This window comes from Vicia villosa, linkage group LG7 (genome assembly GCF_029867415.1).
Source record: "Vicia villosa cultivar HV-30 ecotype Madison, WI linkage group LG7, Vvil1.0, whole genome shotgun sequence".
NCBI lineage: Eukaryota > Viridiplantae > Streptophyta > Magnoliopsida > Fabales > Fabaceae > Vicia > Vicia villosa.
In genome coordinates, this window is record NC_081186.1 from 18839788 (window position 1) to 18900735 (window position 60948).

A 60948-nucleotide genomic window follows, 5' to 3' on the forward strand; every position below is an offset into this window, starting at 1 on the left:
TGCAGGTATCCTCTCTTCAAGAACTCTTCTGTTCCTGATGAGATGGTGATAGCTGCTTTCACCAACTTCCAAGAGACGACCACGAACACCAGGTGCGTCAGACATGATCCTTCTCTGGACATCCGTAGCCTTGACCAGAAAGTCCTGACGAAATTCATCCCAGAGGTTGCAAGTAGCATACTCATCCAGATGGTTAAGGTGAGCAGCGCCCAGAATCTCCAACCAGCTATTTACATCAAAATGTAAAAGCTCTAGAAATGATTGAGTGGTAGGTGTTGGAGGGTTTACAGTGAACCTGGAGTCGGGAAACACAAAACTGTAGGGGTTAGGTGTTCTGGTGGGAAAAGGGTGTGAGAACGGTGAGGAGATATCTGTGAGATGGGTAGAGGGAGAAAGGATATCAGATGGTAAAGATGGTGGTTCCAGAGAGGTGAATGAAAAAGAAGAGGTGGTGGAGGTCTATGAAGAGGGAGGTTATTCAGGGATACCTTCAAGGGGTTGATACACACGTCTAGAGTAGTTTCTAGACATCATAGCTTCAAACGGGTTCACTTTGAGAGGGTCATAGGTGATCCTTACTCTTTTTGGTTTGATTTCTTGTTCATCAGTTGCCTTTCTCTTTTGTTTTCGATCAGATTCTTGATTTGAGGAGCTTGACGAAGGATTCATGGTGACTTTGCAGATAGTGAGAACCGCTAGGGTTTATGATATGAATGCAAAGAGAGAGAGAGAGAGAGAGAGAGAGAGAGATAGCAAAAAGGAAACTAAATGCAAGAAAGAGAATTATAAGAGGGAAAAGAAACGTTTGAAGAGTATAAAAAGAAACTGAAATGATGAATGGCATTTAATGTTACATGACGTGAGGAGAGATAATAATGACAAAAGAAGTGATTAGCACAGTTACCTAAGTAGGCGTCCCCTCAACTGCACGCACGTTTGTCCAGAAATAGTGAACACGTGTTTACCATCTGGATAGCCAGTTACAGCTGTTTTACTTTTAAAGAGATTCTGAGTCAACTTAGACAATGAAACGTTAGTAATAACAGAATCACTACTTCTAGTTGATCACAATCAGAACTACTTATAAAAGACTACTCCAATCTCATTTCAGAAGATACTCATACATAAGATCTTCTCATTTTCTCATTCTGGGCATAAATCCATACTGATATTCTTCAGAATGAACTTAAACCTATCTTCAGCAAGGGGTTTTGTAAAGATATCAGCCCATTGATGGTCTGTATCCACAAAGTTTAAAGATATAACACCCTTCTGAACATAGTCCCTTGTGAAATGATGTTTAATCTCAATATGTTTAGCTTTTGAATGTAAGATAGGATTCTTAGATAAACATATAGCAGAAGTATTATCACAGAAAATAGGAATGTTACTCTCATATATCTGATAATCTTCTAGCTGACTTCTCATCCAGAGCATTTGTGTGCTACATCCAGCAGCAGCAACATATTCTGCTTCTGTTGTTGAGAGGGCAATTGTAGCTTGCTTCTTGCTGTACCATGAGATCAGATGACTTCCAAGAAATTGACAACTTCCAGAAGTACTTTTCCTTTCAATTCTATCTCCAGCATAGTCAGCATCACAGAATCCTACTAAGTTGTATTCTTTGGATCTTTTGTAAACTAAACCAACATTAGTAGTACCTTTCAGATACCTCAGAATTCTCTTAACCGCAGTTAAATGAGATTCTCTCGGATCTGATTGGAATCTAGCACACAAACAAACACTAAAGAGAATGTCAGGTCTAGAAGCAGTTAGGTAAAGAAGAGATCCAATCATACCTCTGTACAACTTCTGATCTACCTTCTTACTTACCTCATCCTTACCTAGGACACATGTTGGATGCATAGGAGTTTTGGCTTCTTTGCTTTCAGAAAGATTAAACTTCTTCAGAAGTTCTTTCACATACTTCGTTTGATGAACATAGGTTCCATCAGAAGTTTGGTTGATTTGAATCCCAAGGAAATACTTGAGTTCTCCCATCATGCTCATTTCAAATTCAGCCTGCATAGACTCAGCAAACTCCTTTCCAAGTGTAGCATTAGAGGTTCCAAAGATAATATCATCAACATATATTTGACAAATTAAAATATCCTTTTTAAATGTTTTACAGAAGAGAGTAGTGTCCACTTTTCCTCTAGTGAAACCATTTTCCAGAAGTAAAGAACTTAAACGTTCATACCAAGCTCTAGGAGCTTGCTTCAATCCGTATAATGATTTCTTTAATTTAAAAACATGATTTGGAGACATGGAGTCTTCAAAACCAGGAGGTTGATGGACATAAACTTCTTCATCTATATAACCATTTAAGAAGGCACTCTTAACATCCATCTGATAAAGAGTGATGTTGTGTTGAGTGGCAAAAGAAATTAATAGACGAATAGATTCTAACCTGGCCACTGGTGCAAAGGTTTCTGTGTAGTCAATCCCTTCTTGCTGACTATAACCTTGAGCAACCAGTCTGGCTTTGTTTCTTACCACTTCTCCCTTCTCGCTTAGCTTGTTTCTGAATACCCACTTAGTGCCGATGATGTTAAATCCTTTTGGTCTAGGAACCAAGTCCCATACGTCATTCCTTGTAAACTGATTTAGTTCTTCTTGCATGGCAATTATCCAGTCTGGATCTTCTAGAGCTTGATCAACAGAAGTTGGCTCGATCAAAGAAACAAGACCTAATTGACATTCTGCATTGTTCTTAAGGAATGCCCTTGTTCTGATGGGATCATCTTTCTTCCCAAGGATCACATCTTCTGAATGAGCTGAAGCAAGTCTAGGTGATCTTCTGACTGTTGGCTCTTCAGAAATCCTGAGATTCTCTAAAGAAGCAGCAACTTGATCTTCTGATCCATTGCTTCTGAGACTGCCAGCTTCTGCAGCTTTGCTTCTTGGTTCTACAGCTTCTGATATATCAATATCTATATGTACAAAATTCTCAAACTGCTTTGGTTTTTCAAGACCAAGCTTATCATCAAACCTGATATTGATTGATTCTTCTACAATCAATGTTTCAGTAATGTATACTCTGTAGCCTTTAGAGCGTTCAGAGTATCCAAGAAGGAAACACTTTTGTGCTTTAGAATCAAACTTACCAAGATGATCTTTAGAATTCAGAATAAAACATACACATCCAAAAGGATGGAAATATGAAATGTTGGGCTTTCTGTTCTTCCACAATTCATAAGGAGTCTTATTTAGAATAGGTCTTATAGAGATTCTATTCTGAATATAACACGCATGTTTATTGCTTCTGCCCAGAAATGCTTAGCCATATTGGTTTCATTGATCATGGTTCTGGCCATTTCTTGTAGAGTTCTATTCTTTCGCTCTACAACTCCATTTTGTTGTGGAGTTCTAGGACAAGAGAAATCATGGGCAATACCATTTTCTTTGAAGAACTCCTCAAAGAATTTGTTCTCAAGTTCACCACCATGATCACTTCTAACCTTTAGGATTTTACACTCTTTCTCAGATTGGATCTGAGTGCAGAATTCAAAGAACACTGAATGAGACTCATCCTTGTATTTCAAGAACTTTACCCATGTCCAGCGGCTATAATCATCAACGATGACTAATCCATATTTCTTCCCTCCGACAGGTGCTGTTTTGACTGGGCCAAACAGATCAATGTGCAAGAGTTCTAACGGCCTTGAGGTAGAAACAACATTCTTAGACTTGAATGCAGGTCTGGAGAACTTGCCCTTCTGACATGCTTCACAAAGAGCATCTGATTTGAATTTCAGATTTGGGAGTCCTCTGACCAGATTTAGTTTGTTAATTTGAGAAATCTTTCTCAAACTAGCATGACCTAATCTTCTGTGCCAGACCCATTGCTCTTCAGAAACAGACATAAGACAAGTCACCTTCTGCTTCTCAAGATCAGAAAGATCAATCTTATAAATGTTGTTCTTCCTCTTGCCTGTAAATAGGATTGAGTCATCCTTCTGACTTACAGCCTTGCAAGACTTTTGATTGAAGATTATATCATAACCATTGTCACTTAATTGACTTATAGACAATAAGTTATGCGTTAATCCTTCAACAAGAAGTACATTATTTATGGAAGGAGAGTTACCAAGACTTATGGTTCCAGAGCCAATGATTTTGCCCTTCTGATCTCCTCCAAACTTGACTTCTCCACCTGTTTTAAGCACCAGGTCTTGGAATGTAGACCTTCTTCCCGTCATGTGTCGCGAGCACCCAGAGTCCAGGTACCATGACATTTTGCTTTTTGTCCTCTTTGCCGCCAAGGATATCTGCAACAGAAATTATCTTCTCCTTAGGTACCCACAATTTCTTGGGTCCTTTCTTGTTAGTTCTCCTCAAGTTCTGATTGAACTTGGGTTTAGCAAAATATTTAACAGGAGGAACAACATGATATTCTTTAGGTTTGTCAGCATGATATTTCTTAGGATGTGTCACATGCTTCTTGGTGTGAACAGTGTTAAACTTCTGTGCATGTGAAGTGAGCCTAATATCATGTGCATGGCCATATTTGAACTGATCATACAATGGCTTGTATGTGATCTTCAGATCATCAATAGGTTCAAATTTATGTGAGGTATTACCCTTATAGCCAAAACCAAACCTTCTGTTTCCAGAAACACCATATATCATAGAAGCAAGATGACTTCTGCCAATACTTCTAGATAAGAACTTTCTGAAGCTCGAGTCATATTCTTTCAGAATATGATTCATGCTAGGAATGGATTTTTCTGTTTCAGAAGGAGATCCACTATCTTTGGATAGATTTAAAACTTTTTCCTTCAGTTCATAATTTTCCACTTCCAGCTTCTTAGTTTCAAATTCAAACTGCTTCTTCAGCTTTTTGTATTTGATACTAAGATGAGCCTTGAGTTCCAGAAGTTCTGTTAAACTGGAAACTAACTCTTCTCTAGATAGTTCAGAAAATACCTCTTCAAAATCTGATTCTGATGTAGATTCTGATCCATCATCTTCTGTAGCCATCAGCGCGAAGTTGGCCTGCTCTCCTTCAGAGTCTGATTCTGATTCTGATTCAGAATCATCCCATGTTGCCATAAGACCTTTCTTCTTATGAAACTTCTTTTTGGGATTCTCCTTCTGAAGTTTTGGACACTCGTTCTTGTAATGTCCAAGCTCATTGCACTCATAGCAGACAGCCTTCTTCTTGTCAGATCTTCTGTCACCAGAAGATTCTCCTCGTTCAAATCTCTTTGAACTTCTGAAGCCTCTGAACTTCCTTTGCTTGCTCTTCCAGAGTTGGTTTACTCTTTTGGAGATCAGGGACATTTCATCTTCTTCTTCAGATTCTGATTCTTCAGGATCTTCTTCTCTAGCCTGAAAAGCGTTAGTGCATTTTTTAACATTAGATTTTAATGCAATAGACTTACATTTCTTCTGAGGCTCGTTTGCATCCAGCTCTATTTCATGGCTTCTCAAGGCACTGATAAGCTCTTCCAAAGAAACTTCATTCAGATTCTTCGCAATCTTGAATGCAGTCACCATTGGACCCCATCTTCTGGGTAAGCTTCTGATGATCTTCTTTACATGATCAGCCTTGGTGTAGCCTTTTTCCAGAACTCTTAATCCAGCAGTCAGAGTTTGAAATTTTGAAAACATCTTCTCAATGTCTTCATCATCCTCCATCTTGAAGGCTTCATATTTCTGGATTAGAGCAAGAGCTTTAATCTCCTTGACTTGAGCATTTCCCTCATGGGTCATTTTCAATGACTCATATATATCATGGGCAGTTTCCCTGTTAGATATCTTCTCATACTCAGCATGAGAGATAGCATTCAGCAAAACAGTCCTGCATTTGTGATGATTTTTGAAATCTTTCTTTTGATCATCAGTCATTTCACTTCTCGTGAGCCTTACACCAGTAGCTTTAACAGGATGTTTGTAACCATCCAACAGAAGATCCCATAGATCAGCATACAGACCAAGAAAGTAACTTTCCAGTTTATCTTTCCAATATTCAAAGTTTTCACCATCGAATACTGGTGGTCTAGTATAACCATTGTTACCATTGTATTGCTCAGCAGAGCCAGATGTAGATGCAGTTGGATTTGTTTGAGTTTCACCAGCCATCTTTTACTTAAGCGTTTTTCTCTTCCTGAATCTTTTCTAAACACGGTTAAGTGCTTGCACCTTAGAACCGGCGCTCTGATGCCAATTGAAGGATAGAAAAACACTTAGAAAGGGGGGGTTTGAATAAGTGTAGTTTGAAAACTTGAATGATAAAAACAATTTGCACAATTATTTTTATCCTGGTTCGTTGTTAACTAAACTACTCCAGTCCACCCCCACGGAGTGATTTACCTCACCTGAGGATTTAATCCACTAATCGCAACAGATTACAATGGTTTTCCACTTAGCCCACGACTAAGTCTTCTAGAGTATCCTGATCACAACCTGATCACTCTAGGAACAAATGCTTAGACACAAGCTAAGACTTTCTTAGAGTATCCTGACCACCATGTGATCACTCTAATTACAACTGCTTAGACACAAGCTAAGACTTCCTAGAGTATCCTGATCAACACTTGATCACTCTAGTTACTTACAAATTAATGTAATCAAATAAGAGTTTTACAATGCTTCTGAAAAGCTATAATCACAACAGTGATATTTCTCTTAACGTTTAAGCTTAATCTCACTAATATATTACAACAGCAATGTAGTGAGCTTTGATGAAGATGAAGTTTCTGAGCTTTGAATTGAACAGCGTTTCAGCAAGTTTTTCAGAATAAGTTTGTTCAGGATTGGTAACCTTGCTTCTCATCAGAACTTCATATTTATAGGCACTTGAGAAGATGACCGTTGGGAGCATTTAATGCTTTGCGTGTTCTGTACAGCATTGCATTTAATGTTTCACGCTTTTGTCAACTACCTCGAGCCTTGTTCACGCTGTGTCTACTGACGTTGCCTTTAATAGCTTCCAACGTTCCTTTTGTCAGTCAGCGTAGCCTGCCACCTGTACTTTCTTCTGATCTGATGTTTATGTATACAACGTTTGAATATCATCAGAGTCAAACAACTTGGTGCATAGCATCTTCTTGTCTTCTGACCTTGAAGTGCTTCTGAGCGTGATACCATGAGAACTTCAGTGCTTCTGCTTCTGATCTCAAGTTCTTCTGATGCTTCCATAGACCCATGTTCTGATTCTTCCTTGACCATCTTCTGATGTCTTGCCAGACCATGTTCTGATGTTGCATGCTGAACCTTCTGAGACAAAGCTTCTAAGCGCTGATTTGTGCATACTCTTTATATATTTCCTGAAAGGGAAATTGCAATGTATTAGAGTACCACATTATCTCACACAAAATTCATATCCTTGTTATCATCAAAACTAAGAATATTGATCAGAACAAATCTTGTTCTAACAAAAATTTGGTTGAAGGCAAAAACGGTATTTCATATCTTTGCAAGATTTCTGTCATGGTGATGAGTAACTAAACAACTTTCTTTGCTAAGATTAGAGGTAGCTATTATTCCTCATAACTCTATGTATTTCTCTTAAATATTCATGTATGTGAATCTCTTATTGAGTGAATATAGTATGAATCTCTTGTTTTGAACTCTTATCTTTGATTTATATTATTGTTGAAAAAGATAATATAAATATTGTTTTAGAGATTTATTCAAACAATACATAAATTGTAGAAATAGATCTATGTATTGTTTATCGCTTGTATTGCTAGATAATGATGGTTAGATGCATGTTTAGGTGAAGAAATTACCTAAAGTTTTGTTTAACAATTAATACAATGTTATTTAGGAATAAATGACATTGAGGCAATACTAGATGGTATTCATGAAATTAGAATTCATATACATGGTTTGAGGGAATGCATGAGTTTGGAATAGTGAATACTAATCTTGGCAAAGCACTTTTTATTTGAGAAAACCATATTTTACTATCTTAGTTTGTTTCTAAAATTCGAGATAAATTCCAAACATAAACCAAACCCTTTTTTATTTATCAACTTAAAATGATCACAACTATAGAACGGCGGTAATATCACCCAATCTCTGTGGATAAGATACAAAAATATTTGCCTTGAATATACTATTCAACAACTTCTTTCAAAGAGACATCACTATCATTGACCATTGTGGAGAGTACCCTAATGTGCCACTCCTTGGCATCAGGGGAGGCATCACTTACAACCCCTCTTTAGCTTTGCGCCAATTTAGATATGCACAAAGAAACGGTCCTCATGACATGATTATCCGTGGCATTGTGTTCGACTACGAAGATGATTCCCAAAGACATCGACAAAGGTTTATACATGCTTGGGGCAGTGTCTACAAAGTAGAAAGCAAGACTTTAGGACAATGGAACTATATTCCCATGGAGCCTTATCTCAAATGGGTGAGGGCTCGTGCTCAGAAACTCATCATGCCATATCCCGCTATTCTACCTGTGACTATTGAGCCAGAAATCGAAGGGGACGAACCTCGAGTTGTTCTGCATCCGGACATTCCAACTGACCTGGAAGAGCTGCAGAAATCTTGGGTTCAACTAAGAGAAGAAAGAGACACCTTCAAAGCACACTGTCAAGACTATGAGAGGAAAGTGTTGGAGCTCACCAGACAACTCCAGGAAGAACAGCAGATCAACACATTCCTGGGTGCAAAAAGAAAGCGTCCATGGGAGGCTTGAGGAATCCTTTATTTTCTTTATTTTGTAAGCCCGAAAGAAATAAAAAAAGAAAAGAAAAGAAAAAGAAATAAATTGTTTGACTAATAAATGTTTGTTTCTCTTTTGTTTTAACAAATCTAAATTCTAAGATCCTTGAAAACATTGCATATGCATTTCATTCATAAACATTGCATAACAGGTTCACATAACAGGTGTCTCATCTCCTTGCTGTTTATTTCAGTTAGAAGAGATGGATTCCGAAACAAGCGTCAAGAATCTCGAAGCACAGAACACCCAAGTTCAGATAGCAATTCTGGTGCTAGCAAAGGGGCAACAGGAACTGAAAGCCTTGATAATCAAGAAGAAAAAGAAGCCCAAAGGATCTGTAGGCTTAAGTCACCCGACAAGAAAGGTCAAAATCCCAGTCAAGAGGTCCAAAAAGGCACTGATCCCTGAAATAGTCGGTGAAGGTGATCGAGAAGACAATCACAGCAACCAGGGTTCTGCCAAACCCTCTCTCTCTTCTAACGAAGAAGATGATCATTCCGAAGACGAGCAGGGTGATGAAAAATACCAGCTGTTGGAAGAACGCATGAAAGCTATGGAGATACAAAAAATATCTGGTTTAGACTTCAAAGATCTTGGACTCGTCTCAGATATTGTTATTCCTCCAAAGTTCAAAGTTCTTGTCTTTGCAAAGTATGATGGAGTCTCTTGCCCAAAACTATATCTAAGGTCCTAGGTAAGGAAAATACTACCTCATACAGCAGATAACAAATTGTGGATTCATTTCTTCCAGGAAAGTCTGTCGGGTACACAACTCGAGTGGTACTACCAACTGGAAAGTGCAAAAGTTCACACCTGGGAAGATCTGGCTGCTGCTTTCTACAAACAGTATCAATACAACGCTGACCTTGCACCAACCCGTACTCAACTACAGGGCATGTCTATGGCACCAAAAGAAAGTTTCAAAGGGTATGCACAAAAGTGGAGAGATCTGGCTGGAAGGGTTCAACCACCCTTATCTGATCGCGAGCTGGTCGACATGTTCATGGGCACTTTAACTGGCCCTTTCTACAGTCATTTGCTGGGAAGCTCATCATCAGGTTTCACTGACCTGATATTAACTGGAGAGCGTGTTGAAAGCGGTATTCAAAGTGGAAAAATTCAAATAGGCTCCTCCTCTGGTACTACAAAGAGGCCCATCAGTGGGAGAAATAAAGTCAATACAATGCATAGTCAGAAAGGTCGCAAAAGTGAGCATCACCAATCTGTAGGGGCTGTTCTGATCTCTGCATCTGCACCTCAAAAAGATCAACCGCCGAAGTATACGCGTCGACCAGATGCACCAAGGAGAAACTTCACCAGAATCAATATGCCAATCTCTCAAGCATTGCAGCATTTGTTAAAAGCAAATCTGACCACATTGAAAGACCCTCCAAAGAATGTCAACACTTCCTCTCCGAGTTATCGCCCCGATGCAACATGTGCATACCATTCTAATTGTCCAGGACATGACACAGATCACTGTTGGGCCCTGAAAAATAAAATACAAGACATGATAGATGCTGGGGAAATTGAATTCGATCCTCCAGAGACTCCAAATGTCATCATTGCACCTATGCCAAAGCACGACAAGACCGTTAATGCTATCATAGACACTGTTTACATCTATGATGTGAGAGAATTGTCAACTCCGCTCCTTGAAGTCAAAAGAAAGCTAATCCGAGCTGGTTTCTTTCCAGGTTGTGACCCTGATTGCTTTTATTATGCACACCTACCCAATGGTTGTGAGAATCTGAAAATAGGAATTCAAAAGTGGATGGATCGTCGTGTCATTATATTTGAGAGGCTCCCTTCTATGGACGATTTATGCGAAGTTTTTGCAAAAGGGATGAGAATAGAGGACGTCTCGGTGGTTTCTAACATACCATTGAAAATCCCTACCAAAACCCCTTTCAAAATTTCTGCTGCACCCAAAGTGGCATCGGTAATCATTACCAGTCCGGCTCCATTTCCATACTCCTCAGACAAAGCTGTCCCGTGGAGTTATGACACTAATGTTTATGTCCATGGAGTTAAGCAAGACACCTCGACTGAAGAGGCCATGAATTTTACTACTCCAACTGTTGATAATATTGTGGGTACTAGTAAGATTACGAGAAGTGGAAGGATCTTTTCACCAGAAATTTCTCCAAATGTTGCTACTAATCCAGTCCAGGTCCCAGTTCCTAATCAAGATATCAACGCTCGAGGCAAAGAGCCACTAGTTGAACCAGTTCAAGTACCGGTGGAAGTCACTGTTGAAGATCCGTCGAAGCAAGAAATGGAGGAAATATTGAAAATCATCTGCAAAAGTGATTACAATATTGTCGAACAACTGGGGCACACTGCTTCAAAAATCTCAATGTTGTCTCTGCTAAAATATTCAGAAGCTCATGCCAAGGCCCTGATGAAGTTCCTGAAAGCTGCCCATGTACCACAAGAGATTTCAGTCGATCAATTCGAAAATTGTGTTGCCAATCTAACAGTGAATAATGGTCTCGGTTTCTCTGATGTTGATTTAACCCCTGTTGGGAAAAATCACAATAAAGCCCTGCACATCTCTATTGAATGTAACGGCACCACTCTGTCTCATGTGCTGGTAGATAACGGTTCCTCTTTGAACGTGTTACCAAAAGCAGTACTGGAAAAACTCGACTTCGAAGGAGTTGTGTTGCAACCAAGCGATGTTGTGGTAAGAGCCTTCGACGGGTCAACAAGAACAGTGTACGGAAAGGTGGAGATCCCAATCAGAGTGGGCTCTCAGATCTTTGATTCTACCTTTTACGTAATGGAAATTCACCCAGCATATTCCTGTTTACTAGGACGCCCTTGGATACATAGGGCAAATGCTGTAACTTCTACCCTGCATCAGAAGTTAAAGTATCCGGTAAAAGGCAAGGTCGTCGCAGTTTATGGCGAAGAAGAGTATGTGGTTAGCCACCTGAGCAACTCCAAGTATGTTGAGATGGATGGAGAATTCATCGAAACTCCCTGCCAATCTTTTGAGGTGGTCCCTCCAGATGTCTTTACTGCCAAACATATTTCTGCTACTCTTGCTACAAAAATAACTCCAACTATGGCTTCTCTCAAAGACGCCAAAGCTGTGATCGAAGAAGGTGGTTGCACAGTATGGGGACAGCTCCTCGATGTACCTTACAAGTTCAATAAGCTAGGTCTGGGCTATGCTAATGGAACTCAAAAGAACGATCAAAGTCCTCGTTCTGGAGGATTAATGTCACATTTCATTAGCCAAGGAGTGAATGCTATTGAAGACGATGGAGTGATCTTGAACCATATTATTCAGCAATATCCAAATGAAGTCCACCTAGTCCAAAAGAAGTCTGGGATACACTAGGAGAACCAAGTGGTAAATATGAATTTATGGTGAAGTATTCCGCTCCCCTGAGCTCGCAAGTCGCTATTGAAGACATCACCCCAATTGGATGGGACAACCATTTCGAAGATAATATGACACTCACAAGCCCTGTCGCTCCTGAAGAAGGCTGGGAAACACCAAATAATGAGAATGATTTCCTAATGCAGTACACTGCTCCCCAAAATGCACAAGTCTCCCTCAAAGACATCATTCCAACTGGATGGGACGATCTTATCGGGTATCTCGCTCAGCCAACAGAGGTATCTCAGCCTGGGCTCTCATATCCAGCAGAGTATCTTGCTCATCCCGAAGGATCAACAGCTCATTTCCCCACCAAAGAAATCAATGCTGTGGAAGACGAAGAAGACAACTGCAACTGGAGCAGCTGGATACTCCCTGCTCACAATAATGGATTGAACAACTGGGAAGCTGAGGATGTGATCTCCTTTGATCAGGAGTAAATGCAATTTCCTGTTTTCGTTGTTTATATGTTCAAAGATAAAAATGGTTCCTGTACTATCGAACCATGAACTTAAAAGCCAGGTGCCTTGCCCGAAGCACACTGGTCCTTTTTATAAGGGTTTGTCATATCATGATCATGTTCATTCAATAAAATCATGGGACGTTTGCATATTCAAATTTTGTGATCCTTTTTCTTTCTTTGCTTTATTCATTTTCAAATAGCTATGTGTTCTTACACACACCCACATAATAAATGCAGATTCACATTCACTCTGGATCCTGTTGATAACGATTCTGCTATTGCCAGTCATAACTTTGAAAATCCGATCTACCAAACTGAAGAGGAAAATGAGGAAGATTGTGAAGTACCAAAGGAACTTGCAAGGCTGTTAGAACAAGAGGAAAAGACTATACAGCCGCATGAAGAGCCAATTGAAGTTATCAACTTGGGCAGTGACGAAGAAAAGAAAGAAGTCAAGATAGGGGCTGATTTAGAAGACAGTGTCAAGCAAAGACTGATTCAAATGTTACAAGACTACATTGAGATATTCGCTTGGTCCTATGAAGATATGCCTGGCCTTGACACGGATATTGTGGTTCATCGCCTGCCAATCAAAGAAGGTAGCACTCCAGTTAAGCAGAAGCTGCGAAGAAGTAGGCCCAATATGTCCAAGAAGATCAAAGACGAGGTTGAGAAGCAATTCAATGCTAGCTTTCTAAAAGTTGTGAGTTATCCTCCATGGATAGCTAACATAGTGCCTGTGCCTAAAAAAGACGGGAAAGTCAGAATGTGTGTAGACTACAGAGATCTGAATCGGGCAAGCCCCAAAGATGATTTCCCTTTACCTCACATTGATGTACTGGTTGACAATACTGCACAATGCAAGGTATTCTCCTTTATGGATGGATTCTCAGGGTACAATCAAATCAAGATGGCGCCCGAAGACATGGAAAAAACAACCTTCACAACACCCTGGGGAACCTTTTGTTACAAAGTAATGCCTTTTGGTTTAAAGAATGCAGGAGCAACATATCAGCGTGCAATGGTAGCTCTGTTCCATGATATGATTCATCAAGAAACAGAGGTTTATGTCGATGATATGATTGTAAAGTCCAACACCGAAGAAGAACATCTGGGTCATCTGCACAAGCTGTTTGACAGACTCAAGAAGTACAGATTGCGACTAAATCCGAACAAGTGTACCTTTGGAATAAGATCCGGTAAACTCTTAGGTTTCATCGTCAGCAGCAAAGGTATTGAAGTTGATCCCGCCAAGGTCAAAGCCATTCAAGAAATGCCCATACCCCGTACCGAGAAACAAGTCAGAGGATTCCTGGGACGTCTGAACTACATAGCCAGATTTATTGCTCATATGACTACAACTTGTGTGCCAATCTTTAAACTGTTGAAGAAAGATCAAGTAGAAAGATGGAACGACAAATGCCAGTTAGCCTTTGATAAGATCAAAGAATATCTTCAAAAACCACCAATCTCGTTACCACCAGTGGAAGGAAGACCTCTGATAATGTACCTAACAGTGTTAGAAGATTCAATGGGGTGTGTACTGGGGCAACATGACGAGTCTGGCCGAAAGGAGCATGCAATCTACTATCTTAGTAAAAAGTTTACCGATTGTGAAACAAGATACTCACTGCTCGAGAAAACTTGTTGTGCCTTAGCATGGGCGGCTCGCCGACTAAGACAGTATATGCTAAACCATACCACTTTCCTGATCTCCAAAATGGATCCTATCAAGTATGTGTTCGAAAAACCTGCTCTCTCTGGAAGAATAGCAAGATGGCAAATGATCTTAACAGAGTATGACATCCAGTACACTTCACAAAAAGCGATCAAAGGAATTGTGGTAGCTGATCATCTGGCTCATCAAGCAGTGGATGATTATCAAGCGTTGAACTTTGACTTCCCAGATGAAGACATTATGCTAGTTACTGACTACAAACAACCAGGACCGGAGGAAGGACCCGAGCCAGGATCCTGATGGACTATGGTTTTTGATGGAGCTTCTAATGCACTTGGCAATGGCATCGGAGCTGTGATCATTTCTCCTACAGAAGGACATACACCATTCACTGCCAGATTATGCTTCAACTGCACTAACAATATAGCCGAGTATGAAGCATGTATTCTGGGTCTCAAAGCTGCAATTGATCTAAGAATCAAGTTCTTGGAGGTCTACAGAGACTCGGCGCTTGTAATTTATCAAGTCAAAGAGGAATGGGACACGAAGCACCCGAATCTAATTCCATACAAAGAATATGTGCTGAGTTTGATTCCTTATTTTGAAGAAATCACTTTTGAACACATCCCGCGCGAAGAAAATCAACTAGCTGATGCCCTAGCTACCATGTCATCTATGTTCAAAGTCAGGTGGGACAATGAGGCGCCAATGATTACCATTTACAGACAAAATGAACCAGCCTATTGCAATGAGATTGATACCGAAGGAGTGGAAGAAAAACCATGGTTCCATGAAGTAAAAAGATATCTCGAAGTCCAAGAATACCCTGAAGGGGCATCCATTAACGATAGAAAGTTTCTAAGAAGATTTGCTGCCAAATTCTTTCTAAGTAATGGAATCCTGTACAAACGCAACCATGACTCGACTTTGCTTCGTTGTGTGAACAAGACGGAAGCGGAACAGATTATGGAAGACATACATGATGGTGCTTGTGGTACTCATTCAAGTGGACATACAATGGCTAAAAAGATCTTAAGAGCGGGTTATTATTTGTCTACCATGGAGACAGACTGACATCATCACTCCAGAACTTGTCACAAATGCCAGACATATGCCGACAAAGTACATGTACCTCCAGTCCCATTAAACGTCCTGACGACCCCTTGGCCTTTTGCAATGTGGGGTATTGATATGATTGGAGAAATCAAGCCTACTGCCTCCAACGGACATCGTTTTATCCTGGTCGCTATCGATTACTTCACCAAATGGGTAGAAGCAGCTTCATTTGCTTCTGTCACCAAGAACGTGGTGGCCCGATTTATCAAGCACAATCTCATTTGTCGGTATGGCATCCCTGAAAGGATCATCACAGACAATGGCACAAATTTAAACAACATAATGATTACTGAAATCTGCACACAGTTCCAGATCAAACATCATAATTCCTCTCCATATCGACCAAAGATGAATGGCGCCGTGGAAGCTGCCAACAAGAACATTAAGAAAATCATACAAAAGATGACAGTAACCTACAAAGACTGGCATGAGATGTTACCTTTTGCTCTTCATGGTTATCGCACATCAGCGCATACTTCAACAGGGGCAACTCCATTCTCTTTAGTCTATGGTATGGAGGCAGTTCTTCCAATTGAAATTCAGATTCCTTACCTAATGATTATGAAAGAAGCCGATCTAGACGAAGACGATTGGATTCAGACTCGGTTGGACCAGATAAATTTGGTTGATGAGAAGAGGCTTGCAGCTATTTATCATGGTCAGTTGTACCAGAAACGTATGATCAAAGCCTTCAACAAGAAAGTCAAAAGTCAGGCATATCAAACCGGTGATTTGGTTGTAAAACGCATCATCTTACCACAAGGTGACCCCAGGGGCAAGTGGACTCCCACTTATGAGGGACCGTTTGTAATCAAGAAAGTATTCTCTGGCGGAGCCATGTTGCTTACCACTATGGATGGCGAGGATTTCCCACACCCTGTAAATGCGGACATAGTCAAAAAGTATTTCGCTTAAAGAAAAGCTCGCTAAGTTGAAAACCTGAAAGGGCGATTTAGGCAAAAATGAGCGTCTCGGTGGATTGAAAACCTGAAAGGGCGATTTAGGCAAAAATGAGCGTCTCGGTGGATTGAAAACCTGAAAGGGCGAACCAGGCAAAAATTAGAGACTAAAAAATAAATATTATCCCGGTAGGCTGAAAACCTGAAAAGGCAGCCTAGGCAAAAGTTAGGGAATAAAGCGTAAGACTATGTCCCGTTTAGCTACCTACTCACCTTCAAAGTTCAACACATCAAAGGCACCAATCAGTCCAATCATTTTCTTCCAACAAGTAAGGGATGAGATACTCGAAGACAGATTGGCAATAGCAGAGTTGAAACTTGACTGGATTGTTTTCACATAGCTATTTCTCTTTATAAGTACTTTTCAAAGCTTTATGAAAATTTCCTACTACTAGGATTTTTGTCTCCTTGTACTAATCCGCCTATTATGGCTCTCTTTCAAAATCAATGCAGCTCATGCTCAAAATCAATGTTTTCACTTTTTTCTGTTTTTGAATACCTAAACGTCCCAATGATAATTTTGAATGAACATATGCATTTGAATATGACTGATGTTTATAAGAAAAACAGGAATAGCATTCAGGCAATGTCCCAATCATCTGGACATCATCCCGAAACCAGCATCAGAAGAAAAGCTCCCCAACAGAGATGCATTTCTCAGCAAATTCCTCAATGAGATTTTTCTCTCCAACAAAGCGATTCGAGAAACCTTATTCCCCAGCAGGGCTGTTCAAGATCACTATCCCCAGAAAGTGTGATCCTCCACACCAAGGCTTGGTCAAATAGTGCATCGGAGGATTACGCATCTTTCTTAAGGTGCATCAAAATCAGAACTTTCAAACTACCTTCATCTCCAAGCAGTAGTTAAAGATCCCTCAACAGAGTACTCTGGTCCGTAAGGAAGTTCCCCAGCCGAGTATACTCGAACAAGATAGCAAAGATTATCAACAATCATAATGCCTTCGTTTCCAAAATAGCAAGCAGGGATTTATTTTCCCAACCAGAAGTTTGATACGCTCTGAATTGCATAAGTCATACATCATACGCATATTCATACATAGCGTATAATGTTTCATGACAAACGCATAAATAACATGCACGTTTCTCATTTAGTTTAAGAATCTCAACATATACATTACATGCATCATAACATTGCATGTCACTAACTTGATTTTTTCAGGTGGACGAATATCCTCAGCAGATTTATTCTTAATCACATACAGTGTTCCTCTGAATTCTATTCAAACGAACATCCCTCTTAGATATAATTAAGCCAAAGATTCATTCTAAAGGGATCTTTCTTTTCAAAACACCTATCAACTCAAAAAAACAAGCAACACAGATCTAATTCGATACCTCAGAAGGTTCCTTCATGATCTACCTTCAAAGATCTAAAGCAGATAGCTCAGACGGTTCCACAACGATCTACCTTCAAAGATCCAAAGCGGATACCTCAGACGGTTCCACAACGATCTACCTTCAAAGATCTAAAGTGGATACCTCAGACGTTTCCACAACGATCAACCTTCAAAGATCTAAAGCGGATACCTTAGACGGTTCCACAACGATCAACCTTCAAAGATCTAAAGCTGATACCTTAGACGGTTCCTCATAGATCAACTTTCAAAATCTAAAACGGAAAAACATTGGACAGTTCCGTAACGATCAGCCTCCAAGACTTAAAGCGGTAACCTCGGACGGTTCCGAAATGGTCAACGCAGAGGTTTTCAAATCCTTCATCAAGATATAATCAATGGATTCATTCGGATGAACAAACCATCAACACATTTGCCAGATGGCATCTGAAAGCCCATCTCAGGTAATGTTTCGATCTGCCAACAACATTTCTCAGACAACACTCAAATGCAATTTCCAACATCACTTCCGGTAGAGGTAAGTGCAAATTTTCAGGGCAACTAAATATTCAATCATCATCTACCTTCAGATTCTAATCAGTCTCTTCAGGTTTAAGAAGATTGAATAGGGGCAACTGTTATACCCCAAAATTTGCCCGCATCTTTTTCAGAAAGAAGGCAACAGATTTCTGTCTAAAAATTGGGAGTTTCATATAATCTTGGATTTTATTTTACAAATATCCTGATTTTTATGAACACTCGGTTTTTAGAATTTTTCTTATACGGTATTTTGGTTCGCTGTTGAATTTATTCTTACACAAACGCCAAGTACTGTTTATCACTTCACACACGCTGTTCATTTGAGATTTATTTGCAGATAAATAGTACTGATGCAATTGGTACAGAATTAAATTTTTGCAGGCGCAAAGTCCGGGATTCAGACTGTACTGGTAACAAGTAAATTATTATTAGCTTTTTGTTTCTCACTAATTTTTGTACTATATTCTATTATTTTCAAAAATCTTTTCCTTTCTTTTCAAATCTCTTTCTTTCAAAATCAAATCCTAACTTTATTCTATACATCTCTCTTTTCAAACCCTACCATACACTTTCTTTCAAATCCTACTACCACTCAAAATTTCCTTTTTTGTACGGAATCACTTCATTCCCCAACGTCTCTATCCTTATTTTCACTCTATAAATACCTCTCGTTTTTTCCATAAATACTCACATCAAATTTCAACTCATCTCTCAAATTTCTACCTCATATTTATTTTCTCTTCTTCCCCGACAAAAATGGCGAAGTGGATGGATACGTGTTTTCTTATGGTCATCACCATCGTGGTGGTAATCATGTCCTTTTTCTGTCTGCACAGTCCTGAAAAATGCGGACCTGGGTTGCTTACACTCCCGATCATCTATATGTTGTTATTTATAGCATGGGTTTTTAATCGTCATTTTTTAAGTTTGTCGTATCTTTTGTTTTCAAATAATGTACCGTTTATTTGTCGTACTGTTCATTATATTATGTAATATTTGTACTGTCAGTATTAAATGTCGTACTATCTGTCGTACTGTAGTTTAATTATCCAGATAATATTTTGTGTGTTTTCTGCCAGTTAAATATTTATTTTTCTGTGCCTTAAATATTTTTCAAGGTTATTATCGGTAATTTCGTTCGCGTACAATATATTTTACTTATTTATTATGTCAGTGTTTTTCTAACTCATGTAAATAAATTTTCACCATTAACACAACAAAAAAACAAAAAGAAAAATTAACTTTAACTGTTGAATTTTCACTTTAACTGTTACGTTAATGCCCGAACAGCCAGTTGTCAGTCAAACCCGCTGACAGTGCAATTCTCCGTGTTTTATACCATCAATCAAATCAATCTTTTGCATTTCAAAATTCCAAGATTTTTGTTCTAGAAGTCTTCTGAACATCACATGATCAGCAGAGACTCAGCACTGCACAAAAATCAGGTACGCTTAACTGTCTCCTACACAAACAGTCCCTAACTAGGGTTTTTGTTTTTTTTTTTCAGGAGAACAAGTTTTTTTGAGACCTCAAATGGATTTCATGGACCTCCATATATCTCAAAGTACCACCATACAAATTTTCAAACTTCAATTCGCTCAGATGCACAGTCAGCAGCTCAAACAGTCAACAGACGACCAGTTTGACCGAAAAGTCAACAGACAGTCAAAAATGAAATTTTTTGTCAACATCCATATTTTGTCAAAAGATTCATCATTAGATCATTGGTTGATCATAATTCATCAAGGAAAGATCAAAAATCAACAAAACCCTAAGTTTCAAAATTAGGGTTTTCTCCTAAAAAGTCAACTGAACTTTGACCGGCCATAACTCTCTCCTCGTTCATTCAAAAAATTCCAACCAAAGCGTTTTTTGAAGGAAATTCAATTATCTTTCAAATGCAATTGAACCCATGGTCATTGGATTCACCATTTGAAAAATATGAGCTCAGACATTACAGGTCATTTTCAAAGTCAACAAAAAGTGGTTTTTTGTCAAAGGCCATAACATCAAGATAACTTCTCCAAATGAAAAAAAGTTTCCAAAGTGGCTTGTAGAGGACATCTTGAGGTTTCTAAAAAGTACACGAACTCCTTCATATGATAAAAATTGAGGGATTTATGCCTTGTTGAAGTTGGCTATATTTTGGGAAAATGCATGAAAACAACATTGATCAAAAATGTTTTTTTCCAAAAGGGGCCAAGTTTTCATGATCCAAACATGATTCTAACAATGTTAAGGGCCTCCCACGACCAACCTAAGGCCCATAACATTTTTATTTCTTTTTTGGTTTAATTTTATTACATTTAAAGTTAAATTGAAAAAGAAATGGTGCAAGATCATTATCCAATGCTTTGTCTCTTGTTTGAGTCATCAAGATAGCTTATTTTCTGCAACAAAGGGAAGTACAAAGCAGGCCTAGAGCAAGAGAGACCAAGAAGAGCAAGCCATGGTAAAAAATTCAAAGATTTTTAATATAAAAAAATCAAAAGTTCAACAAAGCAATCAATGCTTCTTAGCTTCAATTTTAAGCACCTCTTTGCTTATAAATGAAGTAGTATGCTTCATCAACAAATAGAGACACGAAAATATAGCAAGAGAATAGCAAAGAGATTCATAAAATTCTCAAAAAACACCAAAACTTTGTAATTTTCGTTTTATGCTTTCCAACCATTATCAATACAAACAAACACTTTCAATCATCTTCTAAAGTGGTATAGAGTAAGAATAAACTCTTAATATGGTCCCATGAGAGTCATAACTCATGCATAATGTTTTCCATGAACATACATATGTAACTTTCGTTTTATTATGCATGCTTGGTTATAATGAAAACTAACCACTTGAATGGACTCATTGCATGATATAGAGTAGATTTGAGTGATTACATACAAGCTTTAACGTGGTTTTGAAGCTCCACCATTTTTGAGCTTTAAACATGTGAAGCTTTCGTTCTCCATGATGCAAGCTCCAAATGACAAAACTAACACCGCTATCATGTTTAGAAGGGTCAAATTAAGTGATCTGGGTGGCCCTTGCATGTTTTTATTTTCATTTTGTAGGTCGTTCAAAAGATTGAAGATTTGAAGGAAAAATCCGCAGGAAAATCCGCAGGTAAATCTGCAGCAAAATCCGCAGGTAAAAGGAAGAAGATGATGAATAGTAAGGTTGAAATCTTGACCTGCACGCATGGCACATCTCACGCCTCTCATTCGCTGGTCAACCAGAGTGGGTCCCACATTGAACTTTGAAAAGTTGAATGATCCTATGATGCTCTCTATCCATGTGCATCATGTGATCTCTAATCTAAGCCACTGGATTAATCTGACAATACATCCAACGCACCAAAACACACAACCACACCATGGACACTCAGTCCTCTACCACACAGGATCACAGATTTAAATATTTTTTATTTTATTTGATTTAACTTCTAAAATTAATTTAAAATAGTTTTAAAAATCAAAAAAATATAATAAAAATATTTTTAGGTTTATAAAATAATCTATTAATTTTAGTCACAAAAATATTTTATTTTTCTTAATAATTAAAATATTTTGTTTAATTAATTAGTATATATTTATATATTTGCTTTTTAATTATTTCAACCCATCAAAAAAAATCAGAAAAATATTTTCTTTTTATTTAAATTATGTTTATATATTATAGACTAATTTTGTACATATTTAGAATATTTTTCTCTTTAAGTTTTAATTATTTGTATAATTGTTTATATAATTATATGTTAATTAGCTTAATAAATTTCCAAAACAACTTCAAAAAATCCAAAAAAATTAGTTTTATTTTAAAACTAATTAACAAACAATATGAACATATTTTAGACTTAATTTTTAGGTTTAAATTTTATTTCTACCTTTATCTCATTTTAATTAAATTAATTATGCATTAATTCTAATTAAAATCAACCATGCAAAAAATCAAAAAAACACTTTCCTTTATCTTATTGCAATTTAAATTCCTAGATAAGGGGTATAGGCTGTCAAAATCATGTAAATAGCGTAGTTTACATTTCCCGCACAATCGATGTAATAGCGTAGATTTACTTTCCGCATTTTACATTCCTGCACTTTAAATTCTGTACATATAAAACTGCGTGTATGTCAAAGATAAAAACTGAAGCGTTAGATCACTAACTTCAAAGACAAAAATATCTGAATCAAAACACAATCACACTTGCACCTCTTAGGGTAATCCCTCTGTTACTCTTTTCAAAATCAAATTCTACTGTTTCAAATACAAATTCAAACTTTTGTTTACATCCGGTAAAGGAGAATTTTCTAAAAGAAATAGGAAAGGACCTTATAAACTTAGGGTAGATCTCCTAATTGCTTGCTCAAATCAAAACAAACAAATGTCTCATATATCATTGTTTTTCAAAATAAAACTTTCAAAAAAAGACAATACTTGGTATATATCCAAACAAGGATCATTACGAAGTTAAAGCTCTTTTTTCAAAACATCTTTCGAAAGATAAAAAAAACTTTGTATACATCCGCACAAGGATCATTACAAAATCAATTCACAAAATGAATTTTAAAACCACATACAAGCATTTCAAGGCAAGACAAATGATTCAAACAAGTGAGCTAAGCAATTAAGAGCCCATGGATAACCATGGATACAAAGGGGTGCTAATACCTTCCCTTTGTATAACCTACCCCCGAACCCAAAATCTCTTAAAGGTCTTTTTCTGTTTCTTTTATAAACCTTTCCTTAATTGGATAAAATAAAAGTCGGTGGCGACTCTCTGATTTTCAAAACTCAAAAACAAAAGAAGAGTCAGTTCGTATATCTCTCACGAGAGATAGAAAAAACCGAGGGCGACAGCATCGCTTGGTAAAAATTTCAAATCTCAAACCTTCGTTTTATACTGTATGAATGATCTTAGTGCATGGATTCATGTTCATATTGATTTTTGTGGATGTTTAGAACCATTTTCATGAGTGTACGCACAGGAACCATGAGTTACCATGGTTAGGGCTCCAAACTTTTTTCCTTCGAATTTCAATATGCAAGAGTTTTTAGCCAAAAATAATGATGGATTTGGATTCAGGGGGTCTGTTTATATAATCTGGGTGTCCTCCATTCTTGTTGGGATTGCCTTTGTTCATATTCCATGGTTGCAGGTTTGATTATGAAGGAAGCAGCAAAATCCGCAGGTAAAGTCCTAGGTGATTCCGCAAGTGAATCCGCAGGCGGGAGGAAAGAGATGATGAATAGTAATATTGACCCATTTGACTGCAGCGTTGGCATTATGGGATGACGTGATTGGCTGCTACGTGAAACGTGTGGTACCAGTTTGACTCACGTTGAAATTCCCCCATTGAGTTTTGTTAATTTATTTAATTTTTGTTGTGAGGTTCAATTGCAGCAAAGCAAAACAGTTCAAATGGCAGGCACACGCATTGATAACCGGGAGGGAGTGGGATCGATTCCTAGCATCCCACGCTTGTTTTATTACTTGTTTTATGTGTTTTTTTACAGGTTCCATGTTGCAACGCCCATGCACACCTATCATACATGCTAAAGATTAACCACTAGATTTGCCCCAAAGCTAGATCTGAAGGCTCATAATGCATGTCCATACCGTGGGTTCTCAAGACCGCTACACTGAATCAGGCGCACCCTTGGACTCCTCTTTATTGGGCTTAGTCCAATTTCTGACCCAGCACACTGCTTCTCAACATACCACCCCTGGCCCATTGGTTCTGATTCTTTTTTTAATTTTATTTTAGTTTGGTTTTTACTAATCTATTTTAATTGTTTTTCTTTAAAAATAAAATCAACTAGGATTAGAATTAAAATTAGGCTTAACTAACTTTTTTTATCAACTAGTTTAATTTAGTATAATTAGGATTTCAATTTATTTAATCAGGATTTTAATTAGTTAGAGAACATTTAATCATTTAATTAATTTAGTATTAGGATTTAATTAACTAAAATCGATTTAGACTTTTAAGTTTAGGTTTTCACATTTTTAACCCTAATTTCTTTCTCGATTCTCTTCTCATCTCTAAACTCCTTTGAATGTCGCGTGATTGATTATTGGTTTATTTAATTTTCTTCTATTTAAATTTCTAGAAATTGATGTATAGGATGCAAGAGGTTTTTTTTGTAATAGCATAGGATTTATTTTTTCTGCCTTTACTTTCCGCACTCTTATATCTGTTTAGATGCATGGCTAATAGGATTGTATGGCAAGATAATTAATCAATCGCTAGCAAACCTAACTTCCAGATAAATCACCGAATACAACACACTTTGCACGCACTCACCTTTAGGGTTTCCCCTCTCAGTTGCCTTTCGGAAAATAATAGTCACGTCCCTCGAAGTGTAGGGATGCCTTAGCCTATGTTGCCTTCGATTCAAAATCACCACGTCCCTTCGATTTAAAGATCATAGTCCCTTCGATGTCGCCTTTCGGTATAAATGATCTTGTTCCTCGATTAAATGGTGATAAGTCCCTTCGAACGCTAAGGTATCCCTACATGTTGCCTTTATGACTATTCACATCTCATAGGACTTCCTACCCTCTTTATGGTATGGATAGTCTCTATGAAGATTCGACGACCCTTCGATGACCCGCACATCCAATGTATAGGACTACCTACCATCAAATGGTATGGATAGTACTATCGCCCAAGAAAAGTCTTTAGAATAGGAAAGACCTTACGAATTTAGGGTAGGAACTCTTAAGTGCTTGCTCACAACAAATCAACAAATGCTTTTCACACCATGCTTTCTAACATCTGTCTTTTCAGACATTTTCAAAATCAAATTGTTTTTCTAAACACACACGACATTTTTCAAGAATTTCAAACAAAGTGAGTTAAGCAACTAAGAGCCCGTAGATAACTGCGGATGAAAAGGCTTACACCTTCCCTTTTTATAACCTACCCCCCGAACTCAATATCTTTTCAAAGAAGGTCTTTCCTGTTCTTTTATGCATTTCCTAAATTGGATAAAATAAAATTCGGTGGCGACTCTTGCTCACCGCAACATTGTTTGCGAAATAAATAAAAATTCAGTTCACCGTATTACAGTTGAGAAGCAATTTTAGGAATTGAATGTGTTATTCGAGAAGTTTTTGAGATATTGTATAGAGTGTCTCTGCATGATGTCGATGTTGCATTTCGGACAATGTTGGAAAATTCATATCTTGAGTTGCGAGTGTCGAATTGATGAGCCGTTTGAACCTACAAGGAGGAGAAATTATGTTCTATCGTATGAGAGAGTTATAAATACAGTAGAGTGATCATATGAGGAGAGAATCTGAGGTCGGTTAAGGAAGCGTGAAATTGTTGGATAGGGATGCCTACTACCGCGATTGCTTTAAACGAAGTTGAGTAGAACATGTTGTGATGAATAAGTGGGGGAGATGTTCGGTAATAAAGATGATTTGAGTGCCGATGGATCTTAGTAGTAAAGGTGAATTAAACTTTAGAATGGTTGAAGTCGTATTTGTGATGCGTCACTGATGGGTTTGAGTGGTGTATTGATGCAAAGTCAGCAAGTAGTAGCTTATGCGTCGAGACAACTCAAAGTGCATGAAAAGAATTATCCGACTCATGATTTAGAGTTGGAAGCCGTGGTTTTATTTTGAAGTTGCGGTGACATTATTTTTTTGGTTCGAGATTCAAAGTGTTTAATGATCATAAGTGTCTGAAGTACCTCTTTGATCAGAAAGGGCTTAATATGAGGCAGCCGAGATGGTTAGAGTATATTTTTTAAGGATTATGATTTTGGTTTGAATTACCATCCTGGTAAGGAAAATGTTGTGCTAATGGTGCGAGAATTGGATTTGATTGAACAATTCTGAGATTTGAGTTGGTATGCAAAGGTATTCCTAATAGTGTTAGATTGCGTATGCTAAAGCTGACTAGTGATATTCTTGACGAGATTAGAGGAGGTCAGACAACTGATGTTGAGTTGATCGATAAGATGACTTTAATTACAGAGGTAAAGGTGGTGAATTCAGAATCGACGAGCATAGTATAATGTGGTTTGGTGATCGGGTTTGTGTTCCTGATGTTTTTGGAGCTTTGAAAGAATATTCTAGAAGAAGATACCGCAACGGATTATTGGACTTTGACGGTGTTAATGAGTTAAGTGCAAACTCAGAAAGGACACTATTATTTAGTAACGACAGTTTATGCTTAAATATGGTTGTCGGCTATCTATTGACAAATTGAGGACTTGATCACCCTTAATCTCTTGTTGATAGTAGACGAAATCATATGGATGGGATGAAATTGTTGTTACCTTAATGGTATAAGATGTGGTGAATGCTAAGCCGTGAGAATAATCACTCACCATGTTGTGTGATCATATGAAGAAGTGAATATGAAAGGGTGCAACATATAGGACGGTGACTTAAGACGGGTAATCGAAGTCGCACAGCGAAAGTGTGATGTAGAGTGGTGTTATGAGTACTACTCGTGGGCAGTGAGGAATTAATATGTCGGAAGCCTACGTAGAGAATATGTGTTGATCTATATGTTGGATTTAGAATCTCATGGATGTAAGGATGTCGTGCCGAAGGATTAGAACCCTTTTGAATAATTGTCGAAATGATGAATATGTTATTATGGTTGTACGTAGTTAACGAGTATGTATTCGGCGAAGTTAAGATGATGAGTTGATACTATATGATGCTATAATAATCTTATGTTGTTGTAAGGTGTTATTGTAGATTCCAGATGTAATAGGGAATTATACTCTATGAAGGACAAAGTTGATTCAATCCTTAGAGAAGGGCGAGACTCAGTTCGAGCTATTTTGTAAGCAATGGTATATTGAGGCTGATGAGTGTGATTATGATTACTTGTGTGTACTCGTTCTGATGGTTAGGATGTTTAAATGGAGAAAGTAAATCAAGGATTTGTTTTTGGATGCGAGCAAGCATTGCTGAGTGGTAAATTAGTACCATGGATGGTAAAGAATGATTCTTAAACGAATGAGTAAAGAGAGCCATGTTTGGGTAAAACTCGAGAATCTAATTGGTAATGATGGTTGTAACGAGTAATCAGAATAGTGCAACAAAAGCGGAATGTAAATGTGTTGGGTAATTGCTAGTGTGACTTGAGAGGAGTCAGATAATTGAAATTCAATGGTATAGGAATATGATTATTGAGTTTCTTGAAGGAAGCGGTCGGTCAAAAGTTTAAGTATTACTTTATCTCTCAAATGGAAGAGTGTGTCTAAGGTTGGTACGTGGGTAGATGGAATCCATTGCTGCAGTGTTGATCAGTTGTGATCATACCATGGATTGTGTAATTGTATTATTCAGTTATTGAGCATATTGTATGGATCGCACCTCGATGTTTCATTACCGTTAACCTTTGGAGATATAGCGAGTGGTATACCTTGGGATGGTCAAATGCGACGTAAGAGCTGAGATTGAATGCAAGAGACGTGCTTATGTTGGTTATGTCAGATGAATTTTGAGGTTCGACTAAGAAAGTGTTAACTGGGAACGGGAGAGTCGGATGAAGGACTCTTATCCGGAACTCTTCACTTGAGGTATGTTTTCGAGGGCGAAAACTCTTTTAGTGGGGGAGAGTTGTAACACCCCGAAAATTATTTCTAATTATTTAATTTAAGTAGGAAAATTATTTAATTGGAATAAGTGATTTTATGAGGAATATTGAGAAATATTGGAAAATAATTATTGGGTTGTGTTGTGGTTAGTGAGAAAGGGAGGTGTTAACTTGTTAGGCCCATTAAACAAAGTTATTCTATTTCTCATAAAATAGAAGGAAATTGTGGAAGAGGAGGGTTACAGCAATTGGGAGAAGATAAAGAACGTGAAAATAACTAAAGAGCTTTGGAAAGGGGAAGACCGAAGATCAAACCTAAGGTAAGGGGGACTCTTCCTTTTAGTATCTCTTATGTGGTCTTAGGTAATAGGTAGATTGATGTATGGTTTGGTTCAATTAGACATTGGGATTGTTAGGTTAGGGTGTTATAATTTGGATTGAATTGATGATAATTGTGTGAACTATTTGGTTAATAATACGTTTAAATGATGTTTTGTGGTGTATGATTGAATATATGATGTTTGTATGCTTGTATATGATGTCTGGAATCGTTTTTGGGTGAAAAGGGTGTGAAATCGCAGGTCTGTCGCAGACCTGAGAATTGGTAAAATCGCAGGTCCGCTGAGCGGAGGACCCTACCTGGTTAGCTTCTGTCTAACGTCGCTAGAGGTCCGCTGAGCGGAGGTCAGAAGGAATTCGCTTCTGTCTTGCATCGCTGAGCGAACCTTGCTGAACGAGAATTTTTCTAAAACTTAAAATAGCGTATCTTTTGATCCGTGAATCCTTTCTTAGTGCCGTTTTGGGCATTGTGAAAGTAATTGAATGTTTTATATGATGAACGATGAATATGAGCAGTGGCCGACTTTATTTCTTTAAAACTTGATTTAATTACTTGATGAGAATTGAACATTGTGTGCATATGAGATGGGTGTGACAATGTATTTGATGTGATGATGAATTGGCTGTGACTATTATTATGATTGTGATGAATGCATGGATATTTGAATGATATTGAAAACATGTACATACTTATTCGGTGATGTAATGTTGAGATGAGTTGTTCATCGTGATTCGGTGATGTTTCTAAGTATGTTATGTGTGTTTCATTCATTCATATGCATTTGATGATGGATCCCGTTGATGAGTGGATCGTTAGTGGCTAATTCCCATTGTGTGGAGATTAGTAAGCAGTCATCGTGTGCCCATGAGGGTGTGAGCGATGAGGTTAGTCGTGTGCCCATGTGGGGTGTGAGCGATTTGAAGGGTAGTATCATAGAGAGAAGTCCTGTGAATGTGATTCACAAATTTTGGTACCACATGCATAGTGTCAGTTGTGTCATATGCATTTTGTCATAACATGATTGTATGGATTTCTGTGTTTTGTGTTGTAATCTATTATTGTGTGAAGTGATGAATAATAGATGTGAATCTGAATATGTATAATTGGGTGAACGGTATATTATGATGCTTATTGCTTATAAATTGCATAATATTTACTAATTGAGAATGAGACTCACCCTTACATTGTTGTCATTTTCAGATTGAGGAGTAGCGGCATTAGTGCTCGGTGAGGATGACTTGTAGAGTTTATCCGTTTATGTTAGGTCGTGTCGGTCATGCTCTGATCTTGTAACACTGGGGGACGATAGTTATAGAGTTTTATGAGATTACTCTATTTTATTTGGTGTTGGATTATATTTCCATTTAGTTCTATATCGATGATGTTTCTTATTCCGTTGTGATAAACATGATTGTGTTTTTGGTAAATCGTTTCCTAATGAAGCGTGACTTGACCATGGTTGGTTTATTTATTTTAAATAATTGTGGCACCCTTGTGTTTATGTTTTTACTCTGATATATTTATTTAAATTGCCGCGGGGTTTAGAAGGGTGTTACAGAAGCAATTGCCGCTAATGAGCATATTGAGTTGTATGATCGCACAATGAACCAACCAGAAGGAAAAATTGATTTAAAGCTTGCAGATCAGGTTGTTAAAATGGAAGACCAGATTGCGGCTGAGGTAGAAAGAAGACTAAAGAAGATGAATATTGGAGAGCAGAAAATAGCACAGGTTGAGCCAGTCACATCAGTTATGTGTGAAATATATGGCGGGCCACATTTTTCTATGCATTGTGTGGAAACGCAGGAACAGGTGGAACAGATTCATATGTTGAGGCAGAACAATCCGTACGCCAACACATATAATCCAGGATGGAAAAATCATCCTAATTTCGCATGGAAAGACCAACAAGGCAATATTCAAAAGCAAGGACCCAACCATTATCAACCTCAAGCTCAGCCACAACAATACAGGCCTCCACAACAACCACCATACCAGCAACAATTTCAACATCATCCACAACAGTTCTAAACTCAAGGTCAACAACAGTTTCAACAACAGGTACCGAGGAAAGCAGATTGGGAGATCGCTATTGAAAAAATGGTAGCTCAAAACTCTCAATTCCAGGAAGAAACTAGAAACAATCTGAGGAACACCGGAGCTTCAATCAAATATCTGGAAATTCAGAGTCAGATTGCGCAACAAATGACAAACTCTCAACCATAGGGCGCTCTACCAAGTGCTACGGTTACTAATCCTAGAGATAATAATCATATGAACACTGTGACAACAAGAAGCAATAAGTTGAAAGAAATACCCAAGAAGAATTCTGAAGAAGAAGAGCTGGTGATTGAAGTTGATCTAGAGATTAAAGAAAATGAGGTTGCAAGTGAAGAGGTTACTTGTGACAAAAGTGTGGTAAAAGAAAAAGTAATTGCACCAAAACCGGCAGTCAAACTCCCTTTCCCCACAAGAAATAAGAAGAAGGGACAACATGAGAAAAACTTTGAGAAGTTCTTGGAGATGTTCAAGAAACTTGAGCTGAACATTCCTTTCTTGGAGGCACTTGAGCAAATGCCTACCTATGCGAAGTTCATGAAAGACATCATTTCAAAGAAGCGGACCATAGAGAATGACCCGATTATTCTAACTGAAACTTGTAGTGCTATTTTGCAGGGCATGAAGATCCCGGTTAAAAAGAAAGATCGAGGTTCGGTGACTATTCCATGTACCATCGGGGATAGGTCTTTCAAGAAAGCCCTTATCAATTTGGGAGCAAGTGTAAGTCCTATGCCATTATCCATTTACAAGAGACTGGGAATAGGTAAAGTGCAAGATACAAGAATGACACTTCAATTTGCTGACCAATCGGTGAAAAGACCCTATGGGGTAGTAGAAGATGTGCTAGTGAAGATTGACAAGTTCGTCTTCCCGGTAGATTTTGTCATTCTAGAGATGCCTGAAGATGAAGAGATACCAATCATTTTGGGAAGACCATTTTTAGAGACGGGGAGATGCTTGATCGATATAGAAGAAGGTACGATGACTTTGAAAGTTTATGATGAAGAGCTAAATATTGATATGCGAAACACCATGAAGCACAAAGATGACATTTCCACAAGTCAACATATTGAGGTAATTGATCAAATTTGTGATGAAGAAAATTCCTTGATAACACAAAGGTTACCTTTGGAAAGAGTTTTGAGTTTATCAATCTTTTGATGAAAAAGATAGTGAAGTTTTAGCCATGATGGAAACAACATCATTTGTCAAAAATTCTCGCCACAACCGATGGGAAGAGCTAAGGCAACCGTTAGTGGAGGGAAATAAAGATGAACCAAAGAAGGGGGCTGAATTGAAACAACTACCGGATTATCTCAAATATTTTTTCCTAGACACCGAAAGTAGATGTCCGGCTATCATAAGTTCCCACCTTGAAATTTTCCAAAAGAACAAGCTGGTTGAAGTCTTGAAAAAGCATAAAAGTGCCATGGGATGGTAAATTGAAGATTTAAAAGGGATTAGTCCTACACTTTGCATGCACAAAATTCTCATGGAAGATGATCAAAAACCAGTAGTACAACCTCAAAGGCGATTAAATGCTACGATGAAAGAAGTTGTCAGAAAGGAAGTGGTAAAACTGTTAGATGCAGGGATGATCTATCCTATATCAGATAGTGCTTGGGTGAGTCATGTTCATGTTGTACCAAAGAAGGGAGGAACTACGGTGATAAAGAATGAAAAAATGAGTTAATCCCTACAAGGACGGTCACAGGATGGAGAGTTTGCATAGATTACAGGAGGTTAAATTTGGCAACAAGGAAGGATCATTTCCCACTACCTTTCATTGATCAAATGCTGGAGAGGTTAGTTGGTCATGACTACTATTGTTTCCTCAATGGGTATTCGGGGTATAATCAGATAGCGGTGCACCAGAAGACCAACAGAAGACAACTTTTACTTTCCTGTTTGGTATTTTTGCCTACAAAAGGATGCCATTCGGACTATGTAATTCGCCTGCTACTTTTCAAAGATGCATGCAAGCTATCTTTGATGATATGCTTGAAAAGCATATGGAGGTGTTCATGGACGATTTCTCGGTTTTTGGTAAGTCTTTTGATAATTGTTTAACTAACCTTGCTCTTGTGTTAGAAAGATGCCAGCATAACAACTTGATCCTTAATTGGGAGAAATGCCACTTCATGGTGCGTGAAGGTATAGTGCTGAGCCACAAAATTTCTCACAAAGGAATAGAAGTGGACCAAGCAAAGATTGAAGTCATAGCAAAGCTACCTCCACCGATGAATGAAAAAGGTATTCGAAGTTTCTTAGGGCACGCGGGTTTCTACCGCAGGTTCATAAGAGACTTTTCTAAGATAGAAAAACCTTTAACTACTCTCCTGGTTAAGGATAAGGCTTTTGTCTTTGATAGTGAGTGTGTCGTGGAATTTGAAACAATCAAGAAAAAATTAGTATCGGCACCAATTGTTGTGGCCCTAGATTGGTCTCTACCTTTTGAGATCATGTGTGATGCTACTGATATTGCAATCGAGGCAGTTCTAGGACAGCGTAGAGAAAAATTATTGCATGTTATCTACTATGCTAGTCACGTCTTGAACCCTGCGCAGGTGAACTATGCTACCACCGAAAAAGAGTTGTTAGCCGTTGTCTATGCCTTTGACAAATTCAGGCAATATCTATTGGGTTCCAGAGTCATTGTTTATACTGACCATGCTGCTTTGAAGTATCTTTTTGCTAAATAGGACTCTAAGCCAAGACTTCTGAGATGGATTTTACTCCTTCAGAAGTTTGATGTTGAAATTCGTGACAAGAAAGGGTGTGAAAACACTGTAGCTGATCATCTTTCTCGAATGTCACCGATCGAGGAAACTGAAGAAACACGTCCAATAAAGGATGAGTTCGCCGATGAACAAATCCTCGCTGTTATTGGTGTACCTTGGTTCGCCGATTATGCGAACTATCTGGTAGGTGGTATCATCCCTGACAATTTTGATTATAACCGAAAGAAAATGTTTTTGCATGATTGCAGATTTTACTGCTGGGATGATCCATTCTTGTACAATAAGGGAATAGATGGATTGGTTAGAAGATGTGTGCCAGAGGAAGAACAAAGGGACGTACTAAAAGCATGTCATGACTCCGATTATGGAGGACATTTCAGTGGTGATAGAACTGCAGCAAAAGTCCTACAATCCGGATTATACTGGCCTACTTTATTCAAAGATGCTCAAGGCATTGTGAAAGAATGCGACAGGTGTCAAAGAACGGGCAATATCTCCAAGAGAAATCAGATGCCTCAGAAGGGTATACTTGAAGTTGAATTTTTTTATGTATGGGGCATTGATTTCATGGGACCATTCCCACCATCATTTGGAAAGAAATACATCCTTGTAGTTGTTGACTACGTCTCGAAGTGGGTGGAAGCAGTAGCTCTACCTACAAATGATGCTAGGGTAGTAGTAAATTTCCTCAAGAGCAACATTTTCTCAAGATTTGGGGTACCAAGAGCACTCATAAGCGATGAAGGCACCCACTTCTTGAACAAGTTGATGGAGAATCTGTTGAAGAAATACAATCTGAAGCACAAGATTGCCACTCCATATCATCCTCAAACGAGTGGGCAGGTTGAAGTGTCGAATAGACAAATAAAACAGATCCTGGAGAAGACAGTGAATGCTTCAAGAAAAGATTGGTTAGTTAAATTGGATGATGCACTATGGGCATACCGAACCGCGTTCAAAACCCCAATCGGTATGTCTCCCTACCGATTAGTCTATGGTAAAGCTGGCCATCTTCCTCTTGAACTCGAACACAAAGCTTTTTGGGCGACCAAATTTTTAAACTATGATCTAATAAAAGCCGACGAATCTCGAATTCTTCAACTCCACGAGCTCGAAGAATTCCGCCATTAAGCTTACGAGAATGCCAAGGTATACAAAGAGCAAACGCGGAGATGGCATGATCAAAGGATACAAAAAAAAGACTTTTGGGAAGGTCAACAAGTTCTATTGTTCAATTCTAGGTTGAAGCTGTTTCCTGGGAAATTAAAGTCAAGGTGGTCTAGTCCGTTTGTTGTGCATAAGGTATCTCCGCATGGGGCGATAAACATTATAAATCCAACAAATGGGGATATTTTCAAAGTTAATGGACAAAGACTGAAACCCTATTACACGGGCCAAGAACTGGGGTTGATTGATCAGATTTGTCTCAGCAATTGAGAAGGATGATCGTCGAGCTAGACGATGTTAAACGAAGCGCTTCGTGGGAGGCAACCCACGTATTGTATTTTAACTTTTTGTTTCTTTGTTTTGTTAAGTTCTTTTTGCAGGCAGCGGTGGCGGATTTAGAGAGGCGAAGTCATCAATACCACGGAAGAAGGGAGGACATTTAAAAGGAAACGGGAAGTTTTAATGCTAAAGACAGATGAACAACACGGGCACCCGTGTAAATCAACACGGTCCGTGTTGAATGCAAGACAAAAATGTGTGAATTGGATGTTTGGAGGCAAGGCAGAACATCTACACGGGCGCCCGTGCTGATCAACATAGCCCGTGTTGATTGTTGCGATTGAGTGTTGTTTTTGATGCGAGACCAGAACGGGCACACGGCCACCTGTGTTGATGTACACGGGCCGTGTAGATCCTGCGCTACAATTTTTTCAATTTTCCTTCATTAGTGGGGTGGACCCCACATGTGATAAAATCTCCATCAACCACTAAAAAGCCACTTTTCTGATTTTCTCTTCATCTCTAACCTCTCTCTTTCTCAAGAAAACCTAAAACTCCATAGCCTCCACCTCACAAAACTCTCTTCTCCACCACTCACCATCCATCAAAACCCCATCTACCTTTCACCAAAAGTGTTCTACTTGTTATTCCCTACACATTGACGGTCAAGATTTTCGTTTTTGTTCTTTGTTATTTTCAACTATTTTTTTTGCTAGGTACTCCAAATGGGACCAAAGAGGGTTGACAAAGGCAAGGCACCGGCCGAATCATTCAGGCCACGGCAGCGAGCACGACGAATCCCTAATGCCCATGGCATCTTGATCGAAAAACCAATGCACCATAAGAGGTATGAGGTAATGGTAAAGAGAAAACTTATCCCTACTAGATACATGTGTGATGAAACCTTAGACAAGTTAGGTTTAAAAGAATAAATTCATCGCATGTTCAATAATTTAGGGATGTTAAATTTATGAAAATTGAAGCACCGACGTATGAACGTATAACACTTAAGTTTTTTAGCATTGTTGAGTTTGACAAAAGAAACAGGTGGGATGGCACTGAGACGATTTTTTCTGGTGATCTATCCTTCCGGATGTTTGATACGGACTACACTGTGACGGTGGAAGAAATTGAGGAAATTCTGAAACTTCCGACATCTGGTCCGGGAGCCCCCCCCCCCCCCCCCCCTAACACCTTTGCAGCTGCAGATTTTTGGTTGGCCATCACAGGTAAACCGGGTTATAGCCCAAGTTTGGGCATAGCTTTGGGTATTCATAACCCTTGTTTCAGGTATGCCCAGAAGGGCCTTGCCTATACCCCGTTCGGCCGAGGAGATAGCACCGGAGTCGCAGCAAAGCGAGAACTCTTTTTCTTGTACTGCATGGTCCATAGTGAGCCGGTGAATGCAGCAGCCTTTGCCGCTAATCATTTGAAACAAGTTGGTTACGCAAGTACATGTGAGATCTCGGTGGGTGGCATGATCACTCAGATAGCCGAATACTTGGGTTTTAGTGCTATTCTGATGGAAGAACCTATAGTAGCAGGTAAGACTAAGATTGACATGACCACTCTTGTCAATCAACAAATGATTGAGGTACATCCGGATTTTTATTATGTGTTAGTCAAGAATCAACCTGTACTTTGTCTACCCGCTCCGGGTCTGATTAGTGTGAGCAATGTCGCAAATTGGCTTTATGCAACTAATGCTATACCTTTAGGGGATAGTCCCCCTCATGACCATAATTTTGCAGAGAATGTTAATATGGAGGATGATATTCCGGAAGATGAGCCATTTGTTCCACCTCCACAGGAATCAACCCAACAAGGTGCGGGGTCATCTTCTATGTCCCAGGACCAATGGGGGTGGGTTCAGTCTGAGATGGGTTACTTCCGAACGGAGCAAACAAGACAAGGGGTGGAACTGTTTCGACAAGGGACGGTTATCAATGACATGCAAGCCATGATGCAGCGTTTGATGTTGCACTTCCCTCAAGACCCTCCGCCTCCTCCACCGCAGTAAAGGTTGTGAGTCCCCTTTGTACTTGGGCTAAAACATTGCGGTCAATCTTTAGTTTAGATGTGGGGGGGTTCTCTCTTTTGCTAATTTTTTCTGTTCATTTTATTTCATGCATTGTCTTTATTGTCTTTTCATTTTGTTTAACATCATTTCTCATTTTTGTTGGTTTACCATTGTGTTACAGATTGAAAATATTTGTTGAATGAAAGAATTTGGGGCTGATAGTGAGTGGATGAAAGATGCTCCCCATACTTGATTTTATGAGACACCCCAGAAGTTGACACAACCATCTTAAGAGAAAAGTAAAGCTTGGACGCAATTTGGTCACACTTGACCGAAATGGTTGCATGGTATACCCGAGTCGGAGAAGAAACCACATGACACGGAGAGGCTGCAGAGCTTGTGGACTTAACCAACATGGTAATGATACAAAAGCCAAATACCAAAATATCATCATGAGATTTCAGTCAGGTATCATTCGCTCACTCTGATTTTGCGTATGTTCTATTGACATAACACAACATGAAAACACACACTGAGGCACGTTGTTTGTTTAACCCTTAGCCTTTATAACCATCCTTTGCATCATGTTTATCCCTTGTGAACCCTGTTGATCCTTAGCCTTTTTGTTTGAAATAAACCCTTGTTTAAATCTGTAAACATTCACCTCCTACCCTCGTTCGGCATGATTGATGTAAGTAATAAAGTGTCCAAAAAGCTAAGTTTATGGTGGTAAGCCTATGAGAAAAGGAAGTGCAGAAAAAGAAATAAGAAAAGTAAAGAAAATGAGAAGGATGCAAATATCCTATATAAAAAAAAAGAAGAAAAAAGCACTTGCCGCGAAAGACTCGAACATGATAATAGAAACATCGAGTAAAGAAGAGTCAAAGTTGAATAAACCCCAAGTTACGAGTGAGACATATAAAAAAAAAAAGAAACAACATGAATGTCGTGTCCTAATCCTCTTTATTACACATTTGTTTGTCTATCCTACCATATCTAAACCCCGTTACAACCAAAAAGACCTCATAAGTGTGTGGAATCTAATTGTGTAGTGAAGATAGAACACATTCAAAATTAAGAGTAAATGTTGCATACCTTGTACTGTGAGTGCAAACACTTTAACCCGAGGGATCTGGTGAGATTGTGAAAAAGTTTGCAGGTAAAATAGTCCTCTGATGTGAAAGTGTGGTAGATGATTTGATTCGGGAAGCCAGAAGCCGGTTCGGACAGGAAGAGGGCGAGTTGCAAAAGACATAGGCTGTGTTGTGGAAAGAATAAATCCGTGTGTGACCTCTATTAGTCTCAATACATCACTTGAGGACAAGCAATGAGATAAGTTTGGGGTTGTGATCGGTCATCATTTCTATGTAAGTTTCGGTCTTTCATCCGGCAAAAATTCATCAATTCGGTAACACAGTTGGTTGTTTTTATTGCTTTTAAGTTAAGTTTATCTTAATTAGTAATTCATAGTATTTCATTGCATTTTGGTAGTGATTTTGTCAAAAGACCCGGTTTATGCCTGCGTGTAGTATTGTTAGTGTATCAGATTGATGCCGGTGAGCAAGGAAATAATAGTCAGACTATAGAGATGGTGGAAGGCAAAAAGATGGGAGTTTGTGAAGAATCAGAAGGTTAACATGGGCACCCGTGTAAGTTAACACAGCCCATGTTGAAGGCTTAAGGAAGGAAGTCAAAAAGAGCCAAGTCAGTGAATCAACACGGCCGCCCGTGTAAATCAACACGGCCCGTGTTGATGTGTCTGGAGCAGGAAATTTCAACCACTTAAGTCAGGAGATCTACACGGGTACCCGTGTGAATCTACACGGCCCGTGTAGATGGTTACGCAGAAAACTTCCATTTTGTGATCTTTTACCAGTTGTCCGGTCATTAAGGGAATTTTGGACTTTGTGCTGAGACTAATCTGAAACTACTTAAACAAAGTTGTGAAAGGGGAGTAGGGTACTTTTTGACATCATGCGATAGAATTCTAGAGAGAGGAGAAGATAGCTTCATCAAGGGTTTCGGAGACAGAGAGATTCAACGGTGGACACCATTGAAGATCAAAGTTCCCACTCATCTTTGTAATGTCTAAACTCTTTGATTTGTGTTTCTTGAATATTATGAGAGGATAAACCCCCCAATGCTAGGGGGTGTCCCTGATTTGATTTGTAATAACTCTGGATTTCGCATTTCGTTAATCAAATGTTTGTATTATTCAATTCGATTGTATAATGTTTTTAATGCTGTCTTTATCGGATCAATAAGGATTTTTCTATGGTTAACAATTTGTAGGACTACGATTGTTAAGGTTTGTATACAATTGAACCGTATAGTTATCACCTAGGACTAGGGATACCGTATGGTTATTTAGAAATTCTTGATTAATCAAAGATTTGGTTTTCTCCTATGTCTCTAAGGACTTAGGTAATAGGATTATAACCAAAAGGTTTTCACTAAGGACTTAGGGAAAACATCCTTAAGAATAAATAATTGAATTGTATGAACTTGTTAAAGAGATCTTAATCCAGAGGAGTTATAGAGTAAATCACACACCTTACCTTGGCATTTTTCTCATATTATAAAAAGCTCAATTTTAATTTCAGCTTATTTGTATTATTTCAACTTATTTCATTGATAATCAAAAGCACCCTTATGCTCTTTTGTTTAATTGACTCATTATAATAACTTATATTTCCTAAGCAGTCCTCGAGATCGATACTTGGGGTAAACCCATTATAACTATATCGGTGAAAATAGTACACTTGCTATTTCTCCGATCAGTAACAACAAAATAAGTGAAGCGATAATATGTAACGATAAAACACAATCAAACAAATAGCTAATAAACTTAATCATCAAAACTTTATGCATTCAAAACAAACATGAACCAGATGAAAGAAAAGCTTATTCGTTAAAAATGGTATGGAAAAGTTATGCATAAACAGCAAATGAAAACTTGTATCATGATAGCCATAAGCCCATAACTCTCAATATAGATGTCTACATCACTGTACTGCCCTTGATATGTTAATTCCACATTCTTACTCGTGTCAAACAACTTGTTATCCACCTTAAAGTGCACCATAACCTCTTCACATTGCTTCACCAGTGGCATCACAGTAAGGAAAATGGAAAAAAATTAAATTCTATACCTTTTAAATATAATGGAATTTATATTTACAATGAAACTGAATGTATGCTTTCCGATTCTATGAAACTCCGATTTGTGAAGTGTTGTTCCTTTTTTATTTGTCCACCAAAGACTTCAAACTTGCAACAGAGAGCGGTTGAGAATCATGTATCTACAACAAAATAACAATCTTAAATAAATTATATTACAACATATGGTTGGTCAGTTAAAGAAGGGCAAGCTCCATTCGCATCATTTATACTTAAGATATATGATATTTCATTCATTCGAAACCATACCAAAGACAAAAGAAGTTTATCATTGAAAAAACTATGGCCATTAAAATTAAAACGGTATCTCTTCTATCCCCCAAACCCTAAGCATCAAATCAAAATCCAGTAGCTGACATGAAGTTGGACCAATCCCAAGGTGCTTCATCTTCATTCGAAGAACTGAAGACTGCATGTTTGGTTACCCTCCTTGTTGTTCGTCTTCTCATCCTCCTTCAGTTTCTTCGTCTTTGAGCAGCCACTATGACTCCATATAGGAGCTGAGCAACTCCCGCTGGCTGACCACGTGGTTGAACAAATGCATCTCCATTTTGATTTCGAGGTCGTTCAATTTGAACACCTGGATAGCCATTTTGATGATGAGGACCTTCAATTTGCAAACCTGCAGCACCCTTATAGCGATTAACAGATAGATTGATTGTTGGTTGTTGTTCCTAATCCATTTTGGTTATACTTGTTCTTGGTCGTTCAAATTTGTGGAATCTGGTATGTAATGTATCTGGTACGGATCGGTGTGAGGACAGTGGAAAAACTAACTGACTCCCATCATGTATATATAATGGTTGTTTGAAAGGCTTTAGAATTTTGGAAAGTGGAAAGGTGCAATTTAATGACATTTGCAATATCTAATGATTATACATTGGAATGTGCAATATTTTGGAAAGTAGAAAGGTGCAATTTAATGACAGATGCAATTTATTGTAAGTTGAAACAAACCACAAAATATCATTAACCATACATATTAATTATATAGAAAATCGATATAAACATAAAATTTATAAACACAATCATTGAAATCAAATTAAACCAAACCTTGTTGCAGCCTGCCTGCCCTTCCCAATTGATGCACTGAAGCATAATGTCTAAAATCAAAACAAACATATGAGTATTGCGATTATCACAAAATCATCACATCAACCACAAAAACCCTAATTACAAATTGAAAACCCTAAATTTAAACAGATAACCAATTATGAACCTTTATTTTCTATCATGTTACGATTCAAAGCCATAAATATCACCATTTCTAGAAACTCAATCAACAAACAGCAACAAATTGATGAAACAAAGGATGGTGAAATCAATACCTAGAAACTTGCTTCATTTTAGCCGTAACTGCCTCATTTTTCAAGTTGTTGAACCTTGAACCACTAACCTGTGAAGTAGCAGGTTTTATGTTATGAGATAGAACAACTGAAGTCAAAGCCAATTTTACTGAAGTCAACTGCAAGAACAAGAATATTTTGAAAGCAAGAATAGAGGACACGAGGATATACCCTCTACAGAAAGTATCGACTTTGCACCCAAAGTCTATGTAGCACAGTGATATCTTGTAATATTGTTTTTTAGATTCTGCCAGCATCCCAATTCACGCATCATAGTTTGCACATGTCCATCCATGAGCAGTAGAGGAACTATCCCAAGAAAACTTATAGATCTCCCATCCTAATACAATACAAACGCATGATTTAACATTTACTTATATATACAAAATTTGAAAACACTTATTATACACATTTAAGAATAACAAACCTGTAGTTTAGCAAGTATTTCATTAAAAGCTGTCACAGCAGAATCGATAAACTTAAAGGGAAAAATATGGAGGACACTATTCACTGAACCTTTAGTCATGAACAAAGACCACGGGTAATCACCCTAAAACAATGGTTTTTCATGTTCCTGAAGGTTACAGGAGGACTTTTCGTGTAAGAAACAAACCACTACTTTGATGAATCAGTTTTTTCTATGACTAATCTCACTTTCAATATCACGCACTATCAATCCAACTAAATAACATAAAAAAAATGGTTTTGGTAAGAAAAACCAAGACCCTAACCACAAAATCATCATATCAACCATAATCACAAAACCCTAACCGCAAAATCAAAACCCCAAATTTAAACAGAAATCCAAAAGCACGTGATAACTGTATCGGTATCGTTTTGGGAAGCATAATGAATTTTAAATCGCGTTAAAGAAAAAACATAGACCTGAAATCAGGTAAGCGAAGGATGAGGACCGATTCTCCATAAATATCTCCATTTGAGATCTCCCCCAAGCAGAGTATATGGCTGATGTTCTCGCAGAATTTCTGGCATAACCCCTGTAATGCCCATTATTTTTTTTTAATTATTTATCTGCTTTATTATGAATTATTTGGTGAAATTAGGATTTATTAGTATTTATGCAGTTATATTATATAGTTGAATAATATTAATAATAATAGAATGTAGAATATTAAATCAATTGGGCCTAAAGATGTGTTAGTATGTTTGTTAGTGAGGGTGTTACAATTGGTATCATAGCAAAATACATTTTTAAGTAATATATAATCTCTTATAAATACTATAATGTGTTTCTAAATACAATATATGTATAAATTGTATAAAATAATACTTGAATATTTATTATAAGAGAGGAACTAATATAATACGATAAAAAAATGTTGATTATATTAATGTATAATATTTAAAAGAGAAAGATTGAATAAAATAAAGATAAAATTTAGTGAACTGTGAAAAATCAATATACTATTTTGAAGTAAGACAATATAAATATTAATATATTTTTGTAAAATTTATAAATATGCGGGCCTAATGGGCTTCCCACGGCTCATATGGGCTAGCCCTAATGGGTAGCGGGCTTTTCAGGGCTGGGCCAAAAAGGCCCTGAAAATATGGGCTCTGATTTTAAGGCCCAAGCCCTATAATTTGTCAGGCCTAGCGGGTCGGCCCATATGGGCTAACCCATTTTGACAGCTCTAATCCAAACCCGTGGAAACAAAAAGCATTAACAGAACCCTAAACATCAAAAGGCAAAAACTGAATCATAAAATGAAAATGCAAGATTCAAAAAACACGATTCTTCATCGAAACCCGTAAAATCAAAAGGCATAAACAAAACCCATAAAATCAAAAGGCATAAACTGAACCCATAAAATCATAAAGCATAATCTTAACCTTAGAAGCATCAATGAATTCATTTTGTTCATCCAATATCTCACTACAAGCTCTATATTGCCTTAAATCTCTACAAATCCAATACTTTCATAACCCAAGATTTAACTTCAAAAACTTCGATTCGTAGATCTTTGTAAATCCTCGCAGAACCTTGTAGTAAGTGTTGAAGAAAATGAAAAGAGAAGAAACAAGAAGAGGAAGAGTGAGGCAGTGCAACAGAGAAGAAAGAAAAAGAGAAAAGCATAAGAGGAAGAGAGAGGCAGCAAAAGAAAGAATGAAGAGGAAGAAGAGAAAGAATTTAAAAAGCAAAAGGAAATTTTGAATTAAAGCTGATATTGGAAAAAGAGAAAAGAGGAATAGAAATTGAATTTGAACCATGTGACATCATCAATTGATTCAAACCTAGCAAGCAAAAACATAAAACAATAACTATTTAGTTGGAATTAAACAATGTGACATTATTAGTTGTAAAACTAGTAATATACCTGTGCGTCCGTACGGGTAAAAATTATTTAGTAGTGTAAAATATATTGTAAATTGAGAGTTATGTTTATGTATATTTAGCTGCAAATTGAAATAAAAATTTTGTGTCTTAAATAAAGGCAATTGTTAATTAAAAAAAGATATTTTGCTGATAATGCCCCGTGAGAAAAATAAAAATTTTGACATTTGAAAATAAGAATTTTGTGTTTTAAATAAAAGTAAATGTTTATTAAAATAAAATATATAGCTGCAAATTGAAAATAAAAATTTTGTGTCTCAAATAAAGGCAATTGTTAATTAAAAAAATATTTTGCTGATAATGCCCCGTAAGAAAAATAAAAATTTAGACATTTGAAAATAAGAATATTGTGTTTTAAATAAAGGTAAATGTTTATTAAAATAAAATATATATTTTGTTGATAGTGGCCCGTGAGAAAAAGAAAATAATTTGACATTTAAAAATATAAATTTTGTTTCTCAAATAAAGACAAATGTTAATTAAAATAAAATAGGTGTGAGAAAAAAAGAAATTTAACTGACAATGATTCGTGAGAAAAGAGAAATTTTGATAATTGAATATAAAAATTTCGTCTAAATTTTAAAAATATATTAATTAATATTTTTAATAATAGTAAATAAATAAAAATGATTTTATATAGTGTAAAATCTATTTAAATATAAATATAAATTTAAAATAAATTATTTAATTGTAAAATGAATAATAATAATACTAATAATTTAAATTTAATTGTATTGAATAATTTTATATAAAAATAAATAAAGAATTTGTAAGATAAAGAAAAAATGGAAATTCTAATGTATGAAAAAAAAATTCATTGTGAAATTCAAACCACAATGATTTTAATGAAGTGGTTTTAGTGAAGAGAGATAAAAACTATTAAGTAAAGTGGAAGTGTGTTGAAATGGGAGAGTGGTGTAAGATGGTTTTAGTGAAAAGAAAATATATTTGTCCATTGGTTTATTACATGTCGCAACTTAAGAAATGATGGAAAAGTTGAAAAAATAAGTTGATTATGAATAGACCATTTTAACCTTTGTGCTTTGTAAATTAAAAAAATAATAATAATAATTTAGGAGGTATGGTGGTATTGCTAGATAGTTGATTTAAGTAAATTTTAGATCAAAATTATCCTTATTTTGTTGAGGTGGCAGAATCATAAGAGAGGACAAAGATGTGTTTTTCAAATATTTTCTTTTCTTATATTATAAATTAAAAAATTCTCTTTGTATTTTAATGCTATAATCCAATAAGAATAAGAAAGAAAGAATACTTGCAACTACTACGACGTAGACATGGCAATAAAACTCAGACCCACGGGTACCCACCCGAACCCGCCCCGAAGTTGACGGGGAAAACCCGCTTTGACTGGGTTTGGGTTCGGGTTTGGGTTTTCCCCGATTAGAAAACATGGGGATGGGTCGGGTAATGGGGACACTAGTACCCACCCCGAACCCGTCCCCGAACCCGCCCCGTTTATTTTAATATGTACATTATTATTTATATTTCATAATTTATATTATTAAATATGTGGCTAATGTTTTAATAATTTGATTTGTATTTATTATTTTAAATATTTGAAATATATGAATGAAATTTTTTGAGATTGTTTTATTTTGTTATTTATAATGTAATTTGATTTTTGAAAAAATAAATATTTTTATTAAAAAAATTGATTTTACGAAATACTTGGTGGCGGGGCGGGGATACCCGAACCCAACCCGAACCCGTTAAGATCGGGTTTGGGTTTTAATTCCCCATCCCCGTTTGGGTTTGGGGCGGGTAACGGGGATTGATTGGGGATTCGGGTTTGGGTTTGAGGGAGGTAAAAACCGTCCCCGACCCGCCCCGTTGCCATGCCTACTACGACGAAGTTAGTGGGAAAAAATTGTGATTTATATTGAATTAGAACGTGTAACTAACTTTAGGTCTTCTTTAAACCTCTATAAGATTATTAAAAAATAACGGAACTACTAAATAGTTATTAAAATGTTAATTAATTTGATTACAAGAAAATAAAATAAAATACTCACTAATTGAAAATAGGCAAGTAATTTAGATCCTTCGAGAAACAGTTACTAGTACAACGGAATATCTCAGCTCTCGGACCTTCTGGACATTTTTCCAGAACCTTCTACTCCCTCCCTTTCTCTTCTTCAAATATAACCACCGCAAACAGAATTTGCAGCATTCATTCTCTACTCTCTTAAACAATCTTCTCTCCCAATTGTAACCCCAATGGCTTCCTCTCTTGCACTCAAGCGATTTTTCTCCTCCGCCCTTCTTTCAAGGTCTCTTCTCCTTCGCCCCGTCGCATCTTCCGCTTGCCGATCTTTCAACACCAACGCCATGCGCCACTACGATCAACACTCCGATGATGACCGTAAAGTTGATGTTGATCGCCGCTCCTTCCCCCGCACTCGCCGCGATGATCTTCTTCTCTCAGGTAGTTGTTATCGCTCTCCCTCTTCTGTTCTGTTGATTTGATTCACTAGAATGTAACCTAACTTTCTTTGGTTATATTGATTGAATTTAGATGTGTTCGATCCGTTTTCTCCACCACGGAGCTTAAGTCAAGTCCTAAACATGGTGGATTTACTGACGGATAATCCAGTCCTTTCTTCTGCTTCGCGTCGCGGTTGGAATGCGAGAGAGACAGAGGATGCTCTGCTTCTCCGTTTGGATATGCCTGGTCTCGGTAAAGAAGATGTCAAGATCTCCGTGGAACAGAACACTCTTACCATTAAAGGTGAAGAAGGAGCTAAAGAAAGTGAAGAAGAGGAGGAAAGTGGTCGTCGATTCTCTAGCAGAATTGATTTACCAGAAAAGCTTTACAAGATTGATGAGATTAAAGCTGAGATGAAAAACGGCGTGCTCAAAGTTATTGTGCCCAAAATGAAGGAACAAGAAAGGAACAATGTCATTAACGTCAAGGTTCATTAGAATAATATCACATTTTACTCCTTTTTCTTTTTGTACAAGCTCATGTATCAAGATTTCAACAGTTTAACTTTTTCTTGTAAGGATCGTTAACTACTTACGGTTGATTACATTTTGTTTTCTCTTTGAAACTGCATGATGAAATTGAAATGAAATCAAATATGCTTCTTTTACACAATATTTTCTCTTCAAAAGAACTTATGTAAATTGACTTGATAATGAAGGACACGGTTATTCTTGAATAAATTTCTTTACTATCTTAGAATCTTGGAATAGTTTAGTTCTTTATTACATAATAAAAATAATAATAATAATAATAACAATAATAATAATAATAATAATAATAATAATAATAATAATAAAAGTTAGACACGTAGTTAGTTGTTTATCATTCACTTAGATACATATTACATAGTATATAGTTGAGGTGTGCTATTTATACACCATTTTTTCTACACTGTATTTTACACCCAGCATGATAACAAAGGAAAATGTATTGGCACATAAATCCAAGTTGAATAAATTATTAAAAATAAATAAAATTGGTATATTTCCAGCATGATAACAAAGGAAAATGTATTGGCACATAAATCCAAGTTGAATAAATTATTAAAAATAAATAAAATTGGTATATTTACTGATATTTATACGGTGTAGTGTAAGTTATAGTGTACATATAACTTTTCTCTATATAGTTATAGTAGTCGTTTACCTTTCACTAGTTAGTTAGGTGGTTATTACTTATTAAACACTCTAAGGTTGTTTTTTTTTTTTTTTAAGAAGCAAAAGTATATTATATATTATAGCACAAGAAATGCTAGAGTTCAGGTGATACAGTACAAAATTAAACCTGTTCAAGACAGCTCCAATACTAAACTTAAAGAACACCAAAATCTTAATACATACTAAAGCACCTTGCTGCAGCTAGATTGAGAAGTAGAGACCAACATAAAGAAAGAAGGTACACCAATACATAACGCCACCACTGATATGCTACTGAATTCCGATGTAAAGACCGATAAATTAAAAGCTTCCAGCATAGATCACCACCTCTGCAGCACCCGAATATGGCTGTCTGTTCGCACGACACACAAACTGCTGAAAACTCCTCGCAAGAAAAGTCACAGTGCATCAACTCTGCAGTACTCGGTTCTCCGCCATGCCGGCCAAAGCTGGGAGTTAACGGGATGGCAACCTCTTAAAGTGACCATGGCAACGTCTGTCCTCTAATTGCTAAAATGATCGACACGCTCTATCGCTGACAGCATAGGCTCTGAAGTAGCAAAACAGATCACCTGCAAAGACATAAAGGAACTGGGCCAGCAGCAAGAGTAGAAACACCAAGACTATCAAAAACATAACACCATAACCACATATGCTAATAAGTCATAAAAAACAGTCCAAAGGATTCGAAATCCATTGGCTTAAGGAAAAGGAGTAGAGTGTAGATTATCTTTTAATTGGCTTCAGCATGGCTGAGCACTGTTGCTATAAAGGTTTGTGATACATTTTAATTTTTATGTGGTATTAATCTACCGTATAAGAAAAAAACACTATGCTCTAAAAATCTCTAAAGTATTTTATTTTATTTACACCAAAAATTGTATTTGTGAAGGTAATTTTTGTCTTAAAGTTGTTGTACCAAATCAATTTAATGCTAATCACTCTTATATTTTTTGATAGGACCAAAGTAATGGCATGATCTTTGAAAAATAATTTTTTTGTAATATCTATATACGGTCTAATAATTATTATTCTGTACAGCTATTAATTATTTCATTTTTTTCCAAGATAAACCGTTCGATTTCCCATCTCAAATGCATCGTATAACATATCTCTTATACTCTCACACCATATCTCTTCTACTCTTACACCATTTCCTTACACTTTCTCTTTCTCTTCTACCCACAGATCTATCTAGCGATTCAACTAATTTCAGAAGACTACCACCTAATAACGACGCCGCCATCTCAGAAGTTCTCTCTTTGATCATCGCAACCATCAGTCTCAAATCCAACACAAATCACTTCGTGTATATTTGACTGTGGATTTTCTTTTGTTCTACTGTTCTTCCATTGATTTGAAGTTTGGAGATATGAAAAGAGGGATTACAAATGCATCAAACATGAATTGAATGGAAGAGAGTGTAGAAGATTTGATTACACGTGATATCGCCGATGTTCTTTTGAAACATTAAACATCAAATTTACAAAGAAACATTAAACGTTAAATTTACAGTAATCCATTTTTTAATATTTAAACCCTAATTGATTTCTTATTCTAATTATTTATGTTATGGTTATGTTGATTGTGTTTCTGTGGTTCAATTTAGATATTAAGAGAAAAGAAAAAGTTATGCAAAAGGCCATTAGAGAAGCTACCAAGAGGAATGACATTGGCTTTGCAAAGGTTGTTTTTATTTTTGAGATGTGTGGTTATGATATATACATGTATGTTTCATATATATGTTCTCAGATTTGGGTATTTGTTGTGAGATGACAAAATTTGCTAAACGATTTGCAGGTAATCGCTCAAATATGGGTGCTTCTACTATGAGGTATTACTTCTACGAGTATATTGAATATATAGGAATGATCCTTTTATTCTCTATGTCTATGATTTGGTCCATGTTTTGTGACTTACTAATTACCATTAGTTTTGTGGCTATGCAGATGCATTTTGACTACAGTACTCTAAAGAAACACACTGTTGATGTTGTTTGTTCACCCTCTAATATTGAAAATGCTCACTGTAGCGGCAAAAAAATACTCGAGCGTAATCGCGCGCTTGAAATACAACAGAGTCGCCACCGATCTATATTTATTCCAAGAGGAAAGGGAAAATATCGAATAAAACCCACGGATGAAAAGAAAATGGATAAGATGGTCATTGCAACCAAATTTGGGTTCAGGAGTCGGTTAAGCAAGGGGAAGGTATTAGCACCCCTCACCTCCATCGTACTCGATGGGACCCATTTAGTTAGTTTTGTGTTTGAGTGTTAGCGTGATGTTTGCTTGCGTTCTTATTATGAGAAAGGAACAAAATTTTGATTTTTTATTATTGTGCTCGCCAAGACGTTTGTGTCTTGTGCCTACGTATTCCCTCGTGCAATGGGAAAGTTAGAGCAATCGTAGTTCGAGCGAAGAACCACGAAAAGTTGTTAATTGATTTTAGCGAGAGGTACTCGATCGCTTTCAAATGGAAATAATACTAGGCGCACATGGATATGGAATCACTACAAGAATGGATGACTAAATCAAGAGTAAGACGAGATTTTGGCCATCATCGCATTCGAGTGGAAGATATTCGATCTTCACATGTGGAAGTATGTTCTCATTTTGAAATTGAATAAGTGTCTCGTTTATAAAAGGAGATTTTTAAGATGAAAAAGCCATAAGGCAAAAAGGTTTGAATGAAATTGAGGTTGTTTTTTAAAGGGACATTTAGCAAAGGATTGAGCATAGGTGTTCACCTAGCGCGTCTTTACCCAAGATATTCAAAAGGATGCGAGCCCAATTGTCACTTGTTATCCATGTTGGTAAAGAGAGGGTATTGACGGACGTTTAGCAAAGGATTGAGCATAGGTGTTCACCTAGCGCGTCATTACCCAAGGTATTCAATAGAAGAGAGCCCCCATTGTCACTTGTTGTCCATGTTAATTAACGTATTTACGGACATTTAGCAAAGGATTGAGCATAGGTGTTCACCTAGTGTGTCTTTACCCAATGTATTCAACAGGGGAGAGCCCCATTGTCACTTGTTATCCACGTTGGTAAAAGAAGGTATTTGCAGACGTTTAGCAAAGGATTGAGCATAGGTGTTCACCTAGCGCGTCTTTACCCAAGGTATTCAACAGGAGCGAGTCCCATTGTCACTTGTTGTCCTTGCTTAATTAATGTGTTTTGATTCAAAAGATCAAGGTATTCAAGAGGTGTTCACTTCTTGTCACTTGTTCTCTTGATTTGATTAATGTATTTTAATTCAAAAGATCAAGGTATTCAAGAGGTGTTCACTTCTTGTCACTTGATCACTTTGATTTGATTAAGAAAACTTTTTATTTAATGTTTTAATCCAAAAGAATCGAGGTATTCAAGAGGTGTACACTTCTTGTCACTCGATCTTTCGGTATGGTTAAAAATATTTTTGTGATAAAGAAACTCGACGTTGGATCAAGAGATTTTTTTTAAACGACTTGGCATTGGACCAAGTTTTATTGAAAAGAAGAAATTCGACGTTGGATCGAGAAATTAATCTAATATTTTTGGTATTTTAATAAAAGAGGTAAAATCTAACAAACCTACATATTAAAAACATTTTTTTTGTGTTTTTTTATATCATAAAATTAAACTATACAATATTATAATATTAATATATATATTTTGGATATTATAAAATCTAAATCAAACAACTACTAAAAAAAGATTTAAAATAAACAAAGGATATAGTAAAGTAAATAATAAAATGGGCTTAAGAGTGACAGGGGGTGCAAAACTAAGGGGTTGCATAAGAGAGAAAAAAAAACTATACAGGCCAAACCAAAGGCCCATTTGGCCAAGTGAACAAAAAACCGGAAAATTCTTAGGTGCTCACGGACCTAAGAAATTGTTTTACACACAATCAATCACATAATTTTAATTAATTAAAAAAAAATTAACAATTTTCTCTCTCCTTCGTAATCTCAACCACCCCGTGAATTTAATTACAAACAAAATTAAAATTACTCTTTACTTATTGGTTGTGCCTAAGAATATAGATTTATGGTCGTGTCCATGCAAGAATGATCCAAAAAACCCCAGGTGTAACATGGGGATTCCGACTCCCTTACTCCATCTAGCCACTCAGTCAACTCTCTCAAATGTTTCCCAGTTTCACGCTCAAAGGAAAAAAACACGCTAAAATATAAAATGGAACAAACTTGACCCTATCTCTTCCTCACGGTTACTCTCTATCTCTTCTTCCACAATAAAACTCTCTTATCTCTCTCAGCCTCATCTCTGCTTCTCACATTAACACAACAACAATAAACGAGTCGCTCTCTGCCTTTCTCGATCACTCTAATCTCTCTCGCAGTATCTCTTAGATTTCTTTGCTCACCTCTCCATCGAACAACAAGAACAGAAATGAAAAAACCCTCACAACTCTCTCGATCTCGTTCTCTCTCGGTCGATTTCAAATTCTATTCTAACCAATCACAGCAAATGTTTGTTCCACACAGAGGGAGAGGATTCAAGCATAAACAACTTCAAACAATAGCAAGGCAACAATGAACAAATCATGGCAATTTGGATCAAACAAAGATGAAGCATGAACAAGATTTAGAAACGAGAACGAACCGACTCGGAATGTTCTCGGAGGGATGAATCCACGTGCTCTGAGTTTGAATCCGCGAAACTATACCTTGTGACGCGTTTGATGAGGGCATACCATATGTTGCTCACGAAGCCATCTACTGCTTACGAGTTTGAGACGTGAATGTTCGGAGATTTCTCTTACGGATGCGCTTCTGAACAATTGATGCAGCACGATCATGATTTCAATCAAAGGTTCGTGTGCAGTGATGATGATGAAGGTGCTATGATGTTGTTGTTTGGAACTTGTTGTGAATATTTTTGAAAGTGAGGTATGTGAATGTGAGTTTTAAGGGGTATGTTTCAAGAGGTTAAAGGGTGGTTTTCTGCAGAGGTTTAAGTGGTGAGCGGAGGGAATATATTGTGAGGGATGTGATGAAAGGTTTGGTGAGTTTTTGAATGTGGCCGTGAGTGAGATGAAGATTATGAGTTGAGGAGAGTATGGCAAAGGTTAAGTGAAGTCGTATGAAGGTGTGTTGAAGGCTCTGAGTTATTGAGGGATGAAAGTTTGAAGGTTTTGAAAGGTATTCGCGTTGTTGCGTTTTCTGCAGGGGTTTTTAGTAGAAGTTTAGGTTGAAAGTTCGAGGGAACTGAAGATTCTGTTAAGTGTTTTCTATGATTTTTGTGGCTGCCCCTCCCCATTGCTTGTGCTGAGTATCTGTTTATATAGGCTGAGATTAGGGTTTGAATCTCCATTTTGAGATGAAAATTGGGGGGAAAAGATGGAAGAGTTTTAACTTTTATGGTGTACTGTTTTTGTGCTTTGCAAAATGCAGGTTTGTGATGGCAACTTTGGTGAAATGTCTGGCTTGTTATTGCAGCAATTTTGGGACAGCATTGTGCAGGTTTTTTGGACTAATGTTTTTGTTGTTTTGTGCATGCTTCAAGAAGATGATAGTGATGGTGCAAAGGAACGTGAAGGACCATTTTTTGGTTACTTTTCTTTTGACTTGTACTCCCTCCGTTCCTTTTTAAGTGTCGTTTTAGAAGAATTTTTTTGTTTCTATTTAAGTGTCGTTTTATAATTTAATGTTATAATTTGTCATTTATACCCTTATTTTTTCCATAATTCCACCTCAAATTTTTCAATTAATTATTGGAAAAAGAGAGTGTATGATTGAATTTATTTGGAAAGAGAAAAATAAATAAGGGTATAATAGGAAAAGTAACTCTAATAATCCATTATCTTGGTTGAAGAGCTTTTTTGCTAAAACGACACTTAAAAAGGAACGGAGGGAGTACTATATACAAAGACAAAAATACAATAAAAGTAATAATAATAATAATGATAATAATAAAAGAAGTAAAATGGTTAGTAACAAATAATCAATTAAATAATAAAAAATAAAAAGTAAAAAGTAAAAAAAGACAATTGTTAGTAATAACCAAATTAAAGAATATAAGAATAAAAGTAAGAAATTAAAATTATAATGACCAAAAGAATTAAAATGAAAAGATATTAACTATTATATTTTTTAAAATTTTTATTTAAGAGTTAGTAGACATAACATGAGAAAACGCAATGATGCAAATGACATGAAAATCATAGGGTAAAAATTGGGGTGCGACACTCACTGTCATGGGATTCCTGTAATTTTGAAGGTTTGCAATATTTTTTGTTTATGTTGTTTGATTTAATTTATAAATTCATTGCAAGTGAAAATTAAAGTTAGTTTCAGGTTATCCTTAATGTTTTTAGTTGTGTCAGGTTTATTTGTTGGAGCGATTGAAAAACAACTTGGCTCTTTCAAAGTTCCATCAGTACCATAAAAGGATGAGTTTGATAGGTTGAAAGAGATGCCGACTTTAAATTAAAAGACATGAATAAAGCATAAATCTATCATATAAGAAAAGTCTACCATTTGGGCAATTCTTAGGCTATCCACATCAGCAAATCACTCCACAAAATTCCACATCATTCCTCTGTATTGTGTGCTGCGGCAGCAGTTATAAGGGGTGGAAGTTTAAACCTCTCAACCTCTCATGATCTTGCGGTTACGGATTCTTTGCTTTCTCTGGCCATCCATGTTCCAAACTGCTTAAGGATTAAAATGGCTTGCATCCATTCTGATACTATCAAAAACCAAACATCCTATAAAAAATATAGCTTTGCTTCTATCGATTTTAATTTTCTTTGTAGTAAGGTTTTATCTTTCCAATATCAATTCCATTTTTGATTTTGTGTATTCCTATTTTGTTTTCAGGTATTACAAATATTCTCTTCCTTCTTCTATTTGGTGTTTTTTTTTGTCAAAAGTTTTCATCGAAGCAATTTTCAAGCGGTCTTCTGGTGGTCGAAAAACATGGATCTCCCTTTTGATTTTGGTTCTGGTACTCCATCCTTCTTTCGCTTCTGTTTCGTTTGTGTGGTATTATGTTGTTGATGATGTTAACAATGTGTTGTCAAAATACAGAGCTTTGCACCTGATCTATAAAGTGTTTGATGAAAGTTCCAAACCAATCTCTCTTATTTTTTCCTATTAGCGATGCATCTACATCGTCATCTCGAGTTATGCGGATTGATTGGTTCTTTGTAGTATTTTGATTTTCTTTATGCTTTGAATTTCAGGTGGCGATTCGTTTCGATTTGGGTTTCTCTTATTAAGCTAATTGTTCATAAACGCTAGACAGTCAGAGAGGAATTTACTCGAATGGTAATCTGCAATTAATCTATTTTCATCTACGGTGGATATTTAAGTTCTTATATTGTTTAATTGGTTTGATTTTATGTTTTGCAGATTTACGGTTAATCTGCGGCGTCGGATCAGGCAACACAATTGCTCGATCTGATCTTATGTTTGTTTCTGGTACCGAAAAGTATTTTAATTAGTTTATGTAATTGATGATTTTGTGTGTTGTATGTAGGTAATTTTGTAGTAAAGTCGCTGCAATGTTTGACAGCGATGATGATAGTAGTGTGACTTCGTCGTCGACTACTCGAACTGATCTTATGTCTGTTTCTGGTACCAAAGATGTTCAATTTGATCGAGTCAGTGCTATGCGAGATTTTTGAAGAATTTGTTACTCCTTTGGATGAATCAGTTGCTAGAAGTACCTCTATATTTCATAAATGCATAATACATAGGGTGTAATGGGTTTTCCTGAATGAAAAACAATTAGGATTTCTACTCATGGTGAGGAGTTTACATATATTCTATTCTTTTGAATTTCATTTTGGACTTTGATATACCTTTCACTCTTCAAAATTAGGATTTCTACTCATGGGGGAACAACCTCTCCCGTTCGAGGATCATGCAATTCCGGCTGCTGACGATGACGAGGACTACACTGGCGGCAATGATGCCATGAATAAATTGGAGTGGTCGGATTCCAAATTGTTGATATTTTTTATCGACTCAAATGATAATGGGGTAAGTTATCTTTTGATTAGCTGATGTAAAGAAATTTTGTTTTTTATGCTTTGGTGGCGGCAAAGAAATTGCACAATTGATTAATAATAACAAAACTGCTTTGGAATAGCAAAACTAAGAAGACCATGTCAGGCTGTGTTCCGTCACAGATAGTTGGCTTGACCAGGACAACCATGATAATGGGATTGAATTCAGAATGACGTTGTTCTGATGGCCGCTCCGGCTGCGTGAGCCGTATATTGCTTACAATACTATTCCTTATACATTGCTTGCTTGAACTGTGATTGAGTGATGAATGTATTGTCTTTACGCCATTTGATGGTAATAAAGAAATTTCAAAGGTTTGTTTCCTCATCAAACTTCTCATCAGCACTTAGAGATGAGACGCCATTTGATGGTAATAAAGACACTTCAAAGGTTTGTTTCCTCATCAAACTTCTCATCAGCACTTGGATATGAGACGCCATTTGATGGTAATAAAGAAACTTCAAAGGTTTGTTTCCTCATCAAACTTCTCATCAGCACTTGGAGATGAGACGCCATTTGATGGTAATAAAGAAACTTCACCATCTTTTCTTCCGACTTGACGTCTTTGAAAGAATGTCATATGGCCTCATGATCTTTTGAGGGGCTAATGACTTTGCTTGAAAGCGGACGAACTATTTTCGGGACGAAAACCATCATTCGTCGACTTATGCCGGGGAATTAACAAACTGTTTTCCTAGGAGGAAAACTGCCATTTGTCGACTGCTAGGGGAATCAAACTGTCTTCTACTGAAAGAGACTGCCATTTGTTGACCCTGCCGTGAAAAGAAAGTGAGCAAACTGTCTTCTGCTGAAAGAGACTGCCATTTGCTGACTTTGTTGAGGAATCTTTAAGCGAAACGAACTGTTTTCATGAGGAAGGCTGCCATTCGTTATTTCTGCCCGAAAAAAAAAGAGTGAACTGTCTTCTGCTGAAAGAGACTGCCATTCACTGACTTCGCTGGGGATCATTTGTCGATCCGCTGGGGAAATTCCAAATTATTTTCTTTGACGAAAAGTGGCATCTATTGACCCTGCTGGGGAAATACCAAACTGTTTTCCAGGAGGAAAAACTACCACTTGTCAATTATGTCGGGGAATCTGAACTACTTGGACAAGAAAACCGCTCATCGACCCTGTGGGGAATTCCAAAATGCAAAATAGACTATCTTATCTGAAGAAGATTGCCGAGTGTCGCTCTGCGGGAGAATCTCGGCTGGGGAACTCCAAAAGTGAACAAACTATTTCTTTAAAGGAGATTGCCATTTGTTGACTTGCTCGGGGAGATCCTTGTGTATGAACCGTCGTCTTGAAGAAGAAAGTTCTCTCACAACTCGCAGGGGAAACTCGGGTACATGTCTCAGTGACTTGGGCACTAACATGATCGAAGACTAACTAGACTATGCTAATTATGCAATTATGATGTAATGTATGCATGAAAATTATAAAATGTAAAGTGAATATGAATAGAATTGTCGCGGATGTGAAATCTTGGGATACGACTTGAATCTTGTTGATCAGAAGATGTCTTCTTCTTGAGAGATGCACTCCGTTGGTGATACCTGGTTATCAGTTGCCCGCTATTTTGAGTGACATGGTTTGAAGTGAAGATCTGTTATCGGGAGATGTTCGCAAAGCGACCTCATGGGGAAATCTAGGTTCCCGGAGTCTTAACCGTTCTCGGAGCAACTGTTTGCATTCTTCCTATTGTTTGTAATCCATAGCAAGAAATTTCACCTCTATTATTATTGCAAGTAAATTCATTTTATTTTATGAAAACATTTCGTTTCAAGAAAATGACTGTTTAAATTAAAACGCATTTTAAGAAACTGAAAAAGACTCGATTGCAAAGAAAGGCACAAGGCTCAAATTATTATTTATGGAATGGTAACCAGCCAAATGCTTGATCCCATGGAGTATTTACAAAGTTGGAAATTGGTAATTTTTGGGAAAAGGGCTACGATGAAACGTGACGACCGTTATCTTTCCCTTCCACTCTGAATTGCGCTGTATTCGTGCTTCGTAGAAGATGACCTACTGATGATGAATACTCCGCTATGGACTTTGAATGATCAAGTTTGTCCTAAACACAGTTACTTGCCATTTATCCCTAACTTTTGCGTAAACTACCCCTTTCGGGTATTAAGTCTACCGGGATTGATTATATATATTTTTTATGTCTCTAACTTTTGCCTGAATCGCCCTTTCGGGTTTTCGATTCACCGAGACACTCTTTTTTGCCTAAGCCGCTCTTTGCGAGTTTTCAACTTAGCGAGCTGTTCTTTTATTTATTTAGGCGAAGTATTTCTTGACTGCGTCGACGTTCACAGGACGGGTGAATTCTTCTCCATCCATAGTCGTGAGTATTAAGGCTCCTCCTGAGAAAGCTCTCTTGACCACGTAGGGGCCGTCATAATTGGGAGTCCATTTCCCTCTCGAATCTGTGAGAAAAGATTGAATCTTTTTGAGTACAAGGTCGCCTTCTTTGATTGTGCGAGGTCGAACCTTTTTGTCGAAAGCTTTCTTCATTCTTTGTTGATATAGCTGTCCGTGGCATAAAGCTGTCATGCGCTTTTCTTCGATTAAGTTCAATTCATCGAATCTGCTTTGACACCACTCGGCTTCTGTTAATTTTGCCTCTATCAAGACTCTCATTGATGGGATCTCAACCTCTATAGGTAAGATTGACTCCATGCCATATACAAGGGAGAAAGGAGTTGCTCCAGTCGAAGTACGTACAGATGTACGGTAACCATGAAGAGCAAATGGGAGCATTTCATGCCAATCTTTGTAAGTGATGACCATTTTCTGAATGATTTTCTTGATATTCTTGTTAGCTGCTTCTACAGCTCCATTCATCTTTGGTCTGTAAGGAGATGAGTTGTGATGCTCAATCTTGAATTCTTCACAAAGCTCCTTCATCATTTTGTTATTCAAATTTGACCCATTGTCAGTGATTATCCTGCTAGGAATGCCGTAGCGACATATGATATGATTCTTGATAAATCTGACGACAACTTGTCTTGTGACGTTTGCATACGAAGCTGCTTCAACCCACTTGGTGAAATAGTCTATGGCTACCAAGATGAAGCGATGTCCGTTGGACGCTTTCGGCTCGATCATTCCAATCATGTCGATTCCCCACATGGAGAAAGTTCTTGATGTCGTGATACCACGGTTTGTCGTCGATGATTGCTTCTATTGTGAACACATGAGCGGGCCTATCCAGGCGCAGAACATCAATCTGAGGAATGTCATTCCAATGATTTATCCTAATCATGGAAGAGAGTGTGGCTAATGCATCAGCCAAGTTATTTTCTTCACGAGGAATGTGATGAAAATCTACCCTGTCGAAGAATGGTAACAATCTTCTCGCGTAGTCTTTGTAAGGGATTAGTCCAGGTTGGCGTGTTTCCCATTCTCCTTTGATTTGATTGATGACCAAAGCAGAATCTCCGTATACATCCAAGTGTTTGATTCTTAGATCTACGGCTTCTTCGAGACCCATGATGCAAGCTTCATACTCGGCCTCATTGTTTGTGCATTTGAAAGTTAATATGGCGGTAAATGGAATGTGGGTACCCTGAGGTGTAACAATGATTGCCCCAATTCCTCGTCCATAAGCATTGACAGCTCCGTCAAGGATTAAGCCCCACTGGGATCCTATCTCAGGTCCTTCGTCTGGTAGTGGCTCATCGTAATCTTTCATCTTGAGGTACATAACGTCCTCGTCCGGAAAGTCAAAACTGGTTGATTCATGACCATTGAGTGGGTGGTGAGCCAGGTGCTCAGCTAGGATACTTCCTTTCACGGCTTTCTGTGCGTGATACTCAATGTCATATTCTGATAACAGCATCTGCCAACAGGCAATTCTCCCGGTTAAGGCAGGCTTCTCAAAGATGTACTTGATCGAATCCATATGAGAGATCAAACAAGTGGTATGCCGAATCATGTACTGGCGGAGACGCTTGGCAGCCCAGGCCAAAGCACAACAGGTCTTCTCGAGCATGGAGTAGCGGGATTCATAGTTAGTGAATTTCTTGCTCAGGTAGTAGATGGCATGCTCTTTTCTTTTCGTCTCGTCTTGCTGTCCAAGGACACAACCCATGGAATCTTCTAAGACGGTTAAGTACATTATCAAAGGTCTCCCTTCCACTGGAGGAGACAAGATGGGTGGCTCGAGCAGATATTCCTTAATGCCGTCGAACGCTTTCTGACAATCGTCTGTCCAGACGCAACTTTGATTTTTCCGTAGAAGTTTGAAAATTGGAGCACAAGTTGCTGTCATGAGATATATGAATCTCGAGATGTAGTTCAGACGTCCAAGAAATCCTCTAACTTGTTTCTCGGTTCTGGGTGAAGGCATTTCTTGAATTGCCTTGACTTTGTCTGGATCCACTTCAATTCCTCGTTTGCTGACGATGAAACCAAGGAGTTTTCCTGAGTAGACACCAAAGGTACACTTGTTGGGATTCAAGCGAAGCTGAAACTTCCGTAAGCGCTGAAATAACTTTGTTAGATTCTGTATGTGATCTTCCTCATTTTCTGATTTGGCAATCATGTCGTCCACATACACTTCCACCTCCTTATGCATCATGTCATGGAAAAGTGTAGTCATTGCTCTTTGATAAGTCGCCCCTGCGTTCTTTAGTCCAAAAGGCATAACGCGATAGCAGAACGTGCCCCAGGGGGTGATGAAAGCTGTTTTCTCCATGTCTTCAGGTGCCATTTTGATCTGGTTGTATCTTGAAAATCCGTCCATGAATGAGAAAACTTTGGATTTTGCTGTACTGTCCACCAACATGTCAATATGCGGTAACGGAAAATCATCTTTAGAGCTAGCTTTGTTCAAATCTCTATAGTCGACGCACATGCGGACTTTTCCGTCTTTCTTAGGAACGGGAACAATGTTAGCTAACCACTGAGAGTATTCTGAAGTGACGAGGAAACCAGCGTTGATCTGCTTTTGAACTTCCTCTTTGATTTTCATAGCCATCTCTGGATGAGTTCTTCTCAATTTTTGCTTAACCGGAGGGCATTCTGCTTTTAATGGTAAGTGATGCTCCACTATACTGGTATCCAACCCTGGCATATCCTGATAAGACCAAGCGAAGACATCTGAAAATTCTTTGAGCAGCTGTATCAAACTCTCTCTGATCTCTGAATTGAGCGAAGCTCCAATCTTAACCTCTTTTCTGTTTCCATCGGAACCAAGGTTAATGATCTCTAGAGGCTCATTGTATGGCTGAATGGCCTCTTCCTTTTGTTGAAGTAACCGTGAAATTTCCTTTGATATTTCTTCGTCTTCTTCTTCCTCTGCCTCGAATACAGGAAACCCAAAGCTTGGAGAAGTCATACGGTCGCACGTTTCAATGGGGTATTTTATGATTAATCTGCATATGTGTGATAATTTTTATTTAGACAACGAGGGAAGACTCGGTATATGCAGTTAATGGTATTTTTGATGTTTTTTAAGGGTTTTTTTAGGATTACCAATTTCTGAAAAAAAGAAAAGGAAAAACTAACGAAGGAACAAAATGACATTTTTATTTATTGACAGTCATTTCTTGAAACAAAGACCCTATAAAACAAAACTCTATTGCTTTGGGCGAAGCAAGGAGGGACATTTTCCTAAGAAATAGTAAAATGCAAAGCCCTATGAAACATCTCTTCACCCTGGGCTATGGTGAGAGGACAAAATAACGGTGAAAGTTCCTACTTAGGAGTGCGAACAACAGTTGAAACTTCAACAACTGTCCAATAGTGGCGAACCCCATTGTGCACTAGGTAATCTGGAACCTTAGGCTTAAGCTGGCCTGTGGTAGGTCTTGATTTACCAACCACTGTCTTTGCAACACTCAGACGGTGTTCTTCTACTTCAGCAGACTGAGCAGTGCGAGCATACCCATTTCCAAGTGGAGTATGTCGATTTTTCTTTTGAGGAAACTTCCAATCTTCTGAATGGAGAGACTCGTTGTCGGAGACACTTTCGAGATCATCCTCTTCTGTATTTTGGTC

The 60948-nt window shown here is 37.5% G+C and overlaps 1 protein-coding gene, 1 long non-coding RNA gene and 1 other non-coding gene across 3 annotated transcripts; 2 read left to right on the plus strand and 1 right to left on the minus strand.

The window, feature by feature from the left end:
- Positions 1-41383: 41383 nt before the first annotated feature.
- Positions 41384-41516, minus strand: LOC131621200 (small nucleolar RNA snoR74). The gene has a single exon (XR_009289525.1). It is a non-coding gene; the product is annotated as a small nucleolar RNA snoR74 (small nucleolar RNA).
- Positions 41517-45337: 3821 nt separating this feature from the next.
- LOC131617000 (heat shock 22 kDa protein, mitochondrial-like) lies at positions 45338-46257 on the plus strand. Its single transcript, XM_058888399.1, has 2 exons — positions 45338-45693; positions 45784-46257. The coding sequence occupies exons 1-2, from the start codon at positions 45486-45488 to the stop codon at positions 46188-46190; spliced, it is 615 nt and encodes a 204-aa protein (XP_058744382.1). The 5' UTR covers positions 45338-45485; the 3' UTR covers positions 46191-46257.
- Positions 46258-53983: 7726 nt separating this feature from the next.
- LOC131617001 (uncharacterized) lies at positions 53984-54498 on the plus strand. The gene is made up of 2 exons (XR_009288383.1): positions 53984-54189; positions 54274-54498. It is a non-coding gene; the product is annotated as an uncharacterized LOC131617001 (long non-coding RNA).
- Positions 54499-60948: the final 6450 nt, after the last annotated feature.

What these genes read in the sequence shown, in the direction of transcription:
- LOC131617000 (XM_058888399.1), top strand. Translation starts at nt 45,486, where the DNA reads ATGGCTTCCTCTCTTGCACTCAAGCGATTTTTCTCCTCCGCCCTTCTT. An exon ending in CGATGATCTTCTTCTCTCAG is followed by an intron (nt 45,694 to 45,783) that starts GTAGTTGTTATC and finishes GATTGAATTTAG; the next exon opens with ATGTGTTCGATCCGTTTTCT.